General features: G+C 39.9%; 1 long non-coding RNA gene across 1 annotated transcript; it reads left to right on the top strand.

The window, feature by feature from the left end:
• Positions 1 to 19,732: 19,732 nt before the first annotated feature.
• LOC117358194 lies at positions 19,733 to 55,472 on the top strand. Its single transcript, XR_004538957.1, has 4 exons — positions 19,733 to 19,913; positions 29,171 to 29,284; positions 50,335 to 50,365; positions 53,745 to 55,472. It is a non-coding gene; the product is annotated as an uncharacterized LOC117358194 (long non-coding RNA).
• The last annotated feature ends 16,617 nt before the right edge of the window (positions 55,473 to 72,089 follow it).

The raw sequence follows: 72,089 nt of genomic DNA, 5'->3' as shown, positions 1-72,089 counted from the left end.
AGATGTAAGAAGACTTGAGGCGGTCCAGAGGAGGGCGACGAAAATGATAGGAGGCTTGCGCCAGAAGACGTATGAGGAGAGACTGGAAGCCCTGAATATGTATACCCTAGAGGAAAGGAGAGACAGGGGAGATATGATTCAGACGTTCAAATACTTAAAGGGTATTAACGTAGAACAAAATCTTTTCCGGAGAAAGGAAAATGGTAAAACCAGAGGACATAATTTGAGGTTGAGGGGTGGTAGATTCAGGGGCAATGTTAGGAAATTCTACTTTACGGAGAGGGTGGTGGATGCCTGGAATGCACTCCCAAGAGAGGTGGTGGAGAGTAAAACTGTGACTGAGTTCAAAGAAGCGTGGGATGAACACAGAAGATTTAGAATCAGAAAATAATATTAAATATTGAACTAGGCCAGTTACTGGGCAGACTTGCACGGTCTGTGTCTGTGTATGGCCGTTTGGAGGAGGATGGGCAGGGGAGGGCTTCAATGGCTGGGAGGGTGTAGATGGGCTGGAGTAAGTCTTAACAGAGATTTCGGCAGTTGGAACCCAAGCACAGTACCGGGTAAAGCTTTGGATTCTCGCCCAGAAATAGCTAAGAAGAAAAAAAAAAAAAATTTAAATTGAATCAGGTTGGGCAGACTGGATGGACCATTCGGGTCTTTATCTGCCGTCATCTACTATGCTATGCTTTAATGCCTAGAAACTGTAAAACCTTCCGACCAGTAGTTAACTCGCAACACTGATGATTTTAAACCACTTACTCACTGAGAGCCATGGAAAATATATGCTTCATATACCACACTCCTACTGCATAATATTTCCCCATGGCTACATGGAATATGGCTTATATGGTAGGAAAGGGTGGGAAGGGGGGGGGTGATAAGAGTTTAAGTTTTGTACCAATAATGATTATTAAGTGATGTATTTATTGTTAATTTGTTTGAACATATGTCACACTTATTGTAAGTTTGAAAATGAATAAAGAATTTAAAAAAAGAAGTAATTGCTGAGCATTAATCAGCAGACCCCTATTCTCTCTCTGATGATAGAAAAGGTAGAGTATGAAATGAGTACTGACTAGCCTTACAATAATATATATGCTTTCAAAGCAGGATTTTCCTTCTTTCTACTTACAAATGTATTGCTGACTGACATCATTGTCTCTTAGACAAGAGTCAATTCATTAACAATGGATGACTTGACTGTTAACAGCTGAATACATTAAGAGGCAAGGGGGAAAGCTGTTATAGGTTTTATTCTTGGTGAGGGTTAGACAAGATGGATATTCTAGAATACTTTCACATGATATTATGATCAAATTGTCTTTCATAGTGTGACTTTGTTTATCAGATGGTAAAAGTCACTTTCAAATGCATATCTAAGTAGGCTGAGAGTATAAAACTGACAGTAGACGAAGAGTCAAACCTTTCAGAACTGACTAGTTTTAAACAGACTAGTGTTTTTTCTTCTCTACATATGTCTGGAGCCAAATGTATTTGTAAGTGAAAAATAACCCTGTTTACTTAACCATATTAAGGTTTTGCAGTTAGCATGTGTTAAACTGCAAAGGTTAAATGGTAGTCTAAAATGACTACCAATATTTTAATAGTTTTTGAAATCGGGTAGTCATAACCATTTAGATGAAACAATGATTTAGTTATTTTATCATTTGGGCTGGCTAAAAATAGTCTTTTCTGTATTAAGTTTCAATTTGAAATTGGTTGTCCACTGTTCTATCAAAGTCATAATGCAGGATATTAAAGCAAATATCCTGCATTATGACTGATAGAACAGTGGACAACCAGTTTCAAATTGAAACTTAATACAGAAAAGACTAAACTATTTTTAGCCAGCCCAAATGATAAACTAACTAAATCATTGCTTTATCTAAATGGTTATGACTACCCGATTTCAAAAACTATTAAAATATTGGTAGTCATATTAGACTGCCATTTAACCATGATGGAGCACACTAATTTAGTGGGGGAAAAATGCTTTTAGTTAAGACCATAAAAAATATTTTGACCCATTATCTTTTAGACTATTGGTACAGGCTTTAGTTCTATCTATTTTGGATTACTGCAATATTATTTACTTAGGAGCCTCCAAGAAACTATTAAGAAATTTGAGGATAATTCAGAATACAGCAGTCCGATTGATTTTTGGCTAGAAGAATGATCATATTAGTTCTTACTATCATTTGTTGCACTGGTTACCAGTAGAGGCATGAGTCTTATTAAAGTTTTCTTGTATCTGTTATAAATTGATCTTGGGACTATAATAATAATAATAACTTTATTCTTCTATACCACCATAATCAGATTACTTCTAGGCAGTTTACGTTGAAAAGAGCTGGACAATCAGTGAATTACAATATGCAAATTATTAAAATACAACATTTTACACAAGAGTGGACATAATAGTAGTATTAGATTTGGTGAAACTTATGAATAGGAGATAAATCTATCAAACAATGCAGTTTTTATTTCTTTCCTAAAGGCGCCGTAGGTCAGTCTAGCTCCATTAATGTAGTTACCTAACCAAGATTGCTGTTTACTTGCCTGGTACATAAGAGTCCTATCCAAAAAGGATTTGTGTTTACAGCCAGTAAAGCTTGGGTATGCAAATAGATTACAGTTTCTGGTTATCCTTGTAGGAATATATAACACGAAATGAGATAGAAGGTAGGTAGGAGCTAGTCCCCAAACCAGTTTAAACCAAAGCAAGAGAACTTAAACATTATTCATGCCTCTACTGGTAACCAGTGCAGCAATCTGTAGTAGGGACTAACATGATCGCTTTTTTTCAATACAAATATCAAGCGGACAGCCATGTTCTGAACAATTCTTAATTTCCTCACTGTGTTTTTAGGTATGCCCAAATAAACGATGTTGCAGTAGTCTAATATAGATAGCACCAAAGACTGCACCAGTAATCTAAATGATAAGGGGTCGAAGTATTTTTTAATGGTTTTCAATTTCCATAGTGCAAAAAAGCACTTCTTTACCACTATATTTGTGTGTTCAACCATAGTCAGATGTGTGTCTAATGTGACTCCTAATATTTTTATAGTTTTAGAAATTGGGTAATCATGATCTTTTAGATGTAATGTTGTTCTAGTAATTATATCCGTTGGGCTTGCCAAGAAAACTTTTGTCTTTTCTTTATTTAGTTTCAAGTTGAAGTTGATTGTCCAATGTTCTATTTCAGTCATAATATAAGAAATGTATTATAAATGTATTTGTTATGCTGTTCAAAGGGATTAAAATAAAAATATCATCAGCATTTATATAGTAGTTTAAATTTAACTTTTGCAGTAAGTGTCCTATGGATGAGATGTAAATGTTGATTAATGTGGGTGATAGTGGGGAACCCTGGGGTACCTTCAATGGGTTTTTCCAGGAGTTAGATGATGTCCCACATGGTATGATCTTTTTGTTAGGAAACCCTGAAACCAGTTCCTAACTCTTCCCATAAGTTCCATTGCATCTAGGCAGTGTAACATTATTTTGTGATCAACTAGATCAAAAGCACTACTGAAGTCTAGTTGTAAAATCAGAGCACTTGTATCTTTACTGAAAAGACCGTAAAGGTGATTAAGGATTGAAGCTAAAACTGTCTCAGTGCTAAAACCTTTTCTAAATCCTGATTGGTGTTCACTAAGAATGTTAAATTTGTCTAAATAATTCACTAATTCCAAGTTGACCAGTCCTTCCAGTAGTTTGGTAAATAAGAGGGTACTTGCTATGGGCCTGTAGTTGGTCTTCAGGGCTATTGTGTTCTTTTGATCTTTAGGGACAGGTGTAATCAATATGTGTCCCATTTCCTCATGGAATGTCCCTTCAGTAAGAGTAGTTGTTAACCAGTTAAATAAGTCCCTTTTAAAATCGAGTGTAACAGCTTTCAAGATCTTGGAAGGGCATTCGTCCAGCAGGCAGTTTGATTTAGTATATTTATTAAACAGAGTTAAAAATTGATGCCAATTTGGAAGCTCAAAACGATTCCAGAGCATGTCCACTCTGGGCTCCTTTTCATGAAATCTACAACCTATCTCCTTTCATATTTTGTGTTGTATAGTCCGATGAGGAAAACTTTGTCTTTCTTTCTACCTGCCCTCCCCCAAGCCACCGCTGCCGCAGTCGAGGAACAGACCCCCAAGCCACTGCTGCCGAGTTCTGAGCTCTCCCTGCTTCCCGATGCCATAAAGAGGATGCAGAAGCGCCGGGCCAACCAGCCTTCCCCACCCAACGTCAATTATAACAACAGAGGGGAAGTTCCAGGCCAGCCAGACAGCGATTGGCTGGCCCAGAACTTCTTTTCCGACATCAGAATTGACGTCGGGTGGGGAAGGCTGGTCGGCCTGATGCTTCTGCGTCCTCTTTACAGTGTCGGAAAGCAAGTAGAACGTGAAGGCAACACGAGTATATCACGGAGCCCGTGATGGGCTCCACGATCAACTCGCGTTGCCTTCACAATCTACTGGTCGATTGCGATCGACCTTTTGGGCACCCCTGGTTTAGATTATAAACTCTTTCAAGCAGGGACTGTTTTCTTCTTCTTTGTGACTGTGCAGCTGGTAGCGCTATAGAAATCATTAATAGTAGTAGTAGAGTGCAGTGAATAATTCTGGGGATATTGATTGTTTTATGCAAGTTATATCTGTGTGTGATAGTTGGGGTGTACTATAACTAGTGTTGATGCTACAGGCCTTTCCTTTTATAGCTTTTTTTAATGTAACATGTAAACTGCTTTGGTTGTACCACAGAAAGGCAGTATATCAATAATCTTATAAACTAAACTATGATGTTCTTTTCAATTTTTATTTTAATTATGTAAATTCATACTGTGAACTGCTTGAATCTTGAAATGGTGAGCAGTATATAAATTTTAAATAAACTTAAACAGTTCCATTAGTTGTGAAGTAGGACCAGTGCTAGGAAGACTTCTATGGTCTGTACCCAAAAATTGGAAGGGAGAGACAGACTAAGCATACCAATGTTTAAACATGAAGCAGTGGAACCTGTGCAGAGTGCTAGATTCTTCTCTAGCCACCTTGTTGGGCAGACTGGATGGACCATACAGGCCTTTATCTGCCGACATTTACTATATAAGTTACTATGAAAGCTGGGCACATTGGTGTTAATAGCTGAATATTCAGGGCTCAGTTTGCTGCAGGGAAAAAAAAAATCCTTTGAAAATAGGCTTCTTAGAGCTTGTCTCCTTTTGAGAGGCAAAGCACATTTTCAACATTCACAGACAATGGTTTCTGCCTCAAACATTTTTTGTAAAATCAAAGCCAGTGAAGTCTGAAGAAAAACAACCTGATCTGAAATGCAGGTTGCAAAGTGGTGCTGTAAGCTATGAAGGCAGCCTTAGAAATGATAATCCTCAGTGACATTTTACTGCCATTGGCTTTCCTGTGAATAAAAGAGTAATGTCAGGACAACTTTGCCAACAAAGTCTCTATAGTCAAATTCTCATCTTTACCCCAATTCCTTTGAGATGATAAAATACAAAAAAATAACATTTCTACCACCTCTAACAGAGGCTAATGTTAGAAGACCTATGTTGCCTAATATTATTTCTACCACTTATCTTTCTGTAGCACTACAAGGTATAGACTGCTATACAAATAACTAGCATCATTTTCTCAGTTCAGATTGACTTCCATTGACAAGTTCTTATTAAGGCCATGGTGGTGAGTGCCGTGTGGCAAATGCACCGAAGCCCATTTGATCCCTGTAGACTTTGGTGCATTTACTGTGCCAGCCTGTGCTATTTGGCCTGATAAAAGAGGCCTAAGCATTTTGCTGGCCTACATTTCAGGTGCCTATCACGGCCCTATGGAGAAGCCTAGGTCCACCTAAGCTCGCCTAAGGTCACTTCCAGGTGAAACCACACCCACGCCTAGCCTTGGGCAAGGTTAGCTGCTTTCTCCTTCCTAGTTAGTATCATGGGAAATTCCTTGCGCTCCAGGATTTTATTTATCTTTGGTCTGACAAAGACACCATCTTCAACTTTTGCCTCAGACTGGAGAAGATGTCTTGAAGGTTTTTGAAGGCTGCAGACTCCATATCTAGAGCTCTGACAAATATTTTCATTAGACCCAATTTGATGTGCAATGGTGGCATCAGCACCTTCTGTGGGTCCACCAGTAGTTCCCATTTGATGTTGTTTCTCCCCACAAAGAACTCAGTCCACTGTGACCAGTCCTGCCTTTAGTAGTGCACCTTTGTGTCCCAAAGGAAGAGATAGCTGTTCCAGAGAAGGCTGTTCCAAAGGCAGAGAATGCAAGGAAACTTGGTAAAACTGCCTTGGAGACCCATTAGGAATGCCACTATTTTGAAGTCGCTGGTGACCTCCCAGCCGTACTCATCAAACTTCAAGTGCCTAGTAAGGTATTGATGCTGTTGTAATCCTCTTAGAGGTGAACTGAGTGAGCCAGTGGAAGAGACGTGTACTTGTTCTCATTATGGATCAGCAGGTGAGTCCAATTACCTCAGACAGATCACATTGAGGCAGAAGCAGAACTCATGGCTCCTTTAAAAACGAAATCAGGTCTAGAAAAAAATCCTGGTTTTCAGAAGATTTAATTATATTAAAAAGAGAATGTAGAAAATTGGAAAGATATTGGAAAGCAGTAGGTACTGAAGAAGCATGGACTAATTGGAGAATTATGATTCGAAAGTATAAAGCTAAATTAACAGTTACTAGAAGAGAATATTACTCTAACCTTATAGATGAGGAACATATACTGTAGATAATAAGAAATAGTTTTCAATCATTAATTTCTTAACAAAGGTAGATGATATTACATTAGATGATGTCAAATATTCCATAGTCAAATGAGTTAGCTAATTCTTTTAAATCAAAGGTAGAAGCCCTAAGAACAGAATTTTATTAAAATCACAATCATCATTATTAATGGATGAAGATATAAATGAGTCATTAATGCCAGTGAATAGAGTTTGGGATTCTTTTCATGAAGTCACAAATCAAAAGGTAGAAAAATTGTTTAAGAAATATATTCTTATTATAAGACTAGCTGATCACCTGGCATTGCCCTGGTAGCCCAATCATGAATATCCCAATCTCAGCAGCAAGAATGGCCCTCTCTATGTCTCAGTCCTCTCTATGTCTCAGCAAGCCCAAAAACTATGGATTAAACACTTATCTTTCATATCCTGTAGTCAGACCTCACGCTACTGTATTATCTCTGAAGCTCTAGATGTAGCAGCTCTCTTTTTCACATCCTGTAGTAGATGCTGGACTGTCTCTGAAGCTCTAGATGTAGCTCTGATTGCATTACGTTTCCTTGGAGGCATTGTTACAGCAATGAAAGCACATCACAGTGTGACATCATTTCCCAAGCTTCACACAATTGGTCAAAGCAATATCTGTCTTTTTTTCAATTGTTCTTTACATGTCACCCCCTTCCCATCCCCATAGTGTTTGTTCCCAGATAGTAAGGAATATGTATACCAAGTTTGGTTGAAATCTGTCCATGCGTTTCAGAGTTATGCTGGAACATACATACAACCTAAGGAGAGGGTTTCACATTGGGTCACATAGACTAATTAGTTTTTAGAGATTTTTTGTGCAATGCTATAATTTACTTATGTGTTAATTCAATAAATAATTAATAAAGTTTGTTAAAGTTTGTTACACTTATCTTGGGTGGTTCAGCCAAGAGGGACAGAGTACTGCCAACATGTTTCACCCTATCCGTGTTTCCTCAGGGCACAATCCCTCAAAACTGTGTTATTCTATATGACGTGGCCACCCGAATAATTGATCCAAGATCAATTGGATCAATTATTCGGGTGGCCACGTCGTATAAAGTAACACAGTTTTGAGGGATTGTGCCCTGAGGAAACCCAGATAGGGTGAAACATGTTGGCAGTACTCTGTCCCTCTTGGCTGAACCACCCAAGATAAGTGTAACAAAGTTTAACAAACTTTATTAATTATTTATTGAATTAACACATAAGTAAATTATAGCATTGCACAAAAAATCTCTAAAAACTAATTAGTCTATGTGACCCGATGACGATAGGGGGCATAAAGCCAGTTGCTATGAGATACTATTGAGCATCTGGTGGCACCTCTGAGGGTCTGAAGATTCTGGTTATTGAGCAGTTGTGACATAGAAGACAACGTGGGGAGGGTCACAGTGAAACCCTCTCCTTAGGTTGTTACAGCACGTATTCTTCTATAATTATTCTTCAGTTATAAGCCTATATACCAATTTATTAGGAACATACATACATTTTATATATATAGATTCTTGCCCTAATCAGCTACTTTATGACTGTCAAAGCAGGTATATTTGAGGCATCAGGTGGTCATTTTATACTGACTTCAACAGTCAAAAATCAAAAGATGGGGATTCAAGAAGTCACAAATTATAGACCAGTGGCATCCATGCCGCTATTTACTAAAATAACGGAAGGATGTGGTGTGGTGAGGGTGGGAGGTGCCTGGGGCAGTGGTTCTCCCAATGACCTCCTCTGCTCTCCCCCTTAGTCCTTCCACACCAAACCCCCCTGTACCCTGCTTTCTGACCCTGTTCCTTCCGCGCTCCCATGCCACACTCGTGCTATCCTTTCCCACTCCCGTACCTCTAAATCTTATCCAGCATGAGCAGATTCTCTGCCTGTTGCTCATGAAGGCTTTCGATCTGACATCACTTCCTAGCCCTGGACCTGAAAGTGATTTCAAAGGGAGCCAGGCCTGTGCAAGCAACAGACTAGAGTAGTTGCTCATGCTGGTGAAGATTTTAAAGAGGTAAAGAGGCAGGGAAGGAAGTTTGCAAGCATAGCAGAGAGGAGCAGAGAGGTGTCGACAACCCCACCAAGATGGCACCTGGGATGGTCTGCCCTCCTGCCCCCCCCCCTTACTATACCACTGGATGAGTTACAATTAAATTGACAGATTATCTGCACCAGTTTGATTTATTATACCCAATTCAATCAAGGTTTAGAGCATAATACAGTACAGAGAACCTGCTCTGTTCTTTAGTGGCTAAAGGTAGATCCATTTTGAGCCAGGGTCAGAATGCCATACTTATATAATTTGATCTTTCACGTGTGTTCAACCTTGTCAACCATAATCAAGTTTCAAATTTTATTGTTTTTAATATACCGGCCATCAACATGTATCTGGCAAGTTTACAATGCTAAAATTTAAAATAAAAAGTAAAATAATAAGTATATATATAGGGGAGGAGTGAACATTAAAAAGACGATTGACAAGTACTTACATGAATTTGAGGATAATAAGGGGAAGGAAGGGTCAATAAGTACATTATTAAAAACAAAATTTAAAAGAAAAGGGATGGGGGATATGACATCAGGAATGGGGATCACTTTGTAGAAGCTATTGAGATGATTTTGCTGGCATTTGGAGGTTATGGTATGCATGTTGAAATAAGAATGTTTTTAGTTTAATCTTGAATTTGTCAGGAAGATTTTCATGACGGAGTTGAGGTGGCATGGCGTTCCATAAGGTTGGAGCAACTATGAAGAAGTTAGTTTTCCTAGTATAGTTCCTTCTTTGATGGAAGGAACGGCCAGTAAGTTCTGATCTGCTGATCTCAGGGTTCAAGAAGGACAGAGAGGGATGTAAGTTTGTCGAGAAAAGATGGAAGACATGAGAGTTTGATTTTAAAAACCAGCATTAAGGTTTTATGAGTGATACGATGCGTGATGGGTAGCCAGTGAGCTTCTTTTAGGAGGGGAGTAACGTGATCATATTTCCCTACTTTATGTATAAGTTTAATTGCTGTATTTTGTATTAGCTGCAAACAATGTAGTTCTTTTTGTGGAAGTCCATTATACAGGGAGTTACAGTAGTCTAGATGGGAGATGACCAGTGAGTGGACAAGGATTGCTTTTGTTTCGAGGATTGAAGTTAAGGAACGGATAAGCCGAAGTTTGTAAAAACAAGTTTTTACAATGGAGCTTATCTGGTCGTGGAACGTTAAATCTTTGTCTATAATTACTCCAAGAAGTTTTATTTTTGGTTTGAATTTTACTGAGCAGGATGTAATGAAGATTTTTCCGGTTATTGTTTTGTTGTTCCTGATTGGGAAAAGTATACCACACGATTTATTGATGTTAAGGGAAAGTTTATTTATTTGGAGCCAATCACTGATTTTGTCAAGTTTATTATTAATTTCTTGTATTTCATTTATTTTTGTAGAATCAACAGGGTGGAGTAGTTGTATGTCGTCTGTGTATGCAAAAATTGTAAAGCCGATGGACTGAGCTAGAGTGAGAAGAGGAGAAATAAAGATATTAAATAGTAATGGAGAGAGGATAGAACCTTGGGTGACGCCATAAGTTTGAAAAATAGGGGGTGAGGTTTTCTAAAACAGGTATTACAAAATTTGGGTGTACAGGACAAAGGTTTGAATTGGATAGATGGATTCATATCCCATCCATCATATAGAGTATAAATGAATGGTCTATAATCTATTAGTTAGAAAATGGGTTGTGGGGTACCACAGGGTTCCCCTTTATCCTCAATATTGTTTAATGTTATGATGCAATCTTTGGTAAGGCACTTGAAAACCTTAATGTATTCAGTTGCATTTTTGCATATGACATCAGTATTCTCTTGCTTTTTAAATAAGGATTCAGACTAGTCTACATTAAAGTTAGTGCTTGATACTGTAGAGAAATGGGTTATAATCCATAAATTGAAGATAAATATGGACAAATACTTTCCCCTCCCTTTTATTAAGCCACAATAGAAGGTTTTTCCGCAGCTCGGGGTGCTAAATTCTATGAGTTTCGGAACATTCAGCATTCCAGGCCATGGTAGAAACTTCTACCACTGCTTAGTAAAGGGGGGGAAGGGGTGTAAGTTTCTTTGGCTAGGCCTACAGATCAGGTCTTTTATCATACTTTGGCCAAAGTAATTACACTTTTGATATGCAAACTAGAATTTTGACCATTCAATTTGATAATTTATTGAGCTTGGAACATCAAGTTAATCTGATAAGTTAAAAAAATCATTTTTTATTTTATTTATTTATTTATAGATTTCAACATAATATCAAGCATTAAACTTGTAAAGAAAAGAAATCAAGCCTAATACATTCTACAACAATCCCCCCCCCCAAAAAAAAATAGATAGTTATACAAATAAATTAATAATAGAACATAAAAATTACAATGGCTTAACTTTACTCAAGTCCTCAAATTGGATCCAAAACTTACATGATTAGCGAGAAAATAAAAGTAAATATAAACTTAAAGAATCACAGCCATAAGCTGAGAGCAAAATGCATAATTTCTAATGAGCTTATGATTTTCCTTTATCCAACCGGTATACAGACAGGAAAGTAGTTAATTGAAAAGGTTCAAAGAAAACATACTTATTCATTTGGTGATGGACAATACACTTGCAAGGATGTCACAAGTAAAAAGTAGCCCCTAAAGTTAACACTCCCGGCTTTAATAAAAGAAATTCACGCCTTCGCTTCTGCGTCTCATGTGAAAGATCAGGAAACATCTGTATTTTATGTCCAAGAAATTATTTCTTTTTGTTTTTGAAGAATAAACTCAGAATCCATGCCTTATCTGGTTGGAGAGCAACAGAAATTATTAATGTTGCTGGGGGTCGCAATTTCTTTATCTGACTTCTCAAGTAACGCTGAGATGTCCATTGCCTTTTGAGCTCTAGACCTCTGATGTTGGCTTTGACCACCAGCAGGCAAATAGTAAACTTGAGACAGTGGAGGTAGAAGTTTGTCTGAGATTCCTAGAATTTCCTGAAAATATCTTTTGACCATTTCCCTTGGAATCACCAAAGTGACTTTGGGAAAATTAATCAATCTTAAATTATTACTTCTTGCGGTGTTCTCCAACATTTCAATTTTCCTTCTAAGATTAACATTATCTTTAATTATTGTCTCTTGAATTGTTTAGAGAAAGTTAAGCCCTGTTCAACTTTCTGAATACTGGATTGAAAGTCACTCAATTCCAATTTAACTTCTTTCAATTCATTTGTGTGTTCAATCAGTTTCCTTTCTATGTATGAGAAATGGGGATTAATGGCTTTACCAAAGTTAGCCACTAAATCCCAAAGTGCCTCTAGAGTAACTTCAGAGGGTTTAGTAGGAACAATAGATTGCTTACAAGTGAAAAAGTTCTCATCAAATACAAAAGTCTCTTTCCTCTTATCCGGTTGGTAATTTTCCCCATTTACAGCTGAAATCGTCTCCAGTTCCTTAGCTGGGTTTCTCCAATGGAGTGCCCCTCCTTCTGAGCTCTCCAGAGCTGGTGAACTTGCCTCAAGGGACGGAAACTGCCCTATCTCTGTGGTCTCCTCACCCTTTGGAGAGCTTGTTGTCCGAGGCTGTGGGGGTGGAGCTCGGAAGTCAGGGCTAAGGGTTGTATCTGGCCCTTGGAAGACTAGAGCAGTCTCGCCCATTTGCGGAACTTCTTGCGGGCTATTCCCGACACAACTGGTGCACTTTGCATTCGCCGCAAGATGTCTTCAATTGTGCCCGTCGGGACACCTCCGGAGTGATGCGAGGCAGCAGCGGCGCTTCGGCCATGTCTCTTAGGCATGTCAGATAGGAGGACAAACTTCCCTCTCTCCCACGAAAAGATTCTTTGAAATTTTTAGGAGAATCCCAGGGCGTCTTGCTCATCCATCTTGGATCCATCATTTTTTGCACTTGTGGTTCAATCGCTTATTCTTTCCAAGATGGACTACTATAATATTGTTTATTTAGTATGTGCAGGGTTGTCCAACCTTTTGGCTTCCCTGAGCCACATTGGCCGAAAAAAATGTTTCTGAGGTCGCACAAACGCACAAATGCTGCAGCAAGACAGAGGAGGGAGCCGGCAAGACAGTAAATACCCGGGGGCAACAGAGGAAAACACTGCATCGCCCTCGACTGGGGCCGCACAAAATACTTCACGGGGCCGCAGGTTGGACACCCCCGTGCTAAAGGATTGTTGAAAATATTACAAACTGTGCAGAATATTGTGGTGAGGGTAATTTTTTTCCTTCTCTAAATATGATAGAATTGCACCATATTTCATAAAATGACATTGGTTGCCAGTAAATGCAAGGATTTACAGAATTTTAAGCTTTGTATTATGATTTTAAATATTCTAAATGGCCAGCTGCCATATTATTTAGTGGAACTGATTTCATTACTAGTAGGAAGACCAGGTCTTATTGTACGGAAGCCATTCTATCTTCAATTAGATCATTTGTTCAATGGAAGACATCCTTCTTTTATCAGGCTCCTTTAATGTGGAATTATCTCCCTATCTTAATAAGATCAGTGGGTCAATATACTGCTTTTAGAAAACTTTTAAAGATATTCTTGTTTAAAAAATGTTTATCTTGAGATTTAGCATCTTCTACTGTTAATGTTCTGTTTATCCCTTCTCCTATTTGAATATTTGTTATTGCATTATGTTTAACTGGATTTGTTCTCAGTAATAAAAATATATTATTTTCCGCCATGAACTCATAAGGGCCTTGACAGAATATAAGTCAGAATGTAATGTGTATGAGATTCTCACAACATAGTTTATATATGATATATTTTCAAATAACATTGAAAATGTTACAATTTAAATATTTTTTTTAAATAAACATTCTAAGAAATTTTATTGCAAAAATTTCACCATCCTAGTGAGAAACACAATTATCTTTGGGACACATTCTATAAACAGGAATCCCAATTACAGGCAGCAGTAGGCATCCTACCTCCATCTGGCAGCCAATTGGAATTCACGTTTAAAAAAATACAACCCTGAGGCAGGCTGCTTACACTGTAGGCGTTTGTCATGGGTGCAGGGAAATTTCTAGGGACACTTAAGCTTTTTCAATGTTATTTGAAAATATATCATGCATGAAATATATTGTGAGAATCTCATATACAATACATTTCATTTCATTTTTTCATTCAAAGAATAGTTAAGCTCTGGAACTTATTTCCAGAAGATGTGGTAACAGTGGTTAACATAGCTGGTTTTAAAAAAGGTTTGGACAAGTTAGTGGAAGTAAAGTCTATATATGCTGGGTCCAAGTTTCACTGTGCAGATTACAGCTTTACTGAACAGTCTTACCATAGATTTTACTGAAATTTCCTTAGGTTTTGAACTGAAAAACAGAGGGTCCTCATAGCCATTTGTACCTGGGGCAGTGGAGGATTTAAGTGACTTGTCCAGGGTTACAAGGAGTAGCACAGGGTTTGAACCCACAGCCTTTTCAGCAGTAGCTCAGGGTGCTGAGGCTGTAATGCTAACCACTGCACCACACTCTCTTTCTGGAGGATCCAGTGACAGTTTGGAGCTCATGCCCTTTCTGCAGTAGCTCAGCTGCAATCTTGATTAACAAAACAGAGAAAAAAGATTAATATGAAAGGAAGAAAGATATAAAAAAGAAGAGGAGGAATAGAATAGTTACGCTCTGTAATGTGTTGCCAGAGGTTCTGGTAGGAGCAGAATGTAGCTGGTTTTAAAAAAGGTTTGGACAATTTCCTGGAGGAAAAGTCCATAGGGCTAGATTCACTAAGCAAACCGTTCGTGTACCGATCGATTTGTGAGCCCTTTGTGACCCGATTTCCGTCCTGCAGTATTCATTAACCTGTTTTGCAATCCGATTCCGATCTGCGCATGCAAATGAGGGGAACTGCATGCAAAGTAGGCAGGGACGCAATTCACTAAACAAATTTGCCGATTCGATTGTGCTGGCCGATAAACCCAAAAAGCAACTGCTGAAGAACAATAGCTGAAGCCCTTTATGACTGCCTTCTGCCACCCTGCTCTCAGCCCTGTCCACCCCAACCTCCTGCTTCCCAGATCTGCCTGCCTGCCCTGCCTGTAGCTGCCCTGATCTGCCTGCCTGTCCCGATCTGCCTGCCTGCCCCGATGCTGCCCTGATCGCCTGCCTGCCCTGACTTTGCCCTGATCGCCTGCCTGCCCCGACTCCCACCCTTCCCCGCAGTGCAAGCCCGTGGTTTTAATCCAGGGGTGTTTAAGTGGGTTAAAACCACGGGCTTCTAACATTAAAAAAAGAAAGAAAAAAATCTAAGCCAGGCCTGGAGGTCTAAGCTGTGTTCCAAAGCCTACAGTAAAAAAGAAAAAATTTTTTAAAAAAATTTGCGGCAGACGCATGCCTCCCATGCGCCCCCCCACCCCGATGCCCCCCCCTCCCCGCGATGCCCCGCAAAAGGCAGGAGGGATGTCAACTTCCTCCTGCCATGTTAAACCCCTCCTGGCCAGGCCCACCTCCCTCCCTGTGGCAAAATCTTGTCCGGCTGACTGGCCGGGCTCGGCCCACCCACCAAAAAAACAAACTGCAGGAGGGTTGCCAACTTCCTCCTGGCACCCCCCTAGACATCCCCTTCCCATTCCAGGCCCCCTTTCTAGCCCTAAGGAAGTCCTTGATTGGCTCAGGCGCCCCAGGCCCCTCCCAAGGTAGAAGCCTGAGCCAATCAGGGCCTTAGGCTCCTCCCCATGCATCATATGATGCAGCGGGTCAGGGCCTTAGGCCTCAGAGTTATCGCGGGAGGCATTGAAGCAGGAGGGGATGATCATCCCTCCTGCTCCGTTAAAGGTATGGGGAGGGGGTGGAAAGGGGGCCTGGAATGGGGAGGGGTGTCCGGGGGGGGTGCCAGGAGGGAATTGGCATCCCTCCTGCCTTTTCTGGGGCATTGGTGTGTCAGGGGAGGTATCGCGGGGGGGCATCGACACGGGGGGGGGGCATGCGTCTGAGCCGCAACTTTTTTAAAAAACTTTTTCCTTGTTTTTCCTTTTTTGTAGGACAGGGAGCCTGTGGTTTTAACCTGCTTTAATCCATGGGTTAAAACCACATGCTCCCAGTGCAGGGAAGGGCAGGAGAGATTTGGGGCAAGACGGGATGGCAGGAGATATTCGGGGCAAGAGCAGGGGAGTTGAAGCAGGCAGATTCGGGGCAGAGCTTCGGGGCAGCAGAGAACAAGCTGTGGGGCAAACTTTTTGTGGGGTTCGGGGCACTTGTTGGGAGAGGGGGTTAAATTTTTTTTTAAATCGGGCAGATATTTTGTATGTGTAAAACACGCAAAATATCTGCCCGATTAAAAAAAAATTTAAAAAGTCGACAGAAGCCCTGACAGCAGTGACAGGAGGCTATTTCTCCTATCACTTTTGTCAGGGCTTTAGCGATCTGTGCAGTTGGCTGTGGGCGTGCCAACGATCATCTTCAATTGCATGCAGGCCTTTAGTGAATTTGCCTGCATGCAAACGGAAATGCATCGCACACAGATCGGAGGGTTAGTGAATCTAGCCCATAGTCTGTTATTGAGACAGAACATGGGGGAAGCCACTGCTTGCAATGGATTGGTAACATGGAATGTTCCAACTATTTGGTTTTTTGCCAGGAACTAGTGACCTGGATTGTTCACTGTGAAGACGGGCTACTTGGCTAGATGGACCATTGGTCTGACCTAGTAAAGCTATTCTTATGTTCTTATGAGTAAGGATAGCATTAGTAATATTGTAGGATAAAATTGTCACCAGTATATTTGATTCAATACAGGAAAGAATAAGTATTGTAAATGGGATTGCAAGAGAGGTTTTTTTTTTCTGGTTCAAAATCTATATGAAAATTGTTTTTCATATATTTGCTGACCCATTTAGGAAATTGCTGGGATGAAAGAAAAAAAAAAAAAACCAACACATCAGTAAAATGTCTAAAAACAATAAAAAGATTTTGGAAGCAGTTAAATTATCTCTAAATTTATTGTTATACCAAGAATAATTATCTATATATTCAACAGTAAAGTATTCAGAAAGCTATTAGCAATCCAATTTCATTACCAGAGTTAAAGATAAGATATGAAAAGGAAACATAATTTAGCAGAAACTAGTAAAGTATTAATAGAAAAATGCAACTAGAGAAAACATTTTGGAGGTAATTAATTGCCAGATTTTATCTGGAACACTTTTGTAGGTTGACAAATATTTGTTTCTCAATAAAATATCAGAGATTTAAAGGGAGTAATGGGTCATAGATTTGAAATACTGTATATAGTGGAGAGGTTCCCCCATTTCCCTTTACACTTGCTAGTCCTGCTTCTACTAGAGGTATTCGTCGACTTACGACCTATTCAAGTTACGACTGTTCAACTTTACGACGTGCTTACTACAGTTTCTCCCGCCAGCTGTTAGCAGCCCCAGTCTCCCGCACTCCTATGTCTCGCTACGCAGCAGTAATAATATAAAGAGGAGGAGGCGCCACAACGAATGTTCACCACAAATGGATTGTGCTGTGCTTGACTTGGAAAGTAAGAAAATGTTGATAAAATTTTACTTTAAGATGATTACAATATCATTACCCAGTCTAATACAGTATTCTTACCTTAGTCTAACATAGGCTGACTTGCGTCCCGATCAACTTACGAACTGTCAGTCGGAAACCAATTACCTGTATATTATCTCCTTCTGAGTTGGTCCAGAAGTTATGAAAGAACTGCAGGCCTGTAGTCAAGCACTGCCATAGGCTCCCCCTCCCCCCAACACTAACTTCCTGTCAAAAGGGTGCAACACAGTGCTCAGTACTTTCACAGCTTGGGCTCTGGCAACTCTATCTCTACCACTGACTTCCACATCTATCCCAAATGTGGCAGCCTTGCAATACTTCAGTAGACAAGGTTAAAATTAAAATATAGGACCACATCAGTATTTCATCTTATTTCACTTCTGAATTGGGTCAAATACAGGCATGTTCCCATCAATTTAAACTTGTGAGTGGCCTAAAAACAGTACGTGGAAGCAGTAAAGCAATGCTGAAGAGACCTTCCTCCCCCCAGTATGTTTGTTGCTGTTGCTAGGTGCCATCTACTCGTGTTTGAGTCCTAGCACCTTGATTAACTGTGAATCTATAAAGGGTAAGGGTAAGGGTAAGCTAGATGCACATCTCCTTATGAGAAGCTTAGAATGATATGGGGACTAAAACTATGCCAGGGTACATCTGGCGGGCCTCCGCGTGTGCGGATCGCCGGACTTGATGGACCTAGGGTCTGTTCCGGAGATGGCACTTATATTCTTATGCTCTTAAATCAGTTTTGTGCTAATCCGGAAATATCCTCCAGCGTCATCCCCATGGTTGTTTTCAATGTATCCAGCCTTCTGATTGCAGGTTGCCCTCTTCGCCTGGTTCCTTCAGTCTTCCCAAACATGATGCCTTTCTTCAGTGATTGCTCTCTTCTGATAGTGTGACCAAAATAAGACAGTTGTAACAACATCATTTGGGCTTCGAATGAAATAACCAGTTTGATCTCTTCCAGAACCGATTTAATTTAATTTAAATGTGGTATCTTATATACTGCTATATCTCCCAAAGGATTTGAAACGGTTTACAAAACAATTAAATTGACTTAAGTAATGGCCAAAAATCTAATCAGGTGCTTTGAATTTCTCTCTCTGTCCCAACGGGCTCACAATCTAACCATACAGTAGTACCTATGAAAGAGGAAGAGGGAAAAGATAATATCATAAATTCAATATTCAAAATGTGTTGGTTCTTCTGGCTTACATGCTGAAAACTTATCAAAGTGATGACCTACACCACTTCAGTTAGGAGACCACTTTTCTCTTCAAACGTGCTTCCCAAAAAACAATAATGATGATAGTTTTTAAAATCATTGATCTATCTAGTCTTCCATGGAACATGGTAGGGGTTGTGTAGGTTATTTTCCATCCCATGCCTTTGGTTAGGGTTTTGACTGCTGTTTCATCATCATCATTTTAAAAAGTGCAACAGTTATTTCATTACTGTTTTGATCTAAAGACCTCAATGCTTGGTATCTTACCACATGAAAAAGAAAAATCATGAGTTGACATCCATACAGCTTCATATATATTTTATCCCCTAGTTCAACAGCTTCCTGTGAAACTGTCTCAGATAAAGCATTACCCATCCCCCCCCTTTTTTTTACAAAACCATAGTGCCAGCCACAGCTCATAGCCCTTATATCTACAGGTAAGAAACATAGAAACATGATGGCAGATAAAGGCCAAATGGCCCATCCAATCTGCCTGTCTGCAGTAATCGTTACCTCTTCCTCTCTCTAAGAGATCCCACGTGCCTATCCCAGGCTTTCTTCATCTATATGATGATCCAGTAGGTTTTTGATGGATTTTGGTAGGCTCACATGCTCCACCATAAGTGTAGCAGTAAGAGTGGGATATGGGCCTGTCCCCTGCTCTGCAGTCCACTGCACTGACCACCAGGCTACTCCAGGAACCTGCTTGCTGCTCTACTAGGACTGCCCAGAACATCTGAAGCTGTCATACAGACAGGTATGTACTGTTTCATTTACATCTTTGTGGGGAAAGAGGGGATCAGTGACTGCTAAAGGAATGTTGTGTATGTATATGTATGTTGTGACATTCCCAGCCCCAAGGATGAGAATGTCATGGGTAGGATAGGGGTTAAGCCGACTCCCCTAACCAGGAATCCCAAAGGAGATAGAGCCTCAAAGGTTGTAGAGGACAGGGCTGCCTATCCTGAGGAGAAAGAATGTGAGGCAAACCTAGATCCCTTGCCCGAGCCAAAGCCTGTCAGGAAAACAAGCTCCCATAGGAAATACAACCAGCTCCCAAAGTGTAATATTAACACTGAACTGAGAGGGAGCCAGAGAGCCTCCAAAGCAGTACCTCAGCCATGTAAGACTGGGAGTGGCTCTTCTCCCTTAAAGTAGCTCTCAAAGAGTCTGAGAGGGACAGCTCAGGAAGAGCTGGCTGAAAGAATCCTCCTGGCCAGGCATAGACAAGCGCCCATGGACTGGGAAAGTCCTGTAATACAGGGTCCAGCACAGCCAGAGGTTCCAGAGGAGCAAATGGAAGTAACCAAGTTGGCAATACCCGGAGTGGAATCCCTGGAACCCATGGATGTGAGTGCAGTTTCCTACTCATTAATTATCCTTTTGCTTTTGGAATTTTTGTTGGGACTATTTTGGATTACCAGGACCTGGCAAAAAATGTGTTTGGAAACTGTTTTGTCTTTTGTTGCACAACAGCTGGGCTGGAAGCAGTACTTTAGTGCTTTGCACTAATTAAGCTACTCCACACCAGCTGGGAGAGAGCTTTGTGAGAAGCTGTTGTGTGGCGGGTGTTAGCACTGGAGCAAAACTGAGGACTTACAGGATTGGGGTTAGGTTCACTGAAGACCTCGGGTTGGGTTATTTTGTGGGTGCTTGTGAAAAGCTTTTTGTGAGATTGAACCTGGCAATCCTGTTCCTGCAACACCAGGACCGGAGTGCTGCATAGTACTGGAGTTTTGTTTGGACTGCTTAATACCTAAGGACCTGGTGAAAACTGAAACTGAGATAAGTTAAAGTCCAGGAATCCTTGTAATATGATGAACTGAGAACTTGACAATACTTACCTGGGTGAGCTTGCAAGAACCTGGGCAGAAGTATTGTCTTTTGGATATTTTTGTGCTGAGACAGAAAGTCTGCTTTTTTTTTGTTTTTTATTAAAACTTTTGACCATATGCAGTGTATCTGCTGTTGATTTAGTTAACACATCAGTGAACTGAACTACTATGTAGGGTTTTCCCTCATTGGGAACCACGTCAGGGTTGTGCTGTCACCTGTCAGTGAATGCCGCAGTGCCCTCGTGGAGCCGACTGGGTGACAATGTGTGTGTGTGTGTGGGGGGGGGGGAGGTCATCTTCATTGGTCATCTGGTAAGTTTGGGAAGCTTTTAGGCATTTATTCATTGATAAAACTGATCCACCCCCAAACACCCAAATTGTGCCCTGGACGTAATCTAAAATGTTTGATTATGGCAGAAAATTGTCCAGGTTATAAATACACCCTAGTCCTAATCACACCATGCCTTTAACATGCCTTCTTGATATTTAGACAAATTGTAGATGAACAGCATATAAATCCGTCTAGAGAATAGATTTCAAAAATAGAGAATTGGAAAAGTTTGGTGAGAAAATCATCCATCTGCCCCTTTATGCCACCTTTTGGAGTTTTTTCTTTTTTTTTTAAATGAGCCCCTTAATCTTTTAGTTTTATGGATTATATCTCATTTTGACTATTCCCTCAGTTTCTATTCTATTACTGAAATTTTGAAAAAGCTTTATACAATAGAATGTGTAACAGAAAACAGAATATCTCTGAAAGCAATAATACAGCAAAGACTTAAGTACAATAACAAATTCTGGAGTCCACATTAAGGACAAAGAGAATGTACTATCAATTACTTAGAATTCAAAATAATAAAAGAGAAAACTAGGAGGAGATTCCTCTACTACTAACTGGACCCAAAATAACCAGGCCCTGGCATTGAATATTTGGGGCTAATTTGGCATGTGTTAGCCGTTGGGTCTTACATGGGTCCTGAAACACACTTAAGGGTATCTGTTCAGGTCCCAACCTCTACAAAATTCAGATCTCCTGCTTCTTAACTCACTGGAACATGAAGAAACTCCCCTTATAATACCCCCTCCTTTCCTCCCTTCCACCCCCTCAGAAAATTAACAACCTCTTCCCCAGGAATCCCTAGGACTACCTGCCCAATCCCCAGTGTAGTGAAGAATGGGTTAGAATGAGGCCCCTTTGCTCCTACCCTTCTCATCTGCCTCTTCAAAATGGCTGTCTTGACCTCTAGAGGCAGCCTCTTGGAACTTGGGTAAACATGGCTAAAGTTAAAACATAGGACCACATCAGTACTGTATTTGATCTTAATTCACTTCTAAATTGGGTCAAATTTAGGCATGCTATCATTATTTTAAACTTGTGAGTGGCCTAGAAACAGCATTTGAAAGCAGTAAAGCGATGATAAAGACTCCCTCCCCCCACCAACACCCACATTTACTTGGTAGCTGGCTCTTCAACTCAGTGCTTGTCTGCAAAGGATTTTGATCCTCTTTTCAAATAAGACTCTTTAGAATGTCAAGCTATTTTTCTAGCTTTCAGAAGCAGGTTTAATATTTGTCATGACATAGCAAGTAAGTAAATACCTTGGTATACAGCCAAGAGCTTGTCAACACAACCCTACTGTAACCCTTTTGTTTGAGAAAAGAGTTCCATTTGTCATTGGTTTTGGGTTTTTTCTTTTTGCATGCAGTTGATGATTCTTACACAGTGCACACCCCAAAGACATGCACAGTTTTTGTATAAAAAGTGTATGCTGTGTTCCTGTAAATAATTATTACCAATTGTGGGAGTCTATCAGTGAAAAAGGCGCTGATTGCAAGTAGGGGTCAATAGAGCTAGAATAATGAAAAAGGCCCACACTTCTGGGCTCTCAGTTCAATACTCTCTTCACATCATATAAATAACCCCCACAAAAAATGTGAACATAAGTGCATGCACCTGACATGTGCTGAAAATAATAATGTGCAATGGTAAACTAATCAATCAAAATGTCCACAATACTACCAAAGGAATGAAAGCAAATCTAAATAACTCAGGGCTGAAAGGCAAATTCGGTAACACAAATTAATCAAAGTTTATCTAAAGAGCTGGTTTCTCCATTAAAAATCACTTCAGTACACAAGGGCTACTTGTAATATACCTCCACATTTAATAATAATTATTTATAGCAACACAACAGAGTTTAATTTATTTCAGGTTTAATGTATCCCCTTTCAATACAAATCAAAGCATAAGAATAAGAAAGGAACTACATAAAATCTGAGAAAGGTGGGTAGCACAGGAGAAGCAAAAGAAGTAGTCTGTACCAAGATCTATATCAGTGGAAATCAAGTGTGTGTTAAGAACGAAAAAGCTATTTTATACGACAGTTTTTGTTGGCTGCAAGTGCAAAGCTCTGCATTGCACAAAAATGGAAAAATCCTATATTACCCTCACAATCTTTCTGGCTGGATAAAGTTTGGCATATTGCTGGAATGGAAAAAGTAATATGGCTTCACAAACACAAACTATGGAAATACATAGTAATATACTAACATAGTAGATGATGGCAGATAAAGACCCGAATGGTCCATCTAGTCTGCCCAACCTGATTCAATCTAAAAATTTGTTGGTTTTTTTCCCTTCTTCTTAGCTATTTCTGGGCACGGATCCAAAGCTCTGCCCGGTACTGTTCTTAGGTTCCAACTACTGAAGTCTCCGTCAAAGCTCACTCCAGTCCATCTACACCCTCCCAGCCATGGATGCACTCCCCTGCCCATCCTCCACCAATCAGCCACATACAGTCACAGACCGTGCAAGTCTGCCCAGTACTGGCCTTAGTTCTTCAATATTTACTATTATTTTCTGATTCTAGATCCTCTGTGTTCATCCCATGCTTTTTTGAACTCCGTCACTGTTTTCCTTTCCACCACCTCTCTCGGGAGCGCATTCCAGGCATACACCACCCTCTCCGTAAAGAACTTCCTTACATTGCTCTTGAGTCTATCACCCCTCAACCTCAAATTATGCCCTCTGGTTTTACCATTTTCCTTTCTCTGGAAAAGATTTTGTTCTATGTTAATACCTTTCAAGTATTTGAATGTCTGAATCATATCCCCCCCTGTTCCTCCTTTCCTCTAAGGCAGTGGTAGGCAAACTCATTAGTCAAAAGAGCCCCAAAGATCAGCAGTACAACAATTAAGATTTCTTTTGAGAGCCAAATTTCTTTTCAAGAACCATGTTTTTAGGAGTCGGTTTAAACTAGCTACTAACATTAAATAAAACCAGATATCATCATCATAGTAATCTTATTGACAAAAAAATATTTTTTACATTAAAATAAAAATATGACAAAACACGCATTTAATTTGAACAATGGCCTCATCAGAGAGGGAATGCTGCATCAGCTGTCAGCGGCGCACGTGGAGGGTCGTTCAGTTAGGGTAAATATTACTGCTTTTTTGAACATCTCCCGTGTTGTAGCTAATAGAGATCCCCAAGCCTCACCAACTGACGGCCACCTCCTCCCCTCCAACTTCCCAATTTCTGCAGCTGGCAGCAATATTGCAGAGCTACTGCCTTCCATCCTCCCTGCCCCCCCCCCCTCCCCTTGGCTTTCATGCATGCATGAAAGCAGTGGCAGCTTGAAGATATTGCCATTGGCTGCAAAGCTTGGAGATTTTGGGTTGCCAGACTGAAGGAAGATGTCTTCAGGTGGCAGGGCTTGGGAATCCCCAATAGCTCAAGTATTTTTAAATTGCACTCAGGCCAGGAGAAACTTTGATGCCATCTACTAATTTTGGGCTCCAGTCCCTCCCTTAAATCAGATGTATATGACTACATCACTGAATACAAAAATAATTGTGATGCACATATCTCAAAGCTAACATATTTCAGTTAATATATTCAAAATAAAACAATTTTTTCTACCTTGTTGTCTGGATATTTTGTTTTTACATCATTTTGGTCCCAGTTTATCTTTCTGGCTTTTTGTCTATCTTCAACTAATTCTCTTTCCAGTGTCTGCTGTTCATTTTTTTTCTCTTCTCTTATTCCATTTCCTCCTTATGCTTGTCTTCAACGTATTGATTTTTCCCTTTCAGCTTTTTTAACTTTTTCTTTTCTTTTTTGCCTCTGTCCACTCAAATCTTGCCTTCTTTCTCGCCCTTCTTTTTAAATGTTCAGCTACCTCTCAATTCTCCAACTTCTCTCAGTCCCTAGCTCTCCCATTTCCCATCTCCTTTCCCAACCTCCTATTTCCTGCTATCTACTCCCCATTACCACATTTCTACCACTGTACTCACTGCTTTCTTACTCATCTCCTCATCCACATGGCTCACCACTTTCAGAATCCCCCACCCTCTCTCCACTGGTCAGGCTATAACTCCCTGTCCCTTTCTTTCCATCCCCTTTCTTATCCCAGCTCTCTTCCCTCCTGCCCTCCTATGGGTCCATATCTCCTCCTATATCCCCATGATCCAACATTTTGCTCCCTCTCTTTTCTGTTTTTCTTCTTCCCTCCCCCCCTTGAGGCTGAACAATGAAATGGCCAGAAGCCTAAAATTTCTCTCTACCTCCCTTCCATCCCCAGATCCAACTTATCTCCCTTTCTCTTCCCTACTGCCTCCCATCCCATCTCTCCCTCTGTCTGCCTCCCTCCCCCAGGTATACCATTTCTCCCTTTCTCTTTCTGATGTTCTATACAAGTCCAAAACCATTATCTCTACTCTCATAAAGCCATCCTTAGTGCTGATGGAGCCCTAATTGCCAAAGCATCTCACATGGAAATTACTTTTCCTACTTATAACTCAATCAGAAGGATCTTTAAGCCTTGGTTGTCTTGGTTAGAATCTAACTCATCCAAAATAGCTGGCTCCCTTGCTGTAGTCATCTGTGGGCGTCGTCGGCTCCTCGTGCGCAATTCGCGGCTGATTCGGAAGCCTTCTCTCTGATGTTGTGATGTCAGAGGGAATGCTTCTGACACGGCTGCAGATTGCGAGCGGGGAGACGACACCGCAAGCGGACGACTGCAGCAAGGGAGCCAGCTATTTTGGATGAGTTTTAGGGAGCCGGCCAGAAAACTACCTGCCAGAGGGAGGCATAGAAGGGAGGGAGGGAGGGAGAAGCTGGGCCGCACAAGCCGCATTCTCTAGCAGAACCACACTCAAGTGGCTAAAGAGCCGCGGTTTGCCGACCACTGCTCTAAGGTATACATATTCAGAGTTTCCAGTCTCTCCTCATATGTCTTTTGTCGTAAACCTCCTATCATTTTCATCGCCCTCCTCTGGACCGCTTCAAGCCTTTTTGTGTCCTTCGCCAGATACCGTCTCCAAAACTAAACACAATACTCAAAGTGGCTCCTCTCTTTCATGCTACTGCAATGTCTCTAAATTTCTCTTAAATTTCCTGCATTATCTACACTCTCCTTCAACCCACCATAAATTATTATTTTTTCTCTTCTTTTCTCTCCTATGGTCTCTGGAGAACTGTTGCTGTGCCCTTTTTATGGTCCATTTCTTAGTTTCTGAGCTTGATTATGGTTATTGACTTGATACTCTTTTACTTCCAATTTTGCCCATTTGATATGGTATGCATATTTCTTGCAACCATAATTTTTGATATTCAAGCTGTGTATTTGAAATATGTATTGCAATTGACAACTCAGTATGTATTATATATTCTTTATATTACAATAAAAATGATTTGAAATAAAAAATAAACATGGAAAAACTTATGTGCAGAAATTTGCATTTGTTGGGGCTGTGCGTTGTGTAAGCTTTAATCTGGAGTGAAGTTCTATATTTTCAGTATTTCAGACTAGTTTCTCTTTTTGTTGTAAGTATTTTTTGTTTGTTGAGGGCAGTTGATCCTCGTCAAGTCACTGAGAATGTGTTATTTTTTTCTGATTATATACTGTACTTTCTGATGCTGTCCAGATGATCCCAGCATCTGTATTGACATCAGGTGTTTATTGCCTGACAAAACTAGTTTAATCAAGGGCTTATTTTAGTACTTTTTTTCAGAATAAAGTCGGTGACTCAGAAAACATTTCTTCTCCTTCAAGCCAATATTTAAACAGTGAGCCAGAAACCATAAAATGCACTAATCATTTATTTCTGTCTGTTTACTGGACTTGTTCTCAATCTCAGAGGACTTTAGAACAAAACAAACAAAAAAAGTATTGCCTAATGCTACATAGCATGAACTATTTAGCAAAAACTGCACTTGATTAACATTCAAGGCAATTTTATGAGCAACTTGAGCCACTCAAATGGACACATACATCTGGTCATTTTATAAGGCCTAAAAAATAGATTCTAGGAAAATATAGCACCTTCTTTTTATGTGATTTAATTGTTGGTGTTCTGGGGGACAGAATATGTCTGGAACAGGAACAAGATAAAAACTTAGCCTGGCAATTCAATCCAAGTTTGACAAACTCAATATTTGGCTGCTCAAAAGCCAGGAATGCATCAGCAAACAAGAAAGCACATGTGTACCATGGTTTGTACGCAAAAGAATGCACTTAGTACAAAGAATGAGAATGCACTGGGTGGGACTAGATACCATACATGCAGGGAATGGTTATGTTGTCTGTCCCTAATTTGGCTAAGATACGTTTTACGTTTTACAAAGCCGCGCGGTAATGGCCCCGAAGCCCATAGAGATTTAAAGGGCTTCAGGGCTGTTGCTGCATGGTAGCCGCTAGCTCGGCATTGTAAAACAGGCCCTAGGAAGTTTTCCTTTTCTCTGGTGGGACCTGTGATTATGAAACCACTTTCTGACAGCATTGTTTAAAAGAGTTGCCTTTTCCCGATGCTTGACTGCCTAATAGGATAGGACAGGATAAGTGACAGCCTTGTGACAATGTATGTTTCTTTGGATTAGATTTGGGAGAGGGGGGTTCCTTTTGGTATGTTTGGAAGATTGATGGGGAGATGCTATGTAATTGGCGTTATAAATTTTTTGAGACTTTATACTCGTATTATGAATGTCATTGTGATCTGCTGTGGATAGAAGTGGAATATAAAACTTTAAACTAGTAAACCACAAACAATGGGCACACTGATGGTGCAAAGCACATAATCAAATGCATATCTGCCACAAATAATATCTAAAAAGCAGATCATTGCTTAATGCATTGTGCTGCTGGTTGGCATCTAAGTGTTTGGTCAGACCTCATTCATCCTCTAACTAGCCACCTCACTGCATTTATCTAACTATAGCACCTATTAACTTCCATTCTGCTCCACTGTGCCCCTTTTGCACTAAATGCCCTCACTAACCCTCTACACACCTGCTCCCTCCTCTCTCTCCAGCCCCTGGACAGGTTCTCCATCCATCTCTCTGTGCAACAGCCAGTATGTGTCTTTGCACATTTGGGTGTGCCCATCTACCACTGGTTGTGTGTTTGTTTTTAGCTCTGTATGTGTGTGGGTGCCATAACAGGTGATGGATACTAGTCATGGTCAATGGATTTAAGTATGAGTGGAAGGAAAGTGTTGTTCCTCACGACCTTTGCTCACAGGAGAGAGAGTGAAAGAACAAAGAAGGAAGATTCCTGTGTAAAAGGTATGCAGGTTCTAAACACAGTCAATGCAGCAGTTAGAGGAAGACCTAGAGCCCAGTACATGGAGGGGACAATTCCTGCCAGTGCACCTGAAAGTCACCACAACCCTATCATTTTTTTGCCATGGAACCTTTTAGATACCTTTCAAGGCAATATCAGGTATCAACTTGCTAGGGTTACCAGATTTTCCCGAAGGAAAATCCGGACCCATGGCCACGCCCACAAGCCCGTCCACTTCTGCCCCATTCCGCCTGCATTCCACACTGTTCAGCCCACCCAACCCTGCCCACAGGTGGCATCTGTGCATGCGCGGGCATGATGTCACCGCATTGCATCCGCGCATGCACAGATGCCCCCTCCTAATGCGATTTTTACAGGAAACTTCAAAACCCAGAAAAAGTGCTGGGGTTTGAAAATCCATCCGGACCCTAGACATGTCCTCGAAAAGGATATCCAGGGAAATCTGTACGTCTGGTAACCCTTAGCAGCAAGAGAATGTCTGCAGCTCAAAGCAATGTGTGCACAGTCAATGGCCCCTAGCAGCAAGAGGATGTGTGCCAGCTCAAAGAATTGTATCATGGTTTGGTGTTTCTTCTGCTCACGCTCAGGGAAGGAATTAATTGAACTTGTATCTTTTGAAATTGACCTGTAGAAACGAATCTAAACAGCATGCAGTTTTAACTAGCCAACTACTGCATGCTGTATAGCTTCGTTTCTACAGGTCAATTTCAAAAGATACGAGTTCAATTAATTCCTTCCCTGAGCATGAGCAGCAGAAACACCAAACCATGATACAATTCTTTGAGCTGGCACACATCCTCTTGCTGCTAGGGGCCATTGCCTACACACACATTGCTATTAGCCCACCTGCTGGAAAAGAGGCCATTTATGGAAACATATGTCATATAATTCCCTTAATATGTAGGACTGCAATGCCTCCAACATAATTGATGTGTGTGCCTAGTAGCCAGGGTGTTGTCATGATGCATATTGTACATTGGGTCATAATTTGGCATACATGAACACTAAAAGAAGCAAGATCATTGGGGAGGGTGGCTGCTATGTGAGCAACCACAACCTTACACTCACCATAGTTTCTCTCCTCACAGATGCCCCCTTCTACCTGCAATAACAAACCCAGCAAACCCCTGGGATCATCAGTGCTGTGAAACATCAATCCCTTTAAATTCTTCTCTCTGCCTTGCAGGTAACAGTGGCTATCTTTTCATAATATGTCCCTCAAAGGCCTAGCTGAAGAGAAGTGAGAGGAGGCACATAGAAAGACCAGGAATCTCATAAACTGGACATTTGGCATTTTGAGGTACTACTTTAGGTCCTTGGACAGATTAGAGGAGACTCTCTCTGCATCTCTGGCAAAATATATGACATCTTTCTGGCTTGCTGCATGCTCAGATCCAGAGGCACCAATTCTGGCAAGCCCAGGTAGCCAGTGGCGTACCAAGGGGGGAGGGGGAGGGGGGGGCGGTCCACCCCAGGTACAAGTCATGAGGGTGGTGCTCCCGGCCTTGGAGTCATGGCCTGGGTACTTTCCTTCTCATGGTCCGACCCCAAGGCTTTCGCTTACCCGATTGCAGCAGAAAACAACCTGCAGAAAGGATCGCAGGTACTTTAGTAATCCTTGCAGGTTGCCATAGGCCTCCGAAGTTGTCATCCCTCTGCCGCGATCCTGCCTCTGACGTCAGAGGAGGGGTGGAACCGCGGCAGAGGGACGACAACTCTGGAGGCCTATAGCAAACTGCAAGGATCACTACAGTACCCGCGATCCTTTCTGCAGGTTGCTTTCTGCTGAAATCAGGTAAAGGGAGGCACGAGAGGCCAGAGGGGAATACACAGGCCTTACGGGGGAGGGAGGGGGGGGACAGTCCTTTGGGTACAGACCTTCAGGAGGGGTGTAGGCCTTCGGAAGGGTGCAGGCCTTCAGGGGGGACAGATCTTTGGGGGTGGGTACAGTCCTTCAGTGGGGGAGGTACAGTCCTTCAGGTGGGGTGCAGGCCTTCAGGGTGGGTGCAGGCCTTCAGGGGCAACAGACCTTCGGGGGGATGTGCAGTCCGGAGGTGGGGTGCAGGCCTTCAGAGGTGGGGTGCAGGCCTTCAGGGTGGGTGCAGGCCTTCAGTACGGACAGACCTCCGGGGGGGTGCAGTCCTTTGGGGGGGGACAAGACTTCATGGGGGATAGACCTCCAGGGGAGGGAGTCCTGGTGTAGAAGTACACGGAGGGAGGGAGGGAAGGGGGGTTCAAAGATATGTACATATGCCGGACTTTGGGGGAAGTAATAATGGGTCTAAAAACAGAGGAGTAGGAGAAAGATGATGGATAATAGGATTTAGGGAGGGAAGGAACAGAAAGGGAGAGAAGTTGGACACAAGGGATGGTGTGGAGGGGGGAGAAACTGGATAGGAGGATAGTTGGAAAGAGAAAGGGAGAGATGGTGGACCCTGGGGTGGTGGGGAAGGAGGGGGAGATGCTGGATGAAAGGGTAGTTGAGAAAAGGTGAATCTGTGGATGGAGATGAAAAAAAAGGAAAGATGCCAGACCTTCGGGGCAGGGAAGGGAAACAGAAGAGGAGGACAGAGATGGCAGATGGATGGTTAGCATGGAGAAAGAAGAAAGAAGGAGACCCTGGCAAGCAAGACAACCAGAGCCTGAGACCAACAAGATTTGAATATTGACCAGACAACAAAAGGTAGAAAAAATAATTTTATTTTCTATTTTGTGATTACAATATGTCATATTTGAAAAGTGTATCCTGCCAGAGCTGGTGTTAGACCGCAAACGTGAGCTAGGATTTAACAGAGAGAGGAAAAGTCCTTTTTGTTTCTTTATTTTGTTTACACCACATCGCCAGTGTGGTTAGGAGAAGCCAAAGGGAGTGAAAAAGCTATAAAATAAACCCACCAGGATGTTTGAAAAAAACACCCAATTGTGCAAGAAAATCGAATCAAAAAACCAATTCAATAGGCTGAATCGAATCAAATTTTTTTTCTTGACTCGGGCAGCACTAGTTTGCACTACTGTCTTAGACTTTAGGACTTGGGAATGGGGAGAGATGGCAACCTCAGTACTTTATAATGCAAGTGAAACAAGGATTTGGTCAGACTTTTGAAGGGTCCGCAGAAGAAAAATATTGTATAGGCCGGGGACATGAGACAGCAGGGAATAGGAACTTTTCTTTCTTCTGTTTTTGTGAATGGCAAGGCTGAGGATGTCAGAGAGTTCAGTTAAAATATGTGCTTTATAAGAAACTATAATAATGTGTTTTATAAAGTTTATAAGCATTGCTGGCCTACCCGGTGAGGTGTTTCTAGTGGTGGTGGTGGCGGCAGCGTGTCAATGTGTTGAGAGGAAGAGGTGGTCTGGGAAATTCTGCTGACCAAACTCCGGGCCCACTTCCTCCCCCCAGTTAGTCTACTCCACTCAACTGGTTCACACACTGAGTGGGTCTTTGGGTGTTGTGTCTGGGTAGTTGTTTTGGGATCTCTTCCAGTGGTTTGTCAGTAACTCCTTGTTATCCAAGGAAGGAAACTTTGTTAACCTTAGCATTGACCTTCAGAATATGTTTGTATCAGCGCTGCTTGTGTAGCATTAGGCTATGTAGTGATCCAAAAAAAAAAACCAGACCTTTGCACATTTTTGCACTATATGGTGGGTGAATGAGGAGATTTACATTTCCTGCATAGCTAAGTCCGTGTGAAGTTACCTTGTTCTGTATTTGACATCTAGCAAGGTCTCTGTTTGGAAGGAAAGATCTAAGCTTAAAAATGAAGTGGCCAGAAGTTATGGTAAAAGCAGATAGCGTAGCTGGTTTTAAGAAAGGTTTGGACAAATTCCTGGAGGAAAAGTTCATAGTCTGTTATTAAGACATGGGGGAAGAATCTGCTTGGGTTTTGGCCAGGTACTAGTGACCTGGATTGGCTACCATGGGAATGGGCTACTGGGCATGATGGACCATTGGTCTGGCCCAGTTAGGCTATTCTTATGTTATGTTCTCATCTGTAGGGGACTTTGTTTTCACTTCTTCTTATTTTAATGTATTTTTTTTCTGGGAACTTAGTGTTTTTTATAATGGGAACAAAAATGGAAGAGAATTAATGTGTGTGGAATGGGGGGTAACTAATTTCTTCAGGTGTTCAGAAGCCAGGCCATTAAAAATGGATATACTAACAGTATAGGATCCCTAGAATAGAGGTTCCCAATCTTTTTAATGTCTCCTTTTTTTATACCTATCTTCCTCTTTCTTTCACCCCTCCCAGTATCCACTTTCCTCACATGTTCTTAAGATAAGCCATGCTATGTCAAGCCAAGTTCCTTGGGCAGTCTGCATCACAAGTAGCTGGCAAATACCAAAGAGTAGATCATATTTTGCACAGTTGATCTGAAACAATGTGATGGCTTTACTGGTCTTTTCATTCAGCCATCTCCAATCTGTTCTTCACACTCTCTCTCTTGTTTGTTCTCCACTACTTGGGCTATCGGTCCCAATCCTAATTCTTTAAACTCTTACCCCACTGGTTCAAATTGCCATCTTTCCAATCTTATTCCTATTCCTCCTCTCTTTCTCATGTACCTTGTGAAAAGTCTTTTGTCTCCAAGTTTGCCTACATTCATCTTTCTCTCTCATACTTACCAACTCCCAGAGCAATGAACTACTCCTACTAAAAAGACAATGCAGACAACTAGAAAGAAAATGGAGGAAAAACAGTCAAGATTCCACAACCATGATAAAACAACTACAAACAATACAAAACACAGCCCCAAGACTGGTCTACTCACTGAAGAAATTCGACCACATCACAGAGGCATACTACGACTCACATTGGCTCCCAATACAAGCGAGAATATACTTCAAATTTTTCTGCTTACTATTTAAAGCAATAAACGGACACAGCCCAGCCTATTGGAACAATCAACTAGTTCAATCCACCTCAACCAGACATAGGAGAACCCACACACCATTCATACACCCTCCAACCAAAAACATCAAAAGAAAAAAACTGTACGACAACCTCCTAGCCACTCGAGCTGCAACACTCGACCCCAAACTCTACAACCTATTAACCTCGACCACAGACTACAAAACCTTCAAAAAAAGAAATAAAAACCCTTCTATTCAAAAAACACATAAAACTGAACTAACTCAATCAGAAATGTCCCAAGCATCACCTGCAACTACTCCATATGTACTTCTAATGTCATGACAATTCAGACATAATTTATGTTATGTTATGTATGGAATAATGATTACATATGAGGTTCAATAAAAGAAAATTTTCACTGCCTGTTTCTATTCTGACCTTTTATTCTGTTTCATGGTTATTACAAAAAATATTTTTTTACATGGAGGGGGTGTCAAAAAATGATGGGCCCCAGGTGCCACATACCCTAGGTATGCCACTGCAGGCAGCAATGATGCGGGGGAAGGGGGCTTTACAACTTTAAAGACATAACAGGCTCATCAGTGTGAAATGGCAGCAAGGTCTGAACTCATCCAGAGATAGTGACCAGAATTGAATGTAATACTCAAGGTGAGGTCTCACCATGGAGCGATACAGAGGCAGTATAATAGACTTATTTACCATCACTTTTCTAATAATTCCTAGTATCTTGTTTACTTTTTTGGCTGCCACCACATATTGGGCAGAAGATTTCAGCATATTGTCTATGATGACACCTAGATCTTTTTCTTGGGCACTGAACCCTAAGGTGGACCCTAGCATCTGGTATCTATGATTTGAATTATTCTTCCCAATGTGCATCACTTTGCATTTGTCCACATTAAATTCCATCTGCCATTGGTTGTCCAGCCTTCCAATTCCCACTTAAAGATAATTCTTAATTTATATTACATATATATATTACATATATTTCAAAATATGCCACCATCTACTGGTATGCAATCCTGTGTATACATTACCAAACACCATCAAGTTCATACAATCATATTTTTATTTTATCTAAACATACAAAATGATCTAAAATATACAAAACCTCACAAAAGAGAAATGCCAACTGTTGGAGCTGTTTTCCTAGATTCAAAACAGAAAATGCTGATTCCCTGATAGTCATTTCACAGCGGCATTCAATTCTCCAAAGAAGTGCTCAACATATAAATACCAAGGATACAAAGGGAAGTTGAAATGTAAAGCAAATCATCACTGATTCCTTTAAACTAAGGCAAAGGGGAAGATTAAAAAACTAGCTCCTAACGTTATTCTCAAACCAGTCGGCCTCTGTGGCTCATGTTTATGCAATTCAAAACTCAATACTATAGTTGTAAGCTAGGTACCTTTCCAAAAAGAAAAAAACAACTTTCGGTATTGAAATGTAAAGTTCAATATTATAGGTGGATTTTTATGGAAATCTTTGAATATAAATGGAAAAATATCTCAATTGGGAGATATATCTAATCTAATCTTCATTTTATATACCGAATCTACTCCCTAAGGAGCTCAACTCGGTTTACAGTTCGTTAAAAAATGAAATATAACAAGTAAAATCTGTGGGATAAAAACAGAAATTGGTTAGATTAGATGGATGGAAAAAGTTAGAAAAAGTATGTTGAATTGCTTAAAATTACTATATGACAGCTAGAATCAAATTAACTATTGTGAAAACAACCAGGTTTTTAAACTTTTTTGAAATTGAAATAATTGATCTACCAGTCTTAGAGAATCTGAAAGTCCATTCCAAATTCTCACCAATTTAAAAGTAAAAGATTTACTAAGCTTCCCAGTGCATTTAATACCTTACAGAGAAGGAAATGCTAATTCAGGGGTAGAGAACTCCGATCCTCAAGAGCTGTATTCCAGTCGGGTTTTCAGGATTTCCCCAATGAATATGCATAAGATCTATTTGCATGCACTGCTTTCAATGCATATTCATTGGGGAAATCCTGAAAACCCGACTGGAATACGGCTCTCGAGGACTGGAGTTCCCTGCCCCTGTGCTAATTTGTGAATTGTTGTAATTCTTGAATAGCAGGATCTAAAGGAATTCCCACTAAGGGGAATCAAAGAGTCAAATATTCCATAAAGGAGTTTGAAAACCACACATACATACTTGAACTGTATCCTATGATGGACCGGAAGCCAATGGAGTTTTCTCAGCAATGGGGAAACATGGTCGTACTTTCTTTTTAAGAAATTGATATGATTGATATCCATGGGTAGTGTTACAGATGGATGAGTATGTTGTGATGTTAGAGATGGATGAGTTCTTTATTCTCAACCCTCTCTCATCCCAACAGTAATCAGACTGCCTATTCACTTTCCCTTTATCTCCTCCTGCATTCTACACCCTCCCCCCTTCCTCCTTCTAACCAAGGTAGTACCCGATCCTGCTTGCTTCTCTCTGTGAATGCCATATACTCCAAAAGCTCCTTAATACACATAACTCACTCAATCCCCACTTCCTCCATAAACATCAACATTCATGAACTCTCCATGCAGTTCAATCACACATAAACTATCACACTCATTCCTATGAGCTGCACACAATCTTCCACAATCTCTGTACAGTTGACTGTTCCAGGACTATCACTTCTGTCATTGTTACTCACAGCTGACTCCTATGGACAATTCAGAGAAGAGCTGAAAACTTATCTTTTCTTGAAATACTTGTTCACTTAACTTACTTCACCTATACATTATGTTCATTATTGATAATCTTTTGTAAACTATGTAGAACTTTTTAGTAACGCGGTCAATAAGTATAAAGTAATGTAATGTTTGCCTCCTCAACCAATAAAATGTCATCTTGGACCTGGCCTCTAGTTACTTAGAGTTATCATATTTTGAGCTTTAAAATCCTGGACACATGGCCCCGCCCTGTTCTGCCTCTGGTTCAACCCAATTCTGTCCCAGCAGTATATAAGTGGGTGGAATTTAGGTAGGTATAGTCATTTTAGGGGAGTTTTGGAGGGGTCACCATAAATTATAAAGGGATTAGATGTATATGTTTATGTTTATTAAAAACTTTATATACCTCATAACAGCCTAAAAAGGATCCAAGCAGTTTACAATATATAGTTCATATTCATTAATAAAAAGAACTCTGAGCTTATGGAACATCTCCCAGATTGGTTATATTTAGAGTGGCAACTTATGACCCCATTACGACTGTCTCATGTATTGAGTATCAAATTGCCTAGATATGTTAAGGACAATTGTATTCTATTGGCACATGGAAAACCTTGAAATTTATTAATAAATTAACAGATGTTCCAATAGAGGAATCTACTTTACAATCCTTATGGTTAAACTCTAAGATTCAAATAGGCGGTTCTGGGATCTTCTGGAAGAATTGGATGCAGGTAGGCATTTATACATTGGATGATGTTATATCTAATGGAAAACTGTTTGATTTTTCATGACTGCAACAATTATTCGGTATTTTGAAGTCTTAGAATTATAGGTGGTTGTAGTTGAAGCAGGCCATTCAGAGTGGGTTCCCTGATTGGCGGAATATAAAAAACTCATAATAGCTTGCAGATCCTATGCTTCCAGACAGATTTTTTAAGACATCAGGCCACTCGGTGGTATAAGTTAATATCTGATTTCTTGAATAAAAAAACAAAAAAATAGTCTAAGGGACAATTGAAGCATTTAGATTAAACAGTATATTTCTGTGTCTCGATGGCCACTAATTTGGACTTGGAGAATGAAATGTACGCGTGAGCATCTATGAGACAAACTTGGTTTTTCTTGTTGCATAGGATTTTTTAGACCCCAGTACGTTTGCAAAAGTTAAGATAGTTCTAAATCTAATAGATGCTGGCATTGTAATATTGATATAGGGACTTTGGATCATCTGTTATTCTATTATCCTTTGATACTTAATTTTTAGAAGTCGATATGGGGTCAAATTAATGTTTTACTTGGGTCTACAATGCCGTTGACCTATGAAGTCATAATCTGTTGTACACAATATCAGATCTACATTCATCAACACACACACCCATCTAGAAAAGATAACAACAAACCCATCAACTAGCGAAGCCATCGTAGCAGACAGAAGCTGGTCCGATTTCCCAATTCTAGTCTGGTCGGATATGAACCGACTCTACAATAAATACAACCATGCTTCCAGTGACCTAAATAATTGCCCCACCTACATATTATCAAACGCCTCCACCACATTCAAAACCAACTTTATGCTATGGATTCAAACCACATTGACAGAAGGCCAATTCCCACAGGACCTAGGAGAGATCTTAATCACTCCAATCATAAAGGATCACAAAGGCCCAATAGATAGCCCCTCCAACTACAGACCTATCGCTTCAATACCATTGTACGTTAAAATAATAGAAGGCCTAGTGGCACAATACCTCACCGAATATCTGGAAAATCATAACCTACTCCACCCCTCACAATCAGGATTCCGAACTAACCATAGTACAGAAACACTACTTATCACATTACTAGATACAGCCCGACAACACATCAGTAAAGGAAAAAAAATGATATTAATACAATTAGACCTCTCCGCAGCATTTGACCTAGTTGACCACACCTTATTACTACAAATTCTCGACGCCATAGGAATCTCAGGCAAGGTCTACAAATGGTTTCAGGGGTTCCTCAAATCTAGAACCTACAGGGTAAAATACAATAATATCAAATCAGAACCATGGGCAAATCCCTGCGGAGTTCCACAAGGATCACCTCTCTCACCTACGCTCTTCAACCTCTTTATCTCCTCCCTAGGAGCCACTTTAGATACCCTAGATGTCACATCTTTCAGCTATGCTGATGACATCACCATAATCCTCCCCTTCGACCCATCAGAGACCACCACCACAACAAAGCTAGAAACAACCTTAGACACAGTAGAAAAATGGATGATGGATCACAAACTAAAACTAAATTCTGAAAAAACAAAATTCCTTTTGCTCGTAAAAGCCCAAACTCCTACCATCACTGAACTGAAAATCAAAAATACTAAATACCCAATACAATCCGAACTAAAACTCCTAGGAGTTACGATAGACAGATGTTGCACAATGCAGCCCCAGATCAACAAAACAACCCAGAAAGCTTTTCTAACCATGAGAAATCTCCGTAAAATCAGAAAATTCTTTGACCAAGCACAATTTAGACTAATCGTCCAATCCCTAGTCTTAGGTCTGCTGGATTATTGCAACTCCCTATATCTTCCTTGTCCAGCCACTATGATAAAACAACTCCAGACCATACAAAACACCGCCCTCAGATTGATCTACTCACTTAAAAAATATGATCACATAACAACTGCCTTCTTAGACTCTCACTGGCTACCCATACAAGCACAAATCCAATTCAAATTCCACTGCCTGATATTCAAAGCATTACACTGCTCTTCCCCCTCCTATCTAAACAACCGCTTAAACCAAATCTCCACCTCAAGACACAGAAGAACCTCAAACCCTTTCGCCTTCCCCCCACTCAAAGGCACACAACGCAAGAAAATGTTTGACAACTTTCTGGCAACACAAGCAGCAAAAATCAACCATTCCATCTCCAATCTTATGACAATATCAGACAACTTCAAAACATTCAGAAAAGAAATCAAAACCCTGCTTTTCAAAAAATTCATCCAAATATCTTAACCCCTCCTCTTTTACCTCCAGAAGATTCACCTACCTTCAGATAACCTTCCCCCAAATTACCCACCTTAACACCTTCCAATTAAACAAATACCATAAATAGATTGTAACCTACCCTCTCTAACTGCATTCCATATGTATTTTTCATACAGTTCTTCACTGTCAGTTTAATTTCCATCCTATAAGTTCACATAGAATTTTTCTTTTTTCAACCATCTTTATTTTCTCTTCTTTATTAATTTCCAGGTACTTTAGTTAGATTGTGAGCCTTCGGGACAGTAAGGGAATTTTTTAAGTACCTTCTTACTTCTCATTTATAATCTTAATGTATATTTTCTTCAAACCGCTTAGAACCTAACGGATGTAGCGGTATATAAGAAATAAATTGCATTACATTTCTATTACACATTAAGTCCTCTATGAATCGTTATAAAAGCTAGCTTTTCTTAATTATGACGGGAATAGCAATACAGATGATAACACGCATTTGGAAGAGTTATGATAGACTTAATTTTATGTTCTGGTGGGCGAATGTATGCTCCAGTTACAAATATGAAAGAATGAATGCTGAAATCTTGGGGCATAGTATTGCATTTAACTTAGTGTGGGGCCCATTAGCATCTTTTATTGCTTTGATATAGTTGTCATTTCCCTTTACTTTTTGTTTGACTTCCTTACGCATCCAGGGTGGGGGAGAGAAAGCACTATTATTTATTATAATTAGTTTATTGAAACTATATATACACTTCTGTTTTTGATTAAATAAGGGATGGAGGAGGAAAATGATTGTTTAGGAAATATATGTATATTCAAAATGCTTTTATTTATTTATTTATATTCAGACTCAATGTATTGCACTGTTATTGCTTGAAAATCAATAAATAGTTAAAAAAAGAAAAGAACTCCATTTAAAAATAGGAAAGGAAAGAATAAGAGCAAATGTGTTTTTTTTCATAAAATACTATAACAATCAACATCTCAATAATAACAATTCTAATAATAAAATAATAAAACAATCAAATTTCAATAAAACATAACTAATACATACAACTAAAAATATCCATAAGAGAATAATCATTACATAAATAGTTTCAAGTTTATTAAAATTTTGATATAAACGCAATATCAAATATTTTCAATGCATATAACAATAAAAAAAAATTGGGGGGGGGGACAAAATAAAACAATTTATGCAGGTAAACATACAATCACTGTACACAATTAATTAGTGATACATAGGGAAAGAGGAGTGAACTACAATTGTTAAAGAAAGTAGAAGAACATTTAAGGAAAACCAACATCAGGAGGGTAATTAAAAATGTTTTACAAATAAAGCTAAGTCTAAAAGTGAAAGGGAGAAGTTGTGACCTATATATAGATCTGGTTAGGTTTAAGTATTTGAGCCTGAGATTGTTGATAAAAGAGTTATCCTGTTTATGACTCGAATGCATCTTTGTATAGGTGGCTTTTTAATGTGCTTTTAAATTTTTCTAAAGAAGTTTCACCAGGCAGATAAACTGGTAACTTGTTCCATAGCTGGGGTGCTAAGATTGAAAAAAATTGTAGCTCTTCTGGTGCCTATTATTTTCAGAGACGGTATGGTCAGCAAATGCTGATCTGTTGATCTTAGAGAGCTGGCTGGGGAATAAGGTATCAAATAATGATGTAAAAATATTGGTGTGTTGGTTTGTTGAATTTTGAAGGTCAATAGTGCAATTTTATAGATTATTCTATGTGAAATTGGTAGCCAGTGTGCTTTTTGTAACAGAGGAGTGACATGATTGTATTTTTTGGAGTTAATAATAATTTTTATTGCAGTATTTTGTATAATTTGTAATCTTAGTTCTTTCTGAGTTATGCCATGGTATAATGTATTGCAGTAATCCAGCCTGGAAATAACCAAGGAATGAATTAGAACATTAAGAGCTTTTGGTTCTAAGACTTTGGCTAAGGATCTAATGAGATGTAGTTTATAAAATTTTTTAACTACGGAGCTAATCTGATCATGGAAGGATAATTCATGGTCCAATAATACTCCCAGTATTTTTGTCGTCGTCACTTTTTGTAGTGGAAAATTGTCTAAGAGTATTTGTGATAAAAATGTAAGATCCTTTTTCCATGGGAAAAACATTATTGAAGATTTAGATGGATTCAGGGCCAGCATGTTTTCTTTTAGCCATTGACTAATTTGTTTTAACTTATTGTTTATATTTGTAACCTCATTAGAATCAGCAGTATTTAATGGATATAAAAGCTGGATGTCATCTGCATAGGCAAAAGCGGAGAATCCAATGGATTGACTTAAAGTGAGAAGTGGTGCTAAAAAGATATTGAATAGAAGAGGGGACAAAATTGAACCTTGAGGGATACCATAAGAGTTTTTATAGCTAATTGATGATGAATTGTTGAAGTTAATTTTAGCTGACCTATCTTGAAAATATGATTTAAACCAATTTAGAACTTGGTCATAAATACCAATGGAAGACAGTCTCTTAATGAGTAAATGATGGTCGATGGTATCAAATGCTGCTGATATATCGAGTGAAATCAGAAGTACAGATTTGTGGTGATCTAAGTCAGTGATTCCCAACCCTGTCCTGGAGGAACACCAGGCCAATCGGGTTTTCAGGCTAGCCCTAATGAATATGCATGAGAGAGATTTGCATATGATGGAAGTGATAGGCATGCAAATTTGCTTCATGCATATTCATTAGGGCTAGCCTGAAAATCCAATTGGCCTGGTGTTCCTCCAGGACAGGGTTGGGAACCACTGATCTAAGTAATATTGAATGTTAGCTGTAAGACCTATCATAGAGTGTTCTGTTGAATGATTAGATCTAAAACCAGTCTGATTGGGATGAAGTGTATGAGTTTTTTCAATAAAGTTGCTTACATGATTGAAAACAACTTTTTCTATTAGTTTAGTGATAAATGGTAAATTGGCGATAGGTCGGTAATTTGATTCAATTGAAATTGAATCTTTAGGATTTTTTATTATTGGATGGATGATTGCTTCTTTCCATTCTTTTGGTATAAATCCTGTGGTTAAACTATTTTCAATCATTGTCTGAATGAAAGGACCAAAGAAGGAAAAGAAACGTTTTATAAAAAAGGGAGAAATTGAGTTAGAACCTGCACCTTTGACGTTGATACTTTGTAACAATACAGATTATAGTCCCAATACAGATTATAGTCCCAAACTTAATTCTTCAATTTGAGAAAGCCAATTGAAAAAAATGTGCTTTTAAATGTCTTTTAAAATTTATATATGATTCTTCTTTTCTCAAATCTACAGGCAAGTTATTCCATAGCCATGGAACTAAATAAAAGAACGCACACTCTCTGGTTGACACAAGATGTGTCTTTGCGATATGAGGAACAACTACCCTATTGTCATTCAAAGATTGTAGTAAATGCCTTGGGGCATAAAATAACACCAAGTTAGAAAGATATGAAGGCTGTAGCTGAAATAATGCTCTATGTACCAACATCAGGATCTTAAATTTGATCCTAAATTCTATTGGTAACCAATGGAATTTTAAATACAAAGGTTTCACATGATCACGCATATATGCACAGCCTAATAATCTAATCACAGCAACCTTTATATGAAGTTCACAGCAGGGTCCTCTAAGGTGCCCCACTGTTTTATTGGGATGTCTATGTGGTCAACCCATTTCAAGGTTCGCCCCTCCAACATCTAAATGGTACCTAGTTGGACATTTCTAACTTGGACTTTTTGGGGGGTTGAAAATGGTGAATAAAGTTAGACATCCTGGTGGCCAAGATGTCCAAGTAGGAGATTTAAATAAATAAATAAATAAATATAAATATATATATATATATTTGGATGACCCGTTTGAAAATGGCCATTTCTCTGCCACTGACATTTTGCAGGAAACATCCAAAGTCAGACTAAGACGTCATCAAAAATGGCCCTCTGTGTATGGTTTATGTTTATGGTTTTAATTTTATTTAATATACTGCCCTTCCTTAGTCAATAGCATTGTGGTATACAAAATTACAAATAAAATGGAAAAAGAAAAAAGAAAAGAACTCCATTAAAAACTGACAGTATAAAATGTAAAAAGGGGACAAATAAAATAGAATAATATATTCTGCAAACTGCCTGCAGAGTCATCTAACTGAATAGAAAAAAAATTTTCTCAAAAAGGAGCATCTTTAGAAGTGTTCTAAATTTCAAATAAGTTGATTCAAGGTACGCTATATTTGGAAGGAAATTCCAAATGGATGGTGAAATGCAGATAAAAGCTCTCGCTCTCTCTCTCGTTAGTTCATCATGAACTGTGTGGACAGAAGGAATATAAAGATGCTGATCATTCAAAGAACATAAAACTCTTAGTGGACAAGAATGAATAAGAGAAGAATGGTAACCTGGACTGTTACAGTAGATCGATTTGAAATTTAGAATAAGAATTTTAAATTGAATATGAAAGGGAATTGGAAGCCAATGATGCTGAAGATATAAGGGAATGAGACAATCAAAATGGGAAGCATTAGAAAGAACACGAATGGCTGTGTTTGAAGAAATCCTGCATAAATGCTAATACAATAATCCAATTTTGACAAAATAAATGAATAAAATATTTTTGGGGGTGAATCTTGATCAAGAAATGAACAAATCAAACAAAATTGTCTCAAAGAGTAGAAACAAGATTTGACCACTGCTGAGATATGATTCTGAAAACAAGCCTCATTCTGTCCACTCTCCGCCCTCACCACACCCTCATTTTCTGTGTGGAAAAGTATGCATGATGAGTAGGTTGTGTGCCCACTTAAGGCCTTTATAGAATACCATTTAGGGGGCAACCATCTAAAAAGACCAAATCTGTGCTCTAATTTCATGTGATCCTTTATAGAATTGGGGGTTAATAATGTTGGGAAATACCCCCAACTTTCTCCCAGCAGCTACAACAACTAAAAACCTTTAACACATTAGACAACTTATTTATTTTATGTATCATATGGTTTTTACCTCAGTATTCAATCATATAACATAGATGCCAGTTCTGTGGGTACTGTGGATGCTTGAGTACCCCCAATATTGAGAAAAATCCTTGGCTGCCTCCAGGGAATGGTAATTTCTGTTGGGTATAGTACCCCAAATCATTTTGAAAAGTTGGCTTTATGCCATAAAGTACCTGTTATAAGCTATCGTAGCCCAAATTCATTCAAGAAGGATTTTAAAGACATATAACAAAAGGAAACTACAGATGGATATGTACGACAACATATTAACTGATGAAAGAGCAGCCTGTACAATTCTAATGATCATGTGGGCAGTAATGCTGCACATAAGTTTAAACTGTCAGAAGCATCAAAGGGATTCAGGCTATTTAAAAGGAACATTAATCCACATCATCGGGCAAGTTATGATCCCACTTCAGATAGTACAAGACAGACTGCGAAGTTCTCATTTTCTCTCTCAGTGGCACTCACTCCATGATACAGTAAAAGATAAATAAGAAGAGAATTTGTAATATACATAGATTAAATTATTATCGTTTTAAGGAGAAATGTCACCCTATGTAGCTGCAATAAAAATTCAATGAACCATCTACAAGGAAGCTGCACAGCAAACAAAGAATGAAAGCAAAGCAAAAATGAAAAACACATTCCATGTAGCAGCATAAGCTCTAGAATTTATTGTCAGAGAAAGTAGTTAAACCTCCTTTTATCAAGCCACATTAGGGGGTTTTTATCACCGGCTGTTGCAGTAAAAGCTCCGACGCTCATAGAATTCCTATGAGCGTTGGAACTTTTACCACAGTGGCTGGCGATTAAAAAAAAAAACCTAATGCAGCTTGATAAAAGGGGGCCTTAATGTAGCTTTGTTTAAGAAAACTTTTGGACAAATTGCTGGAGGCATACTTCATATACGGTTAAGGTAGAAAGCCGCTGCTTTTCCCTGTGGAGTAAATAACATGAAATATATTAAGGCTAATCCAAAACACAGTGTTCCATTTAATTTTTGGATTAAAAAACCAGGAACATGTCAGCCCTTATTACCGTCAGCTGTACTGGTTACCAATGGAAGCAAGAGTACTTTTAAAATTTGTTTGTATTTGTTATAAGAAGCTATTTGGATTAGCTCCTTTATATCTCCTTTCTCATTTTGAATTGTACTGTTTGACTAGGTCTACTCGGTGTACTGGTTTATTCACTTTTCCCAAAAAATTGCCATTATAAAAAGTATTTTAATCGATCTTTGGCTTATCATGCAGGTAAAGTTCAAATATATTTGACGATCTGATTCAATAATCTGATTCTTATTGCACCTTTAGAAAACTAGTTAAGACCTATTTGTTTAAAAAATGTGTTACTTGATTGATGATTATGTCATAGTTTCTTACTGTATTTTTCATTTTTGAAATATTGTACTTGCTTTTTGTGTGTTTTATATCATCACTGGAATGTCCAGTCCTTTTTATTCTGTGAACTGCCTAGAACTATTTGGGTATTGGCGGTATAGAAAAATAAAGTTATTATTATTATTATTCTGCCTGATACTTGAAACCTGGATTGGCCATTGTTAGAAACAGGATACTGGCCTAAGTGGACCTTTGACCAAACCCAGTATGGCAATTCTTATCGTCTTTGCTCTTACTATTCTTCTCTATAGCAGCTCTTAGTCATACCACAGTTAATAGCAGGCTAGACTTCTGCAGTTACTTATTACTAAAGTCCTTGCAGTCAGATTTACTGAAATTCTTTAATTCAGTGATTTGGGAGTCCTTTTACTAAGGCGCGCTAACCGATTTAGTGCACGCAAAATGCTATGGCGCCCCTAAATCGGTTAGTGCGCCTTAGTAAAAGGACCCCCTTGATTCTTAGATCTTTACCACTGGGTTCATCTTCTTTCTTTACTGAAAATGTTGCATGAGTGCCTATTTATTATTTTTTGGATTGAGTGATTAATTTATTCATGATACCCCACAAGTTCCAATGAGTGGGTCAATGTGGCTTATAGTTAAAAAAAAAAACAACCATAACAACCATAGGAAAGGAACTCCATTTGAGTACAAAAAGGAAAGGGCAACACTCATTCCAGGGAGAATTTATAAACATTACATGCAACATTTAAGCTCCTATTGCTTTCTTTACTTTACCTTGGAGCGGGAACAGTGTCTGCAGTGACATATATCACTTAGAAGATCAATTGTGTTGGACATCCAACTAAAGGATTTTTGTAATATGCCTCATTTGTTGCCATGATTTTCACTTGTTGACTTCCCTGGCAGTTCAGCTTCTCTCTCTTCTTCCCCCTACTGGTTGTATGTTCCCTTTGCAATTGCTAATAAAGATATTAAAAAAAGAAAAAGACTAACAAAATCATTTTAAAAACATCACCATATTTAAATAGTAGCAAGCTACTCTATTTTATGAACATAAGACTAGCCTTACTGGGTTAGACCAATGGTCCATCAAGCCCAGTAGCCTGTTCTCAGTGGCCAATCCAGGTCACTAGCACCTGGCCAAAACCCAAAGAGTAGCTTCCCCCATGTCTTTCTCAATAACAATGGACTTTTCCTCCAGGAAATTGTTCAAAACCTTTTCTTTTTTTTTTTTTTTTAGTTTTTGTTTCTGAAGCCTCAGTTCTATGCATTTGGATGATATGAAGTTACAAATTTAAGTGAGACTTTTGTAGTTTGGGGATCCTATTACTAAGCTGTGGCAAAATATGGCCAAAGTGTACCCCTACATGGATCTTTTCTGTGTGCTAAGGCTACTTTTTTGTTGTGGCCAGAAGTGGCCAATTTTCCAATGTAATGGTCATTAACAGAAATTAGCATATGAAGCCTTATCATCACCTATTTTGTTAGTGCTTACTACAGCTTGGTAAAAGGGCCTCTTTATGTTGTCACAGGTGAACATAAGAAAATAAGAGTTGCATACTGGAACAAACTAAAAGTCCATCAAACCCTGTATCCTGTTTCTAACAGTGGCCAACCCAGATCACAAATACCTGGCAAGATTCCAAGGTGTAAAATAGATCTTATGCTGCTTATTCTAGAAATAAGCGATGGATTTCCCCTAGTCATCTCAATAATGGCTTATGGACTTCTCTTCTAGAAAATTAGCCACACCTTTTTTAAACCCTGCTATGCTAACTGATTTCACTGCATTCTCTGGCAACAAAATCCAAAGTTTAATTACATGTTGTGTGCAGAAATATTTTCTACGGTTTGTTTTAAATCTACCTCTTAGTAGCTTCATTGCATGCTCCCTAGTCCTAGGGCTCCTTTTACTAAGCTGCGTTAGGGCTTTAACGCATGGAATAGCACACCTACAATGCCACATGCACTAGATGCTAATGCCAGCATTGAGCTGGCATTAGTTCTAGCCACGTAGCGCGGGGTTAGCGCGCTAATCTGCTGTGTGTGCTAAAAACTCTAGCGTACCGTAATAAAAGGAGCCCCTAATATTTTTGGAAAGAGTAAACAAGTGATTCACATCTGCAAGCCAATGACTCTCAAGACCTTAATTTTAATCATGTGACCAGATAAATTAACAAGTTATCTTAGCTTGATATCCTGTAGTTGAATATTAGTCCAAAAGTTTCTAGATAATATGAGGTCAATATGTTTTATAGAATTTTGTATTTTGGTTTTCCCTAGATTTGTACTTGTCTTAAATTTTGAGGTTTTTGTCACCAGTTACTTAGTACTAAGCACACAAAGTAGCTATTTATAGTGAGCATTGTTCTTTAAGGAGTGCAGTTTATTGTCTGATCAACTTCTTAAGGCTGAATTCAACCATTTTTCACATATTAAACCTATTTTTCTCTATAGCTAAGTAAAACCCACAGAGCCCTTTGACACACTGGCATTTATAGTTATATCCCACTGACTGCACACCACAGAGATAAACAATAGATGTGTGATGTGATGTCTTCTTAGCATTAAAAACTCCACAGTGAAAAACATGTTACAATAAAAAGGAAAATGAGTACTTTCAGAAGTTTGAGATTGTTTTCTATTTAAATGCAGATAACAGGTTTCCTTGGAGTTACTTGGAAGTCAATAATCCTCTAAATCACAGTTCTGCAGTTTCCTTTCAGGCAGAACCCCCCCCCCCCCCAACCCCTACACACACACACACACACATATTTGTTTGTACCCCTTTACCTTTGTTTGTCTTGCTTCCAACTGACTCAGGCTTTGATTAATTTGCAAATTTAGCCTAATATTTGTGAAAGAAAGAGCCATAAGGACATAATCAGAGAACAACTTAGGTTCTGAAGGATGCATTTACATCTTGAAGGTAGAAACTGTTTTCTTCTTGTGATTGTTTCTTCAAAGTCAACTGCAGATTTTTTCAGAAAATATTCAGTCTTGTGGTAGCCCAGCTTGAACCACTTTCTAATTAAAATGCTAAGGTTTGCGTTTGGCTGTTTTTATTATTATTATTGTTATTATTTAAAGCTTCTTGGTATGTTTGAGCTGTGGCTGGGCATTCAGGTCCTCCTCACAGCTGCTAAATAAATATATAAATACTAGTGTTTAAGCCCGTTACATTAACGGGTGCTAGAATAGATGCGTAGACTTTTAGCACAATGGGGCGCTGAGGCGTTTCTTTCTTTCTGTTTGTCTTTCTTTCTCTCTCCCTGCCCCCTTTCTTCTTTCTGTCTGTTTGTCTTTCTTTCTTTCTGTCTCTCTCCCTGGCCCCCTGTCTGTTTGTCTCTGTCTTTATTTCTTTCTGTCTGTCTGTCTGTCTCTCTCCCTGGCCCCCTGTCTGTTTATCTCTATCTTTCTTTCTTTCTGTCTGTCTCTCTCTTCCTGTCCCACTGTCTGTCTGTCTTTCTTTCTGACTCTCCCCCTGCCCGCTGTCTGTCTGTCTTTCTTTCTTTCTGTCTCTCTCCCTGCCCCGATGTCTTTCTTTCTTTGTCTCTCTCCCTGGCCCTCTGTCCTTCTGTGTGTCTTTCCTTCTTTTTTTCTTTCTGTCTCTCTCCCTGGCCCCCTGTCTTTCTTTATTTCTTTCTGTCTCTCTCCCATCCAGCTGTCTGTCTTTCTTTCTCTCTCTCCCTGCCACACTGTCTGTCTTTCTTTCTGTCTCTCTCCCTGCCCCCTGTCCTTCTGTCTGTCTGTCTTTCTTTCTGTCTCCCTCCCTACACCACTGTCTGTCTTTCTGTCTGTCTCCCTGCCTCACTGACTGTCTTTCTTCTGTCTCTCTCCCTGCCCCCTGTCTTTCTGTGTGTCTGTCTCTCTCCCTTGCCCCCTGTCTGTCTTTCTTTCTTTCTGTCTCCCTGCCCCCCTTTCTGTGTGTCTGTCTTTCTTTCTGTCTCTCTCCCTGCCCCCTGTCTTTCTTTCTTTCTTTTTGTCTCTCTCACCCTGACTTTCTTTTTACCAGATAACCCTGATAAATGTCACCTGTGGCTGAGTAAAATTACCCCAGATGTGGTTTGTTCTAGAAAGGAACCAAAGTAGTCACACTAAAAAACGGATCTCGTCTCAACTTCTCAAATAAGATGAGAGGAAAAATATATTTTTAGAGTTAATTAAATCTTATTAAAAGAGATTGAAGTTAAAATGTGTTTATTTCTGATGCTGAAGATGTTATTATTAAATTAACCTCCCCCCCCCTTTTAGAAAACTGTAGTGCAGTTTTTAATGCTGGCCGTGGCAGTAACAGCTCTGACCCTCATAGAATTCCTATGAGCTTTGAAGCTGTTACTGCCGCATGCAGAACTAAAATACATGCTATGGTTTTGTAAAAAAGAAAAAAAAGGGGTGGGTGGGGTAAATTGTTAAATCGAGAAAAGATGACCATTAAAAATGATGCATTTTTAATTAGAATAATAAATTATTTTAAAAACTTTTATATTTATTAAAAGTGTACATGTAAGTTAGAGTAATAAAATTTGATAAATAATTAAGTATGTCAAAATTATTTAAATAGTAAATTCAGCTGAATTTTTACATGAAAGTTCTGTCATTACAATTTAGCACCCCAATAACGATGTAAAATTTTAAAATATTCAATTCTGAATAGCTATAACAATCTCCAATGTCCAAATTCCGAATAAAGCACAGTATGTTAAATGCTTTAATTTTTATGAAAGCCTCAGCCCTACCACTCCACCACTCAATATATCTTAGTAGCGGGAATAATTACGTGGTTCTCATCACAGGCTTTCAGTTGTTGTGTTCTACTTCTATTTTAATTCAATTTATTTTACTTTTTTATAAACTCCATTAAAACTGTATTATAGCCATTTGGTATTTAAGCCACTTTTCTTTCAGCTAGCTTTTAATATATACTGAGTCAGATGACAGTGACGGCTGTGGGAGACCCTTGATAAAGCATCGGAGTGCGAAACATGTCGGGTTGTTTCTCCCGAGTCAAGCTAGCTGAAAGATAAGTGGCTTAAATACCAAATGGCTATAATACAGTTTTAATGGAGTTTATAAAAAAGTAAAATAAATAGAAGTAGAACATAACAATTGAAAGCCTGTGATGAGAACCACGTAATTCTTTCCACTACTAAGATATATTGAGCGGTGGAGTGGTGGGGCTGAGGCTTTCGTAAAAAATTAAAGCATTTAACATACTGTGCTTTTCGGAATTTGGACATTGGAGATTGTTACAATTTAGCAGGCAGAAACACTTTAAATATACAACTTTTTTTTAGAATTACTATAGTAGAACTATTGAACAACACATTTCAATATCAGATAAGTAAATGTTGTTACAACATGTGGAATTTTTAAAGAAAATTGCTACTTTCCTCTGTTTTTGGATTACAGGAGAGACTACAGCATCTCCTTTTTGACTCAGGTAAGTATGAAGTATTAATTGCTTTTGAAGAAATTCTATAAATAAATGCATGTGCTTCAGTCTTTAACTGTGTTAGTTCTGTGCAGATGTATATCATTTATCTGAAGAACTTCCCGCTTGCTTTATTCTTGGTTTCTTCTCCTTGCTTGCAAATAGCAGGGCCCTTGAAGATCAATTGTAGTTTGTAGAACCTGTAACCTTAAACTTTAAATAAACCAAAGTCCTGACTCCCTATTCTTTTATGTGTGAGCCTCTAAGTTCTATTATGTTCCTCACAGCTGCAGGATACCTGAGTACCGTATTTTCTCACATATAACGCGCGCGTTATACGTGGTTTTTACGTACCGCGCACACCCTTGCGCGTTATACGCGTGAGCGCGTTGTACAAAATTTTTTTTACATAGTTCCCCCCCACGTCTGATTCACACACACCCCCCCCGCAGGACCGCTCGCACCCCCACCCCGAAGGACCGCTCGCACGCACCCGCACTCCCACCCCGAAGGTCCGCTCGCACGCACTCCCACCCGCACCCACACCCCCACCCTGAAGGACCGCTCGCACCCCCACAGCCTCCCGACCCCCCCCATCATGTAGAAGCTCCTACCGGTGTCCTGCTGCTTCCTCTTGGCGGTCCCGACACGATCGGGGCAAGAGGGAGCTCAAGCCCTCTTTCCCCGCCGACTCCCCAACTCCCCGACAATATCGGGCCAGGAGGGAGCCCAAGTCCTCCTGGCCCTGGCGACCCCCCCCCCGCTAGTTGTTCGGGCCAGGAGGGAGCCCAAACCCTCCTGGCCACGGTGACCCCCCTACCCCCACCCCGCACTACATTACGGGCAGGAGGGATCCCAGGCCCTCCTGCCCTCGACGCAAACCCCCCTCCCCCCAACGACCGCCCCCCCAAGAACCTCCGACCGCCCCCCCAGCCGACCCGCGACCCCCCTGGCCGACCCCCATGACACCCCCACCCCCCTTCCCCGTACCTTTGTAGAGTTGGCCGGACAGACTGGAGCCAAACCCGCCTGTCCGGCAGGCAGCCAACGACGGAATGAGGGCGGATTGGCCCATCCATCCCAAAGCTCCACCTACTGGTGGGGCCTAAGGCGCCTGGGCAAATCAGAATAGGCCCGGGAGCCTTAGGTCCCACCTGGGGGCGGGGCCTGAGGCACATGGGCTCAACCCGACCATGTGCCCAAGGCCCCGCCCCCAGGAGGGACCTAAGGCTCCCGGGCCTATTCTGATTGGCCCAGGCGCCTTAGGCCCCACCAGTAGGCGGAGCTTTGGGACGGATGGGCCAATCCGGCCTCATTCCGTCGTTGGCTGCCTGCCGGACAGGCGGGTTTGGCTCCCGTCTGTCCGGCCAACTATACAAAGGTACGGGGAAGGGGGGTGGGGGTGTCGTGGGGGTCGGCCAGGGGGGTCGCGGGTCGGCTGGGGGGGCGGTCGGAGGTTCTTGGGGGGGGCGGTCGTTGAGGGGAGGGGGGTTTGCGTCGAGGGCAGGAGGGCCTGGGATCCCTCCTGCCCGTAATGTAGTGCGGGGTGGGGGTAGGGGGTCGCCGTGGCCAGGGGGGGTTGGGCTCCCTCCTGGCCCGAACAACTAGCGGGGGGGGGGGTTCGTAAGAGCCAGGAGGACTTGGGCTCCCTCCTGGCCCAATATTGTCGGGGAGTTGGGGAGTCGGCGGGGCAAGAGGGCTTGGGCTCCCTTTTGCCTCGATCGTGTCGGGGAGTCAGGGGGGCAAGAGGGCTTGAGCTCCCTCTTGCCCCGATCGTGTCAGGGGTGCCGCGGTTGGCTGGGGCAAGAGGGCTTGAGCTCCCTCTTGCCCCGATCGTGTCGGGGAGTCGGGACCGCTAAGAGGAAGCAGCAGGACACCGGTAGGAGCTTCTACATGATGGGGGGGTCGGGAGGCTGTGGGGGTGCGAGCGGTCCTTCGGGGTGGGGGTGCGGGTGCGTGCGAGCGGTCCTTCGGGGTGGGGGTGCGAGCGGTCCTGGGGGGGGTGAATCGGACATCGGGGGGGGGGCATCAGGCTTTCAGGGTGGGGACAGGACTTCAAGGGGGAGAGGAGAGTCGGGCGGGCGAAAGGAGAGTCGGGGTGGCCAGAGGAGAGTCGGGGCGGGCGAAAGGAGAGTCAGGCGGCGACGGGAGAGTCGGGCAGCATGCGCGGTATACGGGTGTGCGCGGTATATAAAAATTTCTGTACATAAATTTGTGTTTTTTGCGTGCTATACCCGTGTGCACGTTTTACACGGGTGCGCGTTATCTATGTGAAAATACGGTACTGTGTACTCTTACTGAAAATAAAATAAAATGTATTTTATCCTTAACTAGGAATCTTTGTTACTTTAAACTTTATTTCTCTAAACTAACTAAAGCCTCCTTTTATCAAGCTGTATTAGGGTTTTTTATCGTAGGCCACTGTGGTAAAAGCTCTGATGCTCATAGAATTCCTATGTATGTTGGAGCTTTTAGCCCAGTGACCTACAATTAAAAAACCCTAATGCAGCTTGATAAAAGGGGGCCTAAATGTTCAATGGTGCTTCATCTTCATGGCTGTTACACTGAAACCCACACGCTCACCATTTACTCACATACAGACTGTAAGTTCTTCTAAAATCCTAGGTCAAATTATATTTTCCAAAAACATTTCATACTTAAATAGAGCTAACTTTGGCCACTCAAACTTTAAAGTTCAAATTCTGTTTCTCTTAGGGCTCCTTTTACTATGCTGCAATAGTGTTTTTAGCGCGTGCAGAATTGCCACGCGCGCTAAATCCACGCTACACGGCAAGAACTAATGCCAGCTCAATGCTGGTGTTAGCATCTAGTGTGTGCTAAAACCAATAATAAAGAAAACATTTTAGGATTCTCTTTCTCACCACCAATGACTTTAAAAAAAGTCTCTTTTTTTAAAATGTACTTTTTCACTGAATATACAGTATACAGTAATATTATTCAGCAGAAATTCTTAGTTCAAATCATGTTTCTCTCAGTAAAGAGAATACTTTATATTTCTCTTTCTCTCCACTGATGACTTTCAAGAATGTATTTCCTTCTTTGAAAATATTCTTTTTTTTCCCTCTGGTCTAACCATATTTATCTTATCAAACTTTAATATTTAATATTATTCACCACAGATTCTATTAAAATAATAGGATTTCTTTTTACTAAGCTCCCTTTTTACAAACAGCAGATCTTCAGCTTACAGAAGGTTACTTGCAAAATTCACCCAACTAATTACTTAAAAGATCCCTTCTCTATTGGGGGGGGGGGAGCGGAGCTTGTCTTGCTAAAAAATGAACATGTGATTCCGTCATTCTCCCTCTTCCTGAGCCTGACCTACAATTTAGTCAGTTTAAAATCAATTTCCTTTAATCTTTTGAAGGTAAAATAAGTGTGAAACAGTTCTGAACATGTCTTCAAGCAGGCAAGCTTGTACGGAAGTAGCAGCAGCAGCAGTACCTTCGGGATCAACAAAATGGTTCAAACAAGGCCCTCCTACTCCATCAAAAAATCCCCTGCCTAAAGACTCCACAGAGTTGATCGAGCAGATATGCTTGGATCTAAATACAATTAAAGAAATGTTGAAGGAAACTACTGTGCAGCTCAGTGGGGTTAAGGAGGAATTAAATAATTTATCACAGCAAATGGCAAGCTATGCCGTTCGTACAGAACAGTTGGAAAAGATAGTGACAGGGGCTAAGGAAACACTTTTACAGTGTCAGACAGATCCTAAGAGCATAATCTGAATATCTCAGGAGCATGAAGAGATGCAGAATAGGAGTAGACAAAATAATGTCCAGCTTTTAGGGGTCCTGGAAGGGATGTAGGAGTCTAACCTAATTGAGTTTTTAACATCTTTCATTTTGGAGGTCCTTTCATTAAAGTTTAAATACTCCCTTGAAATTGAAAGAGCTCACTGTCTTCCTTCAAGAGCTTCACATAATCAGCTGAGTCCAAGACTGCTCATATTTAAACTTTTGAGATTCCAGCAAGTTATGGAAATTTTGGCAGCTGTAAAAGTGTCAAAAATCATAAAGTGGAGAGATTCACGTATTTTATTTCTCCCTGATTTTGCAAAACACACTGCCACAGTAAGCAGATAATTTTTACAGTTCAGACCAAAGTCAAGAGAGATGGGAGCTAAGTTTGGGCTAATATACCCTGCTGTAATGAAAATTACTTTTAACAACAGGACAACTCATTATCAGGATCCTGTTAAATTAGAAGAATTTATTAATTGTAAGCAAAATCGTATGATTCAATAACCGCTCTTGGAGTATTAAAAGTTAATACTGGTGACAGTTTGTAATGGCGGTTGATTCTAACACACTCATTAAGTTTGCTATAATAGTTTGAATTTATCTTCATTCACCTTTAAATGGTTAATAAATGAATTTTTTAAAAAATAGAAGGGAAAAGGAAACAGCTTTATTTTATTTTACTTTTAAGATGGATTCAAAGGCAACAGCTGGGAGTATGAAGTGTTAAGAATGGTAACTGATTTTACCATATGAGTGACAACAAAGTAATAAAATGAGGAGTCAACGAGCAATGATAATTTCATTGAATGGTTTTACTATTAAGCATACACTTGTCAGTGAGGATCGGATGGCAACTCAACGAGAAAAGGAAGTCATCAGCTTCATTTCTGGCTTTGCTATTAAAATGCTGGTAGTAAATTGATCAAGATGGTTTCCTTCGAGGTTAAGGCAGTGTTCCTCTCTGATCCGGAGTCTGCAGGAGTCATGTGGAAGATAATACGGAGGAATACAGCTGATTGCATAAGTTCATTTTGGAAAAATATAAGCTTTTTAGTGAAGTTGGATTGAGGATTTTGTTTAAGGCTATAAATACTGAGCTGCATTAAGGTTGCTATCTTGGTTTTCCAGTCCTTTTGATGTTTCCTTTGTGAGCGAATGTAAAAGGGTGTGTTAGCTGATAACCTACCAGCTAGACCAGATTCTTGTACCACTGTGGTGATGCATTATACAACACTGATGGAAAAAACCCAATGTATGGTTCCAGGCAGCCTTGCTCTCAGAAGTCTTCCACTGCAGCACAATCACTGTGCTTCTCCTGCTGTGAAATGTGGTCAGTATGGATCTCTGAATCTTCTGTAACACCATGTAAGAAACTGGAAAGGGAGTATCACCCACACATGTCATTAAAATACTAAAAATAAATACCCTAAACAGCATGTTTTGTTTTCAAATATAATTAATTTCTTATAGGTTATATTAAGTAAGCTGTATTAGTAGTTACTGATTGTTTTCCTTTGCCAAGGATCTTCTAATAGGATATACTGTTCTAAGTAAAATCTGATATTATTTATATTTATAATTATATTTCTATATATATTTCTATTTATAAATATATTTGTAGTCACATATTTATAGATGTTATATATATTTCTATATCCTCTATAATAAAACCCTAAGCGTGCATGCGCACTTAGGGTTTTGTGATCCCTGCCACCGTGTTGTGTCCCTCTGTGCCGAATTCCATTTCCGGCACATGGGGTGGCTTGCGGTTCATGTGGCGGCTTCCGACGGCGATTTCAGCGGCGGTTTGACTCCTGCGCTGCCAGGACGCCTCTTCTCACCACCTGACCAGCAAACGCAACAACCGTGGGGCATTTGCTAGACCGGCCCACTTCGATAATGTGAGGTGGGCCGGCCTAGCAAAAGACCCAAGGCTGCCCAGGCTAGCGGATGCTGGACAAGGGGAGCAGGGAAGGGAGAAGGCCTACTGCTGGACAGGGGGATCAGGTAAAGAGGTGCTGCTGGACAGGGGGAGGGAAAAGGAAGGGAAAAGGCCTACTGCTGGACAGGGGGAGCAGGGAAGAGGTGCTGCTGGACAGGGGGAGGGAAAAGGAAGGGAAAAGGCCTATTGCTGGACAGGGGGAGCAGGGAAGAGGTGCTGCTGGACAGGGGGGAGGGAAAAGGAAGGGAGAAGGGCTACTGCTGGACAGGGGGAGCAGGGAAGAGGTGCTGCTGGACAGGGGAGAGGTAAAACAAAGGGAGAAAGGCTGCTGCTGGACAGTGAGGAGGTAAAAGGAAGGAAGAAGGGCTGCTGCTGGACAGGGGGAGCAGGGAAGAGGTGCTGCTGGACATGGGGGAGGTAATAGGAAGTGAGAAGGGCTACTGATGGACATGGGGAGCAGGCAAGGAGAGGAAAGAGAGGGAGAAAGAAAGAAAGCGGCCGAGGAGAGAGAGAAAGAAAGACAGATACACACATCTATTCTAGCACCCGTTAATGTAACGGGCTTAAAGACTAGTATTTTTATATATTTATTATATTTCATAATATTTATTATCTAATTTAAAAAGGGAAAGGGACCTTTATTTTATTTCTATTATTCATGGTTGTTTATAAATTAAGAATGAATGATAATAGTTTGGGGAGGGTACGGATTCTGATAGGTTTACTTTGTTATTAAATCAATAACTTGGGAGTTATTAATAATGCAAATTTGACTGCCAGGGATAGAGTTATTTGTTATGTAGGGTCTATATATTAAAAAGGTTAAAAAGGTTTAATATCAATATTGATTATAGATCCAGTTTGATTCTAAGGATATAGTTTTATGGAAACTGTTAGAGAATAAATTGGGAGTTAGCTCCTTTCTCTCTTGCATACTATTATAGGTCACATGCAGTCATGTTTCAAATGTTATTTTTTTATTTTTTTTTTATTTATTCAATTTTTCTATACCGTTCTCCCAGGGGAGTTCAGAACGGTTTACATGAATTTATTCAGGTACTCAAGCATTTTTCCCTGTCTGTCTTGGTGGGCTAACAATCTACCTAATGTACCTGGGGCAATGAGGGGATTAAGTGACTTGCCCAGGGTTACAAGGAGCAGCATGGGCTTGAACCCACAACCCCAGGGTGCTGAAGCTGTAGCTTTAACCACTGCGCCACATATTATTAGAGACTGCTTCATATTTATTAGTTGGTTAATGATTAATTGAAGCTTCTTAATATATAGGGACTTCATTTCGGTTTGATTACTATGAATTGGTTGATTTCAAATTAATAATTAATATGTACTTTTGTACCTTTTAGGTTAATTGAAAGTTGGGAATTGATTTAGTTTTTGAACATTGGAGGGGAGGGGGAGGCTGGGGTTACAGGTATATTAACTCGACCCAAGTTCACCATGATATTTTATTCTAGGAGGGTAGGTAGGTTTTTTTGGGGGGGATTAGGGTTCCTGGATGTGTTGGGGTTTTATTTTATGTATAAAAAGCATATACACCTTTTATTAATGCAGTGGTATTAAAAATATTTTTTTAAAATGTTAATGGCCTCAACCATCCCATTAAGAGGAAAAAAGTATTAAATTTCCTTTAAAAAAAGAGGCAGATGTTTGCTGTATATAGAAACGCACTGGTCATCTGTCGAGTCTGCCAAGTTGGAAGGAGGTTGGGTCAAGCATTATTTTTATGCCCCTGCAGTAGGTAAAAAGGCCAGAGTGGCTGTTTTGATTCATAGGTGATATTCTGCTGTTTTTGATAAGGCACATGCTGATCCTATGGGAAGATGGCTTCATGTGGAAATAACTTCAGGAAATGATACCCTGACACTTTTTAATATTTATGCACCTAATTCAAATCAGGCCGAGTTCTTTTAAAAACTCCCGCAATTAATTCTGTCACTGGCTAATTCTAATCTAATGGTAGCCGGAGACTTCAATGCTGTCATGGATCCATTATTGGATAAACAACCTAGTAAAAAGTAAAATCACTAGATAATCTTGTCCAGTCCTGTGGATTGAAAGATATATGGAGGCTTTTTCATTTTAATGCTCGTGAATTTTCTTTTTGCTCTCATATTCATCAATCATTTTCAAGAATTGATTACATTTTCGTGTCGGATAATTTAACTCAACAGGTTACAAAGGCTAACATAGACCCGATCCTTTTGACAGATCATGCTGCCATTTGGATTAAATATCAGTTTAGAAGAGAAGATTCAATGAGACCTGTTTAGAGATTTAATAATACATTGCTTGCAGATTCAAACTTCCTTGAGGAAATTCAGATAAAAATGAGTATTTTCAACTCAACACCTCGGAGGAAATCTCTTTGGAAATAATATGAGATGCTTTTAAAGCTACAATCAGAGGGCAAATAATTTCATATTCAGCACACATTAGAAACAGCTAAAATTGGAATTTTCTAATCTGGACAAATTATTTTGACATTAGAGCCACAATTGGCCTCAAAATGGGAAGAAACTACTAAGCAGGCCCTTATGAAAGCTAAATATAAATATAATGAGATTTCCTCACAATTGGCCAGGAAAGATTTGTTTTCTCAACAAGCTCTGTATTATGGAAACTCGAATAAAGCAGGAAGATTATTGGCTAATTATCTCATAGCCAAAAAAAGAAAAGTAAAAATTACGGCAATTACAAATGTGAACGGCAAAATTCATACTTGAATTGGAAGTATTTTTAAACAATTTTTGGAATATTACAAAGCTTTATATTCTTCTGAGCTTTATTCAAATACAGTAAATGAGGGAATAGAATTTTTAAATTTAATTAATGGGCCAAAAATTCCCGAGCATATTAAAAGAAATCTTGAAACACCTATATCACTTACAGAACTTCAGACAGCATTGAAGTCCCTCAGAGCTGGATCTGTTCCGGGTGGTGATGGATTTACTGTGGAGTTTTTCAAATCATTTCAAATTACACTTTTACCTTATCTTCTAAAATTATATCAATCACAATTAACTAAGGGTTGTATTTCAGGTACTATGGCAGAATCTTTAACCATAGCTTTGCCAAAGCCAAACAAAGATCAAATTACAGGCCTATTTCTTTAATAAATGTGGATGGAAATCTCCTGGCTAAGCTGTTAGCTCTAATATTAGCCAAGGCTCTCCCCTATAAGATCGGTATGCACCAAATGTGTTTCGTTGCTCAAAGACATTCTTCAAATAATACTAGATTGATATTTCATATGCTAAGTTTATCAAAAACAATGAATGATCCGGCTTTCTCTGTTTCTCTGGATGCAGAAAAGGCCTTTGATCATGTGGAATGGACTTTCATGTATCAAGTGATGGTTCCGGATTTATACAAATGATTAAAACCATGTATAGTTCCGCATCATAATACTTTTTCAGAGTGTTTCTGTCTAAAGAGGGGAGTTAGACAAGGGTGTACCTTATTTCATTTGTTTGTTGATATTGTTCTGGAACCCTTATTGTTGGCTATACAGCAGGCAAGGAAGATACAGGGGATTCCTTATGCTTGTCGGGAATATAAGATCTCTGCTTATGCAGATGATATCTGGTATGCCCATGGCTGGCCAGGGCATGGCAAGTAGTCCCTTTGGCTAATAGATATGAATCTTCATGTCTGCTTGCTTTTTAGCTGTCCTTCTTGCTCTACAGCTGTAAAGCATCTTGCTTTACATCTGTGCCAGACAATTACAACTTACTTCCATAAGAGCAAGTTATCAGCTTGTGTCATATATCTTATACTGTTTCATGTCTTGCCAAGGAAGTCTTGCCGAGGAAGGGCTCTCAGGCTACAGGGATAAGGGAGGGTTCAAGCAGCAGTTAACATTCCATCTGTGAAAGTTGGGAGATAAGGGAGACAGCTGTTGTTACTGCAGAAACAGCAGTGTATTTATGTGTAAGAGATTCAGCACTTTCTGTGCTATATAAGACTGAGAGTCACAGACTGGACTTTGAATCTTGCTGTAGCCTCGGGAGCCGTGGGTTGGGTCTCTTCCCTTGATCAAACAGATTCCCGATCAGTATTGGAAGGGGGGTGTGCCAAACATAGTGATGTATTTTGTTTGATATCTATTTCTTGTACATTATCTGTTGTCTATCTGCATTATGTGGTTTTATCTGATATATTATCTGATGTGTATGCAATAAAGTATCCTATTACTCTGATACTTTGGTGGAGATGACTTCTATATACCCTTGATATAGAAATATGTGGCAGAACAATATATCTTACTTCATTTGAGGAATCCTGAATCTACCATTTCGCATTTACCAGAATTGATTGATAGATTTGGCAAATTTTCTAGGTACAAAATAAATTGGAGCAAATCGGAGGTTCTTCCGTTAAATGTGCATTGTGTAAAAGGACTATTGGATCCATTCCCATTCCTTTGGAAGGAAGAGGGTATAAAATACTTAGGTATTATGATTCAAAAAACTTTGGAAGACACAATGACAGTAAATTAAAAATCTTTATTGCTGAAAGTCAAAGAAATGTGTGAGCATTGGAACCTATTACATCTTTCTTGATGGGGGAAGAGTCCAAACTATTAAAATGATTATTTTGCCTATAGTTTGCTACCAAATGAGTATGTTGCCAGTTTATTTTCAAGGGTCCTTTTATAAAAAGTTGAATAGTATTCTCACTAAATTTCTTTGGCTAGGTAAAACTGCTAGAATAGCTTTAGTATCTTTGCAAAAACCAATTGCAGCGGGTGGGGTAAATTTTCCAAATTTCTATCGGTACTATCAAGCTTTTATTATGCGGTAGAGTATATATTGGATCCTTCCTGAACTCATGGAGCATCTTCCAGATTAATATTAGAATGGCAATTCCTGTCCCCATTGCGATTGTGTCATGTTTTAAGTATCAAGTTACCTAGGATTTATAAAGACAATATAATAATATTTTCCACATGGCAAACATTAAAATTTATTAATAACCTAATACTTATCCTGATTCATCAATCCACATGTCAGTCCTTATGGTTGAACTCCAAGATTCAAATTAGTGAGTCTAAGTTCCTCTGGAAGCATTGGCTGCAGGCAGGTATACGTACATTGTTATCAAATGGGAAAATGCTTGATTTTTCACAACTGCAGCAATCATTTGGCATTACAAAGTCTCAAACATATAAGTGGTTGCAGTTGAAGCAAGCCATTCAGAAGGGGTTCCCTGAGTGGTGAAATCTAAAAACTCAGTATAGCTTGCTGGGCCTATGCTTCCAGACAGATTTGCAAGGGCATCAGGCTGCCAAGTGGTATAAATTGATATCTGAATTTTTTTAAACAAGAAACCTAAAACTAGTTTTAAAGATATTTGGAGCATTGAGACAAAGCAGCAGATTTCTGCTACTCAATGGCCACAGATTTAGACTTGGAGCATGAGATGTACAGCGTCAGCATCTATGAGACAGACTTGGTTTTTTTTCTGTTATATAGAATTTTCTGGACCCCTGTTCATTTGCAAAAGTTAGACAGTTCTAGTCTAATAGATGTTGGCACTGTCATCTTGATATAGGGACATTGGATCATCTATTGTTCTATTGTCCCTTGATACTTAAATTTTGGAGATCTATATGGGGTCAAATCTCTATGATATTGGAAGTTCCATTGTCATTGTCGTATGATGTAGTGTTGTTTGGAACATTAGTAATGCCCAAGAGTCCAATCAATGTAAATAAGAATAGATTGCTTCTAATCATGACAGGAGTTGCTATGCAGCTAATCACAAAAAACTGGAAAAATTGGGATAATATAAATTATAATTTTTGGTGGGAAATCTTATGTCAAATTTATAAGTTTGAACATATGAATTTGTTACAATGGGGACTTTATAATAAATTCAAAGAAATTTGGGGTCCATTAACAAAATTTTGTTTGACTTGATCAATGGTATTACTCTTTGTTTTCTATATGAGTGTTATACATATCCAGGAAGGATGGGTGGGACGGTGCGGGGAGGGGGAGGGTGTTATGTACTTATTATATCATTTGATTGTAATGAGTTCTGTTTATTGTAATAATTTTTGTTAACCTGTTGCACTTTATGTCGCTTTTAAAATGAATAAAGATTTATAAAAAAAAAGAAGGTCCCTTCTTTATTGTTTCAATTAATTTGTCTTATAGCACTGAACTTATTCCTTATTCTCTTTCAAAGAAGTATAAATCTTTACAGAAAAACCTATTTTTCTCCTTAAATCTCAAAAGTCACATAAGAAACCATGTTCCTCAATTACATTCCTATAAAACTTTACAGAATTTATCTCTTCAAATTACACAATTCATACACATAAAACCTCTTAAAGGCTTCTTCACAGCCCAACAGCTTCTGTTCTTCTTCCAATCATCACTTCTAGCATACAGATAAAAACAGGTTCCTCTTCAGACTTATGCAGCCAATCAGATTCATGCTCTGATATTCTATGAGAAGCTCATGCCTGCACATTTACAAAAGATATCTCAAATCGACTGAAACACACAAAATTAATCTTTAAAAAGCCCTTGTTTTTAGACAAAACCACTTTTCAACAGGTCACAGTACTGCATTAACCTGTATTATGTAAGAGTTTAAGCTTTTAAAACCCATTGTGATTCTGAACCGATATCTGATATTTTTCAGTATTTCTCAGATAAGATAACCCAGACTGAAGTCATAGAACTAAAAAATCACCTTTACATACTTAAATTATGTAATTAAATTAACTTCCCAAACTTTAAAAATACTTAAAATATTTAAATTAAATTGCAGGTGTCAGAGTCAGTCTGCAAAGGCTGTACTGAATATGTGCAGGAAATCATACCAAAAATGGGCTACTTGAGCACCTCTGAGCACCTCCCCCTGAGCTCCCACAAACCTCTGGGACTTGTTTACTAAAAATATGCACGTTTTATGCAAGCACAATGACACAATTGTACACATCATGAAACTATCAGGTCATCGCTCTGTCACTGCCCTCAAGGCCTTTCCTTGCTCCAGGCCACCTTTAAAAGATATTTTTAAATATATATTTATGGCCACTCTGGACTTTAAAATAACTCTTGCTGGGCTTCCAGGGCTTCAGCCAATTTCAAGCCTTTGCTCATGTGTGCGCACAATGATGTCATCTTGCACACATACATGATGACTTCACATGCATGCATGAACATCAACGTAACCTGGCCCCAAGTTTAGGCAGAACCAGGACCTTGCCTCCTACCTTCTTTCCTCCAAACAAGTATTCTAAATGGCTCAGAAGAGCTGGGCCTTCCTTCTACTATTCCCAGTCGCTACAAAAAAACTTTGAAAAGGGCCTGCATCTTGTCACCGACGGTCTCAGGACAATGGGTCCAGGACCGCCGGGAAAAGGAATGGCTCTTGTGTGCCGCTACGGGCGAGACAAGGAAAAAGAAAAGAAGGTTTAGCGAAAGGAACCACAAACAAACCAGGTAAGTAAAAATCAAAACCAGGACTGGATTTATTCCTCCGAACAAATTAACAGGTTGCTTCACTCATTTGTTCTTATACCAGTCCTCAAATAAGCCAAAATAAACTTTGTCAGGATTCTGAATTAAACAATGAAGTCCCAAAAACATTAGGGTTGAAGTGACTAAATAGTCTCAAAGTTGTACAATGTCATCAAAGGGGTTTTGAACCCATAAACAAGGAACCTTATCTTTAAGCAAAAACGGGCTCTTCATGTAATCAAGAGTTCCAGCTTGTAAAGTTCCATCAAAACAAAATAATTCAAAAAGGAAACACTAACTAACTGGAAGACTTTGGCTTGTATCAGTGCAACGGCACTGATCACTCCAGCAGGAGAAGTGCTGGGACAGGTGGTGTGCTCCACATGGTGATATACTGCCAACAATTAAGCCCTCAATCCCACCTCATAAACGTGGGGCATACCCCACCACCTAGGCATGACATAGTCCAACTTCCAAAAAGGGAAGAAAAAGAAAAACAAACCACACAGCATAAGTCTTGCACAGTCCTTATCAAAAAGTTTCTACCCTGCTTCAGGCTCAGCAGTAGTATTGAAGAACAGCTTCAAAAATAGACCAAAACGAGGATAGGGGATCAAGATGGCGTCGGGAGCGGACACCTGAGCGAGCTCTCCGCTTGTTCGTATCTGAATCTGAGTTGTTGTCTCTTCTCTGGCGATGACATGGGGAAGAGAAAAGGAGTTTCCCGCGTTGTCCCTCCGGCGGCTGAACCCCTTCAACGGTTGATTCAGACTTCGATAACGAGCGCTTTTGCTCGCATGGGTGAGGCGACCCCAGCTACTTCGGGAGGGAACCCGGATTTTTCGGCGGACCTCAGCGCAGAGAGTCGGACTACTCTAAGTCCGGACCAGAGGCTGGTTCCTCCCCAACCCGGAAGTGCACAAGTGCAGGGACTGCCTGGAAACCGACAGCCCCGAGAGGAAGAGAGTGATTCCAGCATCGGAGGGACATCCCTATCAAGCCTTTCATTGGAAGGAGGAGAAGGAAACCACCAAGAATCCCCCTGTATTTTAGAAGAAGAGGTGAGAGGTGCCTCAGGAGGGAATACTATCTGTTTTGGGGAGATGAAGAAACCAGATAAGATAGACATGGAAGCGCTATGGCAGGCCATATCAGTCATGGATTCCAATCTCAAATTGACTTTATCTACAATTAAGACAGATTATGGAACTGTTTTCTCCAAGGTGGAACAACAAAGGGTGCTTCTAACTAATGTTACTGAAAGGTTGGAGAAACAGGAAAATAATTTGAGTGAAGTAAAAAAGATTCAAGTAGAATTGGTTAAGGAAAGATCTTATGTTTACCGCAAGATGGAAAAATTTTGAAAACCAACTGAGGAAAAATAATTTAAGATTTTTGAATTTTCCTAAATGTCCTATTATTTCACCAGTTGAGATGGCTAGGAAATATTTCTGAGAGACCTTAGCCATCCCATCAGAAAATTTGCCTCCAATTGTTAGAGCTTACTATTTGAATTTAAGGACAACACAAGGGGAATCCACACCTACAGAAACCCCAGTGGATAAAGCTGAGGACTTAAATTTGTCTTCATTTCTGGAAAATTCCCTTGAGGTTGTCACTCAAAGAACTACCATGTTGTTGACTTTAGCCTTGGAGAGTGACAGGGAATTTATTCTTCGTATGTATTTTCGACATATAAATGATAAGTTTTTGGGTTCTAATGTACGAGTTTTTCCAGATTTAGCTCAGAGGACCCAGAGACATAGGAAGGAGTTTTTGTCCTTGAGGTCAAGGACCCTGGCTCTGGGGGCTACTTTTCTTGTTAAATTTCCTGCAAAATGTTATGTATCTTTACAAGATAAAAATTTTCTTTTTTTTGAGCCCAAACAACTTTTGGAATTTATTGAATCAAAGGAGTAAATGGTAACCATGCCTAGTAATGTATGACCTGCCAGCTGGCTGTAATTGGGGAAGCTAATGCCGTGACCTTGATTAGTTGATTTGTGATTATATTTAGATGTTTATTTCCTTTCTTGACCTTTTAATTGTGGTTTCAAATTGTGGACTAAATAAGATATTATATTTTCTTTATAAATTTTGTTGAATATTGTTATTGGATCTTTTGCATTGTAAAAAGTAATGCTTGTATTAAAATGGAAAATCTCATAAATAAATAATAATAAAAAAAAATAGACCAAAACAAAGCACAGCCATTTATAATCCAACTAGGCAGTTTTCATTACTTGCCTTGAACCAGCACACCTCCATGGGTTGGACTCCGTTCTGAAAGTCAGCATTAGGCTCCGGCTCAAACTCCATGTCTTGACAAATTTCATCCAGGTTAGGAGTTAGCTCTGCTCCGGCTTCTGTAAGCTCCATGCATTCTGGTAATTGGTGGCCCTGCAGAGCCCTCAGTCCTGAGCTTTGCTCCTGTTCCCTCAGTTTCTCCATCTGCCTCTCTAGCAGCTCTGACCTCTTGTTTAGAAGCCTACAACCACACCCCAAACCCTCAGGTGTAGAGGATATCCTGTTACTATCTCTGAGATAGCATGGGGGAAGGGGAAATTGCAGCTCAGCTCCCTACTGGGAAAAGCAGGAAAGTTGGGCAACTTGCTAAACTGAGTTTTAACCTGCTCAGGCTGGGAAATGTCTGCTTTGGAAATGGTTCTAACTCTAGGGCCAGACCTAGCAGGCACAGTCTGCATATCACAATCTAAATCTGTATCTGGTGAATACAGGATCCAGTATCGGAGCTGCAGATGGATCTGGGATCTCTTCTGGGCATCTCTGACCCCCTTCTGAAGTTAAAAAAAATCACACATTTATTTTGTAACCACAGGTTACATTAGGCAGCCAATAAGCTACAGAAAAGACAGGATCAATAGGTCATGACACATCATCCTTCAGTTTTGTTTCTTCTCTGCAGCCTATTGGCTGGTTAAGCTTCCTTGTCGTATGATGTAGAAGGAGGCAGAAACAGTAACTACAGAGAAAGTGCTTTAGTAACCTGCTTACCAGACTTTAGTCCTCTTTTCCTGCAGCTCATTGGCTGGCTAAGCTTCCTTGTCTGACTAATAGACTGCAGGGGGAGGTGGGAACATCTGAAAAATCCTGTTTGATCCCTAAAATGAATTTTGCTGAATTCTTGGCCTAGCTAAATTACTTTCTCACACCAATCAAAGAGCAAAAGGGGCACTCAGGGAGGATAAGGTCATAATGGAGAGAATGAACAAATTCATTGCATTGGTCTTCAAGGGATGAGATGTAAGAGATCTACTTGACCAGAAATGGTTTTCAAGGGTGATGATGCAGAGGAACTAAAAAAAATCTCTGTGAATCTGAAAGATGTACTAAACCAAATTGACAAGTTAAAAAGTGATAAATCACTTGGACCAGATGGTACTACAAGAACTCAAACATGAAATTTCTGACCTGCTGTTGGTGATCTGAAACATGTCACTAAAATTGTCTGTAGTACCTGAAGATTGGAGAGTGGCTAATGTTACGACAATTTTTAAAAGAGGTTCCAGGAAAGATCCTGAAAATTACAGACTGGTAAGCCTGACTTCAGTGCCAGGCAAAACAGTGGAAACAAATATAAAAATAAAAATGTGGAACATGTAGACAAACATGATTTAATGGGACAAAGTTAGCATGGATTCAGCCGAGGGAGATCTTGCCTCACCAATTTGCTTGACTTCTTTGAAGATGTGAATAAACATGTGGATAAAAATAAGCCTATTGAAATAGTGTATCTAGATTTTCAGAAAGCTTTTGACAAAATTCCTCATGAGAGGCTCCTAAGAAAATTAAAGAGTCATGGGATAAGAGGCAATGTTCTGTTGTGGATTAGGAATTAGTTATCGGATAGAAAACAGAGAGTAGGATTAAATGGCCATTTTTCTCAGGTGGAGGAGGGTTAATAGTGGAGTGCCACAGAGATCAGTGTTGGTATTAGTACTATTTAACTTATTTATAAATGATCTGGAAATTGGAATGATGAGTGAGGTGATTAAATTTGAAGATGACATAAAACTGTTCAAAGTTCTTAAAACGCATGCAGATTATGAAAAATTGCAGGCAGACCTAAGGAAATTGGAAGAGTGGGCATACAAATTGAAGATAAAGTGTAATGTGGACAAATGCAAAGTGATGGACATTGGGAAAAATAACCCAAATCATAGCTAGGGCCCATCTTACAGGTTAGCACCCAAGAAAAAGATATAGGTATCATGGTATACAATACAATGAAACCTTCCACTCAATGTGCGGCAGTTACTCAAAATGCGCCGTGAAGGTAAGGGGGAGGGAGATAAATAGATTTGGGTACATTGGAAGGAGGAAGGGGGGCCACATACGATTGGTGACCGTGCGCATTCCCTCCCTTAACTGCAGGGATAAGGCCATTCACCTCTCCATGGGGCAGTGGATGGCCTTGTCCCCACAGTGAGCACTTTTTTTCCCCTCACCGTCATTCTCTACTCTGGACCCTTTCACAAAAAAATCGAGTGAACCCTTTTGAGCAGTATTCCTGGTGGGGCCGTACCATGGCCCAGTACAGTGGCATGATAATCTTCTCCGATCTGTTCGTGATACCCTCCTTAATCATTCTTAGCATTCTGTTCACCCTTTTTGCCATCACTGTGCATTGTGCGGATGGCTTCATCGACTTGTTGACCAGTACTCCCAAGTCTTTTTCCTGGGTGGTCTCTCCGAGTACTGCACCGGACATCCTGTATTCTTACACTTATCCACATTGAACCTCATTTGCCATATTGCGGCCCATTTCTCGAGCAGTTTATATCACTTTGCAGGTCTTCACAATCCTTCTGCATCTTCACTATTCTGAATAACTTCATATCATCTGCAAATTTATCATCTCGTTCGTCGTACCAATTTCCAGGTCGTTTATAAATATGTTGAAGAGCACGAGTCCAAGCACCGAACCCTGCAGCACTCCACTCGTGACGCTTTTCCAATCTAAGCATTGTCCATTTACCCCCACTGTTTCCTATCCGCCAACCAGTTTTTAATCCACGTGAGTATTTCACCTTCGATTCCATGACTCGCAATTTTTCGAAGTAGTTGTTCGTTCAGGACCTTGTTGAATGCCTTCTGAAAATCCAGATATACAATGTCGACCGGGTCACCCTTGTCTATCTGCTTGTTTACTCCCTGCAGTAGACACATACAATGTAGATCAGCAAAATGCTGGCCTACATTGTAAGCAGCCGCAGCCGCTGAGTTTATCATGGCAAGGGATCTCCCTGCCCGTCCCTCCTGAAGATCGCTGGCAGGAGGGATGCCCAGTCCCTCCTGCCAGACCCCCAACCTTCCGAACATTGCCGGCAGGAGTGATGCCCAGTCCCTCATGCCAGAAACCCCCCCAACCCCTCGAACATTGCCAGCAGGAGGGATGCCCACTCACATCCCTGAACATGTTGGGCATCGCCCCCGGACCCCTCCTCAATACCCACGGATCCAATAAGCCCCCCCCACCTTAAAATGTTGGCCAGCCGGAGGCATCCTTCCTGCCTCCAACCAGCTGGCCTGCCTTCTCACGAATGGCAGGCCTGCACTGGGGAGGGGCCTTAGGCCTTGATTGGCCGAGGCACTTAAGGCCCCTCCTTTCTCAGAAACCTATCTTCCATAATTTTTGCTTGCTCTTTAAAATCTTACAATGAAGTACAAATCCTTCTCAGTCTCAAAAAAAATGACTCACTCCCGAAGTTTAATTTATAAGATGCGTACCATTAGTGGATAAGTTGATAAAGTATAAAGTAAGATTGATCTGCTGGTAAAAGAATCTTTAAATATTATGAAGAACGATGAAGAAGAAGGCTACGTTAGTCTCTAAGCAAATTGATAATGCTTTTGAGCGTAGCCACTGAGGTCTTTTGTGAATTTCTTTGAAAAATCCAGTGAATTGTATTAAGAGCTAAACATGCACTATTGAAGGAGATACTTTAATATTTGAGATCTTGATTATTTCTCTTTCTAAATATAAAGCCAAATCAAGAGTGCTGACCTAAAAAGTTGAATTTGTTATGAGATGGTCTCAATTCTAACTTTATTCTCGCCATAGCTCACTCTTAAGCCACCATTCTTCTCAGTGCTCGCTAGTGCCCCCTGCTATATTTCTTTTGAGATGGGGCAACCAGAATTGCATACAGTATTCGAGGTGCAGCAACATCATAGATCAATATAAAGGCATTATAACATTTTAATCTATGTTTTTCATTCCTTTCTGGTTAATGTCTAACATTCTATTTGCTTTCTTAGCCACTGCATACTGAGCTGAGGATTTCAATGTATCCTCAACAATGACACCTTGATCTTTTTCCTAGGCAGTAACTCCTAACATTGAACCCTGCATCACATAGCTATACATAGTTCAGGTTCCTCTTTCCCACATACATCACTTTGCACTTGCTCACATTAAACCTCATTTGTCATTTTGATCCCCGTTCTTCCAGTATCGCAAGGTCCTCTTGCAATTTTTTCTCAATTCTCTTGTGATTTAACAACTTTTATCTTTATTAGGACTTGATATACAGCCAATTGGCCTAAAAGGCATCTAAATGGTTTACAACTAAAAATGTACAAATCCAACATTAACCCTCTCCTTTACAAAGCCGCGCTAGCATTTTTAGTGCTGGCTGCCACAGTAACAGCTCTGACGCTCATAGAATTCATATGAGCGTCCAAGCTGTTACCACTGCAGCAGGCGCTAAAAACACTAGCATGGCTTAGTAAAGGAGGGAGTAAAATTGACAAACCAGTATAAATCAACAAATTTAATGATCTCACTAGTCGAAAAACAGCAATCCTAGCATCGACCCCTGAGGAACCACACTATTTACCTTTCTCCATTGAGAATATTGACCATTTATCCCTACTCTCTGCTTTCTATCTTTCAACCAGGTCTTAATCCATAATAACACATTACCTCTTATCCCATGACTCTCTAATTTCCTTAGAAGTTTTTGATGAGATACTTTGTCAAACGCCTTTTGAAAATCCATATACACAATATCAACTAGCATACACTTAAAAGATTGTAGTTAACTACATGAAGTGGGCAAGATTAAAATTAATACATTTACAGGATCTGAAAAGCATTCAGCCAAGAGTTTGAGTGCTGCAATGAGGGATTTTGAGTGCCGCATGCAGGCCTGGGGCTGCGCATTGGAGACCACTTCCTTAATGTGCTTTGTGGTAGCTTGTTTTTCTTTTGCTAAGCACGTTTTAAGGCTCGATGCCCTTTTTTGTAAAAGAGTTCCTTTGCATCTCCTAAGAGGCCGTAAGTACTCCAGCATTAACTCTTGGTTCTATGTGCTAATGGGAACTTTAGCTCACAACCTGCAAATAAAAAGAATAAAGGGGATGGGACTTGATATACTGCTTTTTCTGTGTGTGGCTACAATCAAAGTGGTTTATATATTTTAGACAGATACTTTTAAGTGATTTCTGTTTAAAAAGCCCTCTTTTAAATCTGGGCTTAGTATGCAGGTGAGTCCTACATGAGAGCACATTAAGCCCAAACTTCAGTGTGCTTTAGTAAAAAGGCCCCTTAGATTTTAAGCAGTCCAAGGGTTGGGGATACCTATTAAGGGAAAGGGATTTGATATACCATCATTCTGTGGTTATAATCAAAGCAGTTTATTCATTAAATACAGGTGCTTATTTTGTAACTGGGATAATGGAGGTTTAAGTGACTTACCCAAGTCACAAGGAGCTTTGATGGGAATTGAACACAGTTTCTCTGGTTTCAATGGTGTGGCCATTAGACTACTCTTCCAGGCTGCTATTATTCCTGAATGCAACTACTAGAACGGTGTAAGCTAGCTATAAATACATAAGAAAAGTATTCCTGAACAATTACTATTCTAAGAACCAGAAATGATTTTGAGCACTGAGTTTGGGGAATACTAAGTCACAGGCATACCAAGATTCCATTTTAGTTATTGATTTCCCTCTCTGTAATCTGTCCTAGACAAAAAAAAAAAAATAGTCAGTATTTATGAAATTGAAACGTTGAAGTAATTTTATTGAGAGCTATACTTCCTTTCTTTAATCTTGTGTTCATCTTTGTTAAGTTTCATAGTATTCCTTAGCTCTTTTTGGAGAAATAAGATGCTGGTCTATAGGGAAATTACAGTTCAGAGTCACTTTAGTGGAAAAATGTTCCCAAAGAGCAGACAGGGAATACCTTCATGAAATGGAAGCTACTTGAAAAGTTCAAAAACTCAAGCATTATATAGAAAATGTTTCCTATATATATTCCACACTTGTCCTAGGAGACCAGCAATTTCTCTCAGTAGCAGAAATGGATTACAGTTTAATTGCTGTGTTTTTAATAGGATTTTTATTTTAGTATGCTATCATCTTTTCCCTATTTCTTTCTACCCTAGCACTGGTCTCCTGTCACTGTGGCTGACAGAATGCAGATGGTACAGATCTGAAAAATCTGAACAGCCTGGATTGCCCCTTTGGTGAACCTCTGTGGGATGTCCCACACTTAC

The sequence above is a fragment of the Geotrypetes seraphini genome, chromosome 3, assembly GCF_902459505.1.
Source record: "Geotrypetes seraphini chromosome 3, aGeoSer1.1, whole genome shotgun sequence".
Classification (NCBI taxonomy): domain Eukaryota; kingdom Metazoa; phylum Chordata; class Amphibia; order Gymnophiona; family Dermophiidae; genus Geotrypetes; species Geotrypetes seraphini.
This window is presented reverse-complemented; position numbering and strand designations above follow the sequence as displayed.